At 38.5% G+C, this 68,985-nt stretch overlaps 1 protein-coding gene across 1 annotated transcript; it reads left to right on the top strand.

Annotated features, from left to right (window-relative positions):
• The first annotated feature begins 8,401 nt into the window (after window positions 1–8,401).
• Window positions 8,402–56,754, top strand: brinp3a.1 (bone morphogenetic protein/retinoic acid inducible neural-specific 3a, tandem duplicate 1). The gene is made up of 7 exons (XM_046049890.1): window positions 8,402–8,655; window positions 26,902–27,092; window positions 28,458–28,642; window positions 44,581–44,686; window positions 45,115–45,351; window positions 49,912–50,134; window positions 54,820–56,754. Exons 1-7 carry the CDS (start codon window positions 8,402–8,404, stop codon window positions 55,934–55,936), a joined length of 2,313 nt encoding a protein of 770 aa, XP_045905846.1. The 3' UTR covers window positions 55,937–56,754.
• The last annotated feature ends 12,231 nt before the right edge of the window (window positions 56,755–68,985 follow it).

Raw genomic sequence — 68,985 nt, 5'->3', positions numbered from 1 at the left:
CGCTCTCCCTGGCCCTCTCCACACAATGCTCTGAAGCAGTCGGTGACGTAGGGAAAATTTCAACGCTGACAGGCTATCGCGACTCAGCGTCTTGCCACTTTCTCGCTTGAGTTGAAAATATTCAATGCCGCAGTTGAAAATATTCAATGCCGCAGTTGAAAATATTCAACTCACGTGAATTCCTTCGCGTTGCCTTTGCGTCGCCGGCACCGCCCCCTTCGAATCGCTTCGCACCGCCCGACAGGAAATCACGGCTCCACGCATCTTTGCATTGACTTTGTGTGTAAACTCACCGCCCCAAACGCTCGCTTCGCTTTTGGTCTGAAAGCACCATTACTTGGTCTTCTTCCTGGATTTTGTGGCTGGTTTCACAAAGGTCCATTTAGGGTATCCACAGGCTGTAAGTGCCCCCTTCAGGTGGTTCTGTTCCTTCTCTCTGGCTTTTGCACTTGTTGGTATGTGGTCCACTCTGTAGTGCAGGGTTCTGATGAATCCTAGCTTGTGTTCCAGTGGGTGGTGGGAATCAAAAAGTAAGTATTGGTCCGTGTGTGTTGGGTTCCTGTAAACCCCAATTTACAGGCTCCTGTTCTCTTCAATGTGTACAGCACAGTCCAGGAACGCCACACTGTTGTTGTTGACATCCTCTCGTGTGAACGTGATGTTACTGTCCACAGAGTTGATGTGTTCGGTGAAGGCTTGCACTTCCTGTGTTTTAATTTTGACCTAAGTGTCATCCACATACCTGTACGAGTGGCTTGGTGCTGTTCCTCTGAAGGAGTTGAGGGCTTCTCCCTCCCTTTCTTCCATGTAGATGTTAGCCACAATAGGGGACACTGATGAGCCCATGGCACAGCCATGCTTTTTTCTGTAGAATCCTCCGTTGTACTGGAAATAGGTGGTGTTTAGACAGAGGTCGAGTAATTTACAGATCTGGTCAGGGCTGAGGCTAGTTCTGTTGTCCAGGGTGTTGTCTTGTAGTAGCAGTTTCCTTACAGATTCTACTTCCTCCATGGTGGGGACGCAGGTGAACAAAGAGGTCACATCATAGGACACCATGGATTCATCTGGGTCCAGTTTCAGCGTACAAAGTCAATGGAGTTTTGGATGTGGTGGGGCGTGTTACCAACCAAAGGGGCTAAAATGGTAGAAATGTGTTTGGTAATGTTGTAGGTAACCAAGTTGATGCTGCTGATAATAGGCCTGAGTGGGGCTCCTTCTTTGGGAATTTTAGTCCATATATGCAAGGAATGGCTTCTCCATGATTAAACGGTGATACTGTTCCAGGGTGATGGAGTTTTCTTTCTGAAGTTGTTGTAGACATTGTAGACTATGGCCTTTTTCTTGTACCCGCTGGTTGGGTCCCGCCTCAGTGTCTCATGTGTTTGCGTCCATTAGTAGTGTGTTGACTTTGTCCTGGTAGTCCACTGTGTTAAGGACTACCGTGCATCTTCCTTTGTCCGCAGGTAAGATAGTGATGTTTTGATCCTTGCTCAGTCATGTCACAGCTCTCCTTTCTTGGACGGTGAGGTTGAAGGGGAGTGTCTTTGCATTAGAAAGGGCTGCCGATACCTTTAGCCTGAGCTGTTCTGCTTCTGTTTCTGTTAATTTGTTTTTCCTAATGGCCGATTCTGTAGCTGTGATGAGGTCCACTAAAGGTAGCTGCTGTGGTGCGATGGCAAAGTTTAATCCTTTGGCTACCTGGATGGCGCATGTTGAAATTTGACATGGTAGACTACTTGAATCAGAGCCCTTTACATGCTGCAAGAAGTGGCGAGGAAGGTTTGTACAAGTTGCAACTATAGCCGACATCTACTGTTATATCAGCAATACAAGGCTGTTTTGGGGTCTATCTCCTATTGACTCTCCTTTATGTGCACAATAAAATGATGTGTAACAACACAGGACCTCACAGTGAACCAGAGAGTTAATTGGAAACAGGGCATTTATTGTACTCAAACAAAAACAACTTGAATACTCATGCAATCATGCTTGTATAACTACAGAGAAAAAAATGTTTAATGATGATACAGCCAGAAGACCAAATAAGAGGCATTTTCTTAAGTTTATTAATGGTGAATTTGGTGACCCAAATGACCATTATGTAATGGATATTCTGATTAAAACGTTGTCAGGCTATTGGCTGTTTTAATCACCACATTATGTATGCTTCTGACCCTGCTGAGACATGTACTGTGGACAACATTAAGTGAGGATGATTCTCATTTTTCACAATTGACTGGTAGCAATTTATAATCTATAGAGACATTGATGCAGTTAACTGGCATCCTGCCCCACTTAGTGCTACTTATCCAAACAAAGAAGAGTCAATGTCTTATCAATCAAAGCTCATAGCTTGAGATAACTTTGAAAATTTCTCTCAACATAAACACATCTGCATGGAGTACAGTGAGATGTGTATTTCAGCTAGCATCTGGAAATGTCAAGCAAACACATGATTTTTCCTGTCCTGTGTAGTTCACGAGGAGAAAAACAAGTAAAGCCAACACTGCTGTGAAAAAGCACTGACAAAGGCTGTCAGGTTTTCAGGCTAATTAAAACCTCAGCTTCACTCTGTTCCCTGATCACTCCTCACAAAGACCCTTGAGTGGCATCAATGAGCACACTCAGGCTTAAGTGAATGTTTACCTCCCCTAATGACTATCTGTCTCACTACTGAGTAAATGCAACTGCCTCGGTCCTCTCTGCCACTCGTTAAGGTTACACACACTCACGCAGAGGCGAGACCTCAGCCTGAGGTCTGCGTACCAGCTGTTTGTCGGCACAAGACCATTTGCAGGTTGTTATTATTTTGCTGTCCGTAATGATTGCTGGACTACACGGTGACTCAGTGGTGGACAGTGTTGCTTAACACTAAGAATGCTAGTACCTCTGTTCTGTCTCCTTGGAACTGCATGCCAGTTCTTGCTGCTTCGGTAAGAAAATTTGAATAAGGGGATGGAAGAATATGATGGAAGAACTGTAGGCACAACAAGTCCTCCTAAACGACATCATAGGTCATTTTAACCAACCTCCAAATACAACTCACATGAGCATATCCTACAATAGCGCCCTTTAATGGTGGTGTTTGTCCATGCCTCTCAAAATAGCAATTTCAAACTCCATTTTGGCAGGAGCTAAAGTAGCTAACGCTCCTTAACTTTACAAAAAAAAGTTTTGCTTCACACAAGAACCGAACACTGGTCTCCCAAGTGAAAGGTGGCTAATTTGCTAGCAAACCACCCAACCCACCAACCCACCACCACCAGAGTACAACTTTATGGCTATCCAACGAAGGTTAAAGTCAAGGTCAAAGTCAAAGTCAATTGACTTTAACCTACGTTGGATAACTATGACCTGGATGACTGAGAATGTACATAGACAACTTTATGGCTATTGAATAAACGTAAACATGAGTCGTAATTTTGTGTGCCTAAAATGACCCCATACAGTCGATTTTCTTTGGAGGACAGGCTCGAAGGCATGTGTGAATGTAAATATCTATACAGCCCAAAAATAAAAATAATGTTGGGTTACCAGGGAGTCATTGACGATGAGGTTAGATGGTGAAGGCTAGATGTACTCCAGCTTTTATTTTATGTTACACTGTATTTTATGTGAAGATAACGTATCTTCATACCTAAAAGACAAAATAGGTCGACTATCAATTGTCTCAAAACAGCATATATGGCCGTTCCCCAAAACTACATATACGAACATTGAAAAGTACCATTCCAGCGACAGGCTACCAGACCGGAAGTACAACCTCATCTGTCTCTTTAGTTGTCCAATACTCCGCTATGTTCACCACTAGTCACTAACTTTGTCTGCTACGCAGGTAGTGTGCAGTTGGTATACTAGAGTTTTTTTTACTGACCTGCTGCTACATCTAAAGAGTGCTTAGACTGAATCTAAAGTGTGAAATTGCATGCTGTAAAATCAAAACAATGAGCTGAAAGACACTAAAAAGCCATAGATGTTTTATAGAGGAGACACGCCACTCAATCACATCCTCAGTACAACTCTATGGGGAAAGCCCGTAATGGCAAAGATGGTGGTTATCCCACCCTTCCCGCTAGAAAGCCAATCGTTTGCTTTTAACAGCCAAAGCGGAAAAAACATATTTCAGCCAATCGTGTGGTTCCACTGACGTAAGGGTCTGTTTTATTTCTACTGTGCTTGCGTGAAAATGGTGACGCATGCGTAGTTGAAGTATAACTGGTTGGGAAAAACGCATGGAGTCCCTGAAATACCTGCCCGGAGGCGTTGCCAAGATGGCTGTCAAGTGGCATGACTTGCCTATAAGGACTTTGAAAAAGCTCAATATAGATGAAGTTTACTGCAAAGTTGGGTAATAACATTCCATATTGTTCTCGTAAAAATATATATAGTATAGTACTCAAGTAAATATAGTTTCTTTCCACCACAGGCATTTTTGTGGTAAATTGCAGTATATTTTATATTGGTATGTTTTATGTAATTTATGGCTTAAAGCAGCCCTGATCACTATTTTCAAAACATCTTCAAATCTAAACGACAGAATAGGTAACTTGCCAATGACTCCCAAAATTACATATATGACCATTGGAGGAACCAACACAATTGGAGACCTTAATCATACATATGTTAAGTTGCGTGACTTACAAAATGATTGCAGTTTGGTTAGGTTTAGGCATCAATTTAATTGGTTAGGTTTAGGAAAGATTATGGTTTTGGTTGAAATATGTGCTTTATGTAAGTAAGTTAAAATTAAGTTCAATTAAGTAAGTCACATGACATGATTATTTAAGTTAAAATAAGTCAATGTTGACTTTTGGTTTCACGTGGGACACAAACAGCCACTTCCCAATGTTGACTATGACCAGGATAATTAATACAGCTGCTAGAGGTCGCCGCCTAAAGGCCAATATATACCTCTGCGTCGAATCTACTTCCCCAACAATTGAACACACAGACCGCAACAACGGTGATTGGTTGGTTGCATTGCCTTTCTTCCTACGCATTTCCAGTTTGTCCTTCTTCTGCCTCAGCTGGTTCAAGGGTCGTCATATCATCTCTTCCAATGATTTTTCTCATATCAGCGCTTTAGTTATTTCACTAGAGTAACTGCTGTTCAAAATCAGTCAGCTAAATCAGAAAAAATCTCCTAAAACCAACTGTACACTACCTGCTCAGCACCAAACAGCAGACAATCACGGTAAGCGACTGGCTGATGAACATAGTGGATCATATAGCAGCTAAAGAGACAGTTATTTCCCTCAGGAGTTGGTAGAGGACAGATTCAGAGCTAAAAGTGAGTTTGTGTTGGACTTGTTGGATGTGCAAATATGCAATGCTAACAAGTTTGCCAGATCAGCTTAAAAGGTTATAGATCAATGTTGTGTTCACAACTTGCTTCCGCTGCCCCCAAGAAGTAAAAAAAACAAATAAATAAAAAAAAGATATTGCAAGTTTGAGTTTGTGTCCATTTTTCTGGCTGTAAGACAAAGGTAGGTAGGTTTATTTTGTCACAATATAAACAGGTTATAGCTATGTAGCAGACAATACACATTAATATAGAAGCAATTATCAACAAATGGTTAACAGAAATAAACTATATCCAGTGGAACAGTGCTGAGGATGAATTGATTAAAAATAATTTTCAAAATTAAATTAAAATAAATTAAATTGTGTTGCTAATGCTGCATTGTACTAGGAGTAATACTGCTGGATTCCAAGAAGCATTTCTTCATTGTTTATGAATTTCAAAACCTCTGCAGGAGGACATCTGGCTGAATGTAGTCGCAAAGGGTCCACTTTTGCAATCTTTTGTAACTGTGGCCTCAAAGAGCATGAAGACCTTGTTATAGTTCACTGCTCAGCCACTGTGAACTATTCATTTCATGTACCTTTTTGGAGCTATAATGAGTCCTTTGCTGTAACATTTTTTTCTTTGTGTGATGTTGGTTTACATCTGGTCTGGCATGGACTTCCTTATGTTCCATCAATTGGCAATCAATTCCATTGCTTTACCCGTCTCTCCTAAAAAGAAATAAACAAGCACACTTGCTTGTGTGCACATAACAGCACACACTTGAATGTATCTACTCTTGCTCACACAAACACACACAAATTGATGAATGATTTATTTGAAACTGTAAATATGAGCTACGGGGACTTGCTTCTGCTCATATGAGTTTTGGGGCTCTGAAACATGAAAACAGTGTACTAAAAAGTGCCTAAAATGCAACGTGAATCCATGAAAGTAATGAGCCGTGACACTCTCTCCACTAAAAATCATCTTTTATTCAAAACTTTAAAAAAAAGTTTAACCTGTGCTTGCAGACAAACTTTAAATGGACAGCTACAATGCAGCTGAAAAACAGGCAAGTAGAAAAATCATTATCGAAAAACAACACTATAGACCAAAGAATGTCTGTTCCTTTTAGGTAGTTGTCCTTCACAAGTCATCATGGCTGCAAGGCAGGGTCAGACGAAAAGCCACCCAATCCTAAGACATGATGATGAAACCATGACAAATCAACTCATTCTTTCATTCCAGAATATGCAAGTTGCTACACTACAGGATCTCAGCTTCTCTTTGAGATTGGGAACCAGTGAATCTCACGACTCAATGGTGTTCATTTCTCTAATCCAATCCCTGAATAAAACCTCCCTTTGAACGTCTACAGAAAAGCTGAAAGGCAGCACATATCCCTCCCTCCGTTCGCCTGCTCTCTGCCTCTCTGATCCACGCTCGGTGTCGGACGCACAAGCTCTCGGATAGAGCGGGGATAGAGCAGATCTAATTAAGTTTGCTGATGGTGAAAGTGATGATTATTCTGCAGGAAAAAGGAAGAGGGCAAAGAAGATAACGAGAATAACTGCAGGGGGCTGAATACACCCTCTCCTCCACCTCATGATCGTCATCATAATCATTACCACAACCATCATTAAAGCAGTAGCCTAATTATTCAAATAATTAAAACTTTTTTTAGGATTCATTTTTCATGTTAATATCCATTTCAACAATCTACTTTTATTAAATTTACCATACATATAGTGCTAGAATATTAATTTATTGGATCAGATTCCATTGTGATGTTTCTCTGGTATCAGCTTTTCCCAATATATTTTGATAATGGGAGTTTATTTCTGCAGGAGCCTTTATTTGCTATTAGAAAACTGATTTAGCCTTTTAAATCTATTAGCACAGAATTACACACTTTTTAAAAATAAAGATAAGACAGGAAATGTAAATGTGGGGGCAGTATTCTGCTTTTCAACCTGATTTCCTTTCTTTCCTCTCCATCGTTCTTTTAATCTGTATTATTTTCTTTCTGACTCCATCAGCATCATCTGGCCATGCCTCAACCTGCTCCCCCCTCTGAACACCACCTACTCTCACTTCCTCCAGTTACGTCTCAGCCAACCGGGAGTGTGCTCGCTGCTGGAATAAATTAAATTGCGGCGGTAGGGTACAGGGGGAGGGAGAGAGCGCAGCAAATGCCATTCACACATTCAGTGCGCCGGGAGTTCAGGCACCGTCAGCAGCAGATTTCCGTGCGCCCTGCATGCGCCCTGAGCGCGTCTCTCCAATAAAGAGCAAAAATGAGCTAACAGGACAGCATAGCGACGCTTCTCACATGCGGGTGGTCATTTGGTCCCTGCAAATTCACCGAATTCAAAACATACTAGTGTTTAAATAATAAGTCTACCTGGAAGGTTTGACCCTGTGCGCTCTTGAAGCATCGTGTCGCTGCGACTCATTCTGTTGAATTGGACCTACAGTTCCTACTGCGCATCGTCGGAGGCTCTCCGATGGAAATATGCCACTGTGAAAAGAAGAAGTGGAGCGCGCTGTGAGGTGTTTGGATGTCATCTTCTGTTTCGCTCAAGTTGCGCTGCCCATAATTGTGCGTCCGTTCTGCATTTGTGGCATACTTCTCCCTAAAGTCTTTTTCCAATGCCGCCCCGTCTATGCGCCGATCCAACCCAACTTCACGGTCCTATCAGGGGATTTTGCGGAGACTAATTCCGACCAGTAACGGACCACAATAATTACAGAGTAAGGTAAAAAGCATCACATTAAAACAATAATGGAATTTTACAAATGGATTATTTTCTAATGTCTCCCAAATTAAATCTGAAATACATTATTTTAGAATATTATTTGCTTTATTATGTAGCCTATATTAGATTAGATATTCTAACCTCTTAAAATAGTGGCCCTTTGCCATCATTTCTGCCCCAGTAGTACTGAACAAATGCAGCTCTCTTATCCCACACACACCCAAACCAAAATTTCAACCCTATTGTTCTCTGTGTACCCTGTTTCAACTCTTCTCTCTCTTCTTGCTCCTTCCAGCAGGACTCATACAGAGTGCAGGGAGAATGAAGAGTCACCGAGGCCGGGGGAAGCAGCATGAGTGGCCCGTGCATCTCCATTAGACTGACGGCCCTCATGTTTCTATGGAAGTGGTTAACACTAAGCCTGCTCCAGACCTGGGTGTCAGTAGGAGCCAGGGCGGCGGACCCTGCCGGGGCTGGCTTCAGTGGCTCCACTGGGCCCCTGGGCTGGCTCCTGTCAGACAAGGGTCCTTTTCACCACTCGCAGGAGTTTGTTGATTTCACAGAGCGCTACCAGCAAGGATTCACCACCAAGTACAAGATATACAGGTGAGAGACATGCATGGTTTGCAAAGCTGAGATGCCTGTGAGGAAGGTGTTTTGTAAAATCTGAATACAACATGGACCAAATGCAGAGATGCTGTGCTATTCTGATATAATTTAGATTCTGATTCTTATGGCCTTGCTTTGATGAAAAGAGGCATTTTGGCAGTACAGGCAAGAGATCACATAATACTTTTCTTTAGACTATAAAAGATGCAGATTTTGTAGGTGGTAAACTGTGGGATGAAGCATTGAGACGATTACTTAGAGGAGTTTTGCATAAAAGTGAAAAGTCTACTGTTCTGGAGAGATGCAAGCTTCTTTGGGTGCGACTGCCTGCTTCCTCTTCATGTGGGCAGCAGAGACATATGGTTTCAGTAGGATACAAATGCTGAGAATACTGCATATCAGTGGAAACTCAAAGTGGAGATACCGCAGGAGGGTTTGAGCAAAGCAGTGGGACATAACAGATATCTGACTGAGCCAGTTGATGTGTGACAGTGGGTAGACAGGGTGACTTCAGAAGTGTGTGGTGTGAAGTATAGTGGGTGGGTGCTTAGATGCAGCATGGTATTGTTGAAAGCTTGCTACAAGGACATTTTCCATCACATTTTTGAGAATGTAATTAATGGAAAAAAATATGTATTTCAAGATGCAAACCCCCATATATGAATTCACAGGATATTATGTAGCTGTCTGTTTTTTTGTCTGTTGGATATGTGGCATGAATAGTATACAACATGTACAATGTATGCTGTTTCAAAGTAGTGTTTTTTAAAATAACATTAAATTCGCAATCCTGAATATCACATCACAAAAGAAAGGATTGTGATTTTGTCATTTCACACATTCCACCAAAGTTCCTAGCCTTATAAAGTGAATGGTTTAGGTTATGTACAAAAGCAAAACATATAGTGTAATAGCTGTAATCTCAACTGTACCTAACAGGCTTTCTTCGTTTGTTAGTAGTCTGTGTGTATGCAAGTGTGGGTGCGTGTTTGGGCTGGTATTTCCCCCTGAGTTTTTATTCTCTTCAGGATAGAAAAGCCTCTGTAGCATTTAAACTCAACAGTGAAATTCAGACTGATAAAATTCTTCTGTTAGAGGCATGACCAACACACAGTGTATAACTGTAGGGGTAACATCTTGTGGGTGGGTGTTTTCTATATATCACTGTATATGTACGTGTTTATTTTACAAATTGCTACATAAGTGGATTTTTGCGTACTTTCCTGTTCTCACTTCAGGGTGTCACAGTCCTCTTGAAATTGCTCTGATTTAGTGAAGCCTTTCCAACATGCACTTTTCATCTATAATAGTCAAAAACATTACTGGTTTTAAAATAGTCTGTAAAGTGTACGTATTGTTTTCAGCTGACAACAACAACAACAATAATCTTCAGGATACTGTATATCTGGCCGTGAATGAGTGTGCATACTCGAGTGTCTGTATTTATGGCTGTGTGTTGTGCCAGGTGTTCTGATAACTGGTGATGAGAGCAATGTTGTCGGAATGTCCACAGCCCTGCAGTGGAGGGGCTGATGCCAGCTGAACAGAGGTTTGACTGACACTGGTATTTAGCAGCTGACAGGGGTGACAATGCCAGGCAAAGATAGAGAATGTAGCGCTGTTGGCTTCCCCACATCCATCACTTCCTACCTCGCTGCCTCTTTGCTGGCCTCTTCTTTCTGTCTCTCAGGATATCTCTATGCCTCCCCTTCTCCCTTCTTGTTCTTTGTCTTCCTACCCCACCCTTGGCATGAAAATCTAACAGATATTTGCATACACACAAGATTGACAGTTTTACAATACTAAAACTCTTATGGACAGTGTTTGGCCACTTATTTTCCCAAAACTATAGCACTAAACTATATTTTTTTGCATTTTCTAACCTACAGTATGACCATTCATTGATCTCTATCAACAAATATCCAGAAATTCAAACTTGACAAGTCCATCGCCCTCCTGTTCCCTAGCGCAAGCATGGCCTTTTCGGTTTCCTCTGAAGAATAAAAAGCAAGCTGGCTAATTAACGCGGAAATCCAATAGAAACTCAAGTAAAGAGATAGAATTTCATCAAGTTAAAAAGTGGAACAATGTTACTTCATTGTCATTTGCTTTCCTTGGCTTGAAAAACAAGTCTTTTTAGGCTTTAAATATTTTGCACTCAGCATCGCTGAGCAGTCGAGGATGCCAGTTAGCTGAGAATGGAAAAGATCAGAAGTGCCATCAAAATGCAATGGGCTGCACAGTCCTTTTGTTTCAAAACAGACTCATGAATTTTGAAAGCCAGAAAAATCCAGGCAAAGTTATCTCTGAGTCATTAGTATTGATCAACAACACTGTTGTGCTTCTTGCAGGCAGATTATGGTCCTTTATCGGCCATAAAAAGTCTTGTTATTGCCCCTTGGATTTAGGATTACAACACAAAGCGGTGCCTATTTGAGTGCCCAATCTGGCCTGTTGTAGGCAGTTGACTGAGGAGCAGCCAAAATGTCCTCAGTTTGGACACTTTTCCTCAGTGCTTGTGTAGATGTTTTATTCCTGTAACTATAGAAAAGCAGTAACACATACTACAGTGTAAGTGCACATACGCAAGCACAAACACATACAGAGATAGACACGGAGGAATAACAAAGTAGTTACTTTTTAATAACTACAAGATTAAAAGAAATTTAAATAAAAACATTAAAATCCAAACATCAATCTCTGCCGTTATCTCCATGTGCATCTCAAATTTTCTCTCCTTTCTCATCCTTCCCCTCACCATCTCCCTTTCTCTCTCTCTCCCTCCCTCCCTTGTCGAATGATCTCAAACCAATTGCTCTCCCTCGCTCATAAATATTCTCCAGAGCTCAGTTGGCCTTTCCCGTCAGGGGGGCAGGGGAGAGGAAATCAGGCATAAGGGGGAGGACTGGAGGAGTTTTAGTACAGAGGAGGGGACATGAGAGGAACCAGGGCATTACCTCCCCCTGCTGGCCGGTCACCGCAGCGGAACACCTTGTTGCCATTTCTAATTATAATAAATTTTTTTAAAACAAACATTTTAATGGAGTATTATTCAGAGCAGAAGTTATAAAGTGTTACATTTTTAATTCGTACTGTTCATCTTCTGTATGGACTGCATTAAAAGGCCAGATTAAAAAGCTTGGAGACTTACAGCTTGCTGCAGCTGTGTAATGTAAAATGTGATTTTCAAACTGCAAGTCCTCTAAATGAGAGATGTTTTCTCTTCTCAAGGTCTGGTCAAATGCAATAATGGGAGTAAGAAATTAATGGTTTCAAAAGCAGTGAAAAACAGGCATAGAGGCACTTAACAATATTACTTCCACTGTGATTGCAGAAAATGCACCTGTTGTGTCAGGCATAATGGCAGTTTTAGACCACTTATTATTTATTTAATTCTTTCTCTTTTCCTGGCAAGTGTCATAACAGCTCTGTGGCTTTAGTTTTATACTGAAAGCAGTCAGCCGGTTGCATGGTTCCTTGTACACCAGATACAGCTGGTTGTATTTAAAAACGGCACAACTCAGTGTTTCCCACACAGAGTTTAATTGTGTCGGCGCCCAGTAATATTTGGGCTCCCCCGTCATTCTGTAGGAAACACTGCAACTACTGTAAATTTAACAGCATTTCTTTATTGACTGCTGTTCTTGATCACGCTGATAGCATGACTTCAAATTAGATATATTTTGTGCAGTTTCTGCTATTACGCATGCATCAGAGGTGTACATTTGTAAAATGAATAAAAGCATGTTTCATTTAATAATTTAGAAGGTGGTATGTGAAATAATTTCTGTGAACGTGTGAAACTCTTCATTTCTTGTAGTTGAGCCATATCCATAGACAGTAGCATATTAGTCAAAATGTCAGCTCCTCGTTTCTTCTTCTTCATGGGCCATAACTTTTATATCACGCCTCGTCTCCAACGTTTTTTCCTCTCTTTTCTCCTGTCAGCCCACTGGCTATTACATTGACTTCATGAGGAGCTGTCTCTTGTAATTATGGAGTGATTAGTATTTCAATTATATGCAAACATGTTTGTAGAAAGAATAGAAAGCAGAGGCCTGACATTACAATACCTTTGCCGCACTGTACAATCATATAATTTAGATTTGGAGGAAGTAGAGCCTATTGTGCTTTATCTGTCTCCTGTTTATGATACCACTTTTGTGTTTAGAAGGCTGTAGATGCAACAGAACATTTAAAGGGATTATAAAACAAAATGGAATAAAGGGGTATACAACTGCATGAAGTATATGAAGCAATACAGAGAAGAGAAGCAAAGAAGAGATAAAAGAAGAGTGAATTAAGGAACATAATATAAAAATGAACTTCAATGCAATACAATACCACAGTGAACCTTTCCATAGATGATACAGTAGGTTTATAGGGAATACTGATTTAAAATTTAAGAGTGAAATTCTAGTAAAGACTTAATGTCTATTATTTTTAATCTGAATAGCTTGTTTTTCAAATCAAATGGACAGCTGTTTTTTCGGGGAAAAAATCTAGAGCCAATCCAGTTTTTATATTGCTGCATGCAGTTAGATTGTATGCTGATTATCAGTGGCAGTGGTGTGCAAAGAAGCATAGCAATGTGCTTATAAAGGCAACGACATAAAAGCCTGCAAGCTAGTAAACATGCATGAAAACAATGCAGGATTCAAAATATTCGCCTACATGAATGGCAGTACAAATGTTTCAAATTGAAAAAGGAATAGCATTAAACATGTTTGTTAGACCTCACTGTACTGGAAGTAAATATGTCTTTTGTTTGTTTACAAGAAAACTTCACTCTGCTCTACTCTATGACTATTTGCTTAAAGTCATGGTTAAGGTCTTGGCAAGTTTAGGAAACTTCTTGGTTAAACAAGGGGAAAGATCGAAGCTGTCCTCTCCAAATGAAACATCATTGGTTGCTTGTTCAATTACCTAAAATGGCCGTTGTTTACATTTATGTAGACCTATTGTGTCCATGCGAATAATGACTGATAGATGCAAGTAGTTATATTGTTACAGTACCACAGACCCTCTTTTCAAGCAGATCCAACATGTACTCAAATCTAAACAACAAAATATGTCAATTGCCAATGACTGCCAAAAACAACTGACAAATATGACAGTTGGAACAGTCTGCGACAGGCGTACTGGACCTTAAGTTATGTGACAATTAACACGTGGTTAACATTGTAAAACGGCGGTTAGATTCAGGCAACATAACTACTTCTTTAGGATTAGGAAAAGATCAAGACTTTGGTTAAAATAAGTTGACTTATGTCATGAGACCTGGATAACATAACAAACGTTTATGGATAACATAACGTATGTGACTTACGTAACGGTACTGAACTTGACTTTAATTAAGTCAATGTTGACTTTTGCTTTCATATTTACCCTGGTCTCCTGGGTGAAAATCCATTGTTTGACTCAAACATCTAATGTGACTTCCTCCCTATGGACTTTAGCCGTCTATAGACTGATCTCATCTTAATTACTAGGGCTACTAGGTTTAGGCCTACCAATTAACATATATCGGTCGTAATAAGCTGCTTGCACAGATGACCAATACAGTCATTTTTCTGGTGAGGATGGGCTGAGCAGATCAGAGAGGCAGATCAGACGTTGGGTCAGCAAAGTATATGACTTTTACATGCAAGACTGTCAACTTACCTTTTTTCTAAAAGTCATTGTCTTTTGTGAATCAACATAGTGATCTTTCCCTTTTAACCAATTTGTGTTTGTACCTAAACAAAGCAACATTTCATATTAATGATGTTGTAATGGTTTTGGAAGATACTGACAAACAGTGTCACCCTGCACTCGGGGATGCCAGATCAATGAAACACTTTGGAATCAAAGATAAATTAACTATTTTATTGTTTAGTTTGGAGGACTTGTTGGGAATATTGCCTTAATAGTTGGGAATGAGAGGGAATAGGGCATGAACTGTAGTCTTTTTGTGTTCAACACAACATACTTGTACACCAAACCTCCCATACTGAATTCCTTCCTAAAAGGTTCTGCTGCGGTATGACAAAGTTGTGATAGGTCCACCTTTGCTACTAAGACAGAACAGATAATAGCGACCGGACTGTTAGATGTTCCTTGTCACAAAATCCCTACACAGGTTATTTCAAGCATGTTTAGCACAGTAACAAACCTGGGCAAGTAAAAAGGTAAATGAAATAAGACTATTCTGCATTGGCAGCTTACATTACGATAGGATACAGTTAATTCCACACTTTATTTATTTACAAAGCCCCTTAAGAAATATTCTCAACAGTTGGTGCTATCCTTCTTTAAATCCAGAATACATCCAAGTACTTTCCTATGCCTCTCCACTTTCCTGACATCTGTAACCAAATCTAATCTGACCTTGTTGTACACATTGTAGAAGGCAGAGGCAGGTAGAGTCTGTTGATCCTTGGTGCATTTGTCATGTTTGTCTATAATCAATACATTATTGTCTGTTTGAAATTATTATGATTTTACAAACACATGGCAGAACAGACCCATAGAGCAGGTGTACCCCGAGATTACAATTTTCATCAGCTTTCTCTCATGCATGAATGCCTGAGCAGCTTGTTCAATGAGAGAGTTTTGGTGGAGCACAAGTCTATCATTCTCTAGTCAGAGGTTGAATATGTCTCCAGGACAGAAGCATAGCAGCCTCCTCCCTTTGAGCACCAGCAGCGATGGCAGTGACAAGCCCTTCATCCAGCGCAGAGCTTATGCCTTCTGACAAGTGTGTGATGGGGGAGTTATCAAGGCCAGAGGTTCACGGGAACAGCTTTTATGAAAGAGAGATGCTGCATGAGTGTTTGAGTGTATTTTTTACAAATGGCGTCGTGATCATTGGGGTAGGGCCTACATACCACTTTCATTAGGTATTGTTTTGTCCCCTAAGTGCCAACTCATAGTTCGGCAAGATTTTTATATTAAAATGCATTTGCAATATCATTTTACATTGTAGATGAGGCCAGAAACAAAGGAAAACATCCCATTTGTACCCTTTACTGAAATACTAAGATTTCACTCTGCCCAAATTTAAAACTGGTGACATGAGTGGTCAGTGGTCGGATATCTCCTCAGTGCGCAGGCAGTAGTGAATCAAAGAATGAAGTAGAGTAGTGTCACTAATAAGTGAAAGAAACTAATAAGTTTCACAAATAACTACTCTACACTTTCAAGAATTAAAACAATTATTTTCCATCACTGTTTTGAGCCTCTACAGTGGCCTCTTGTAGCACTAAAGGAGTTTATTTAATCCCTATATATTTAACTTTGAATGTTATTTCCTAAAACAATTTAATTTTAACTTTAGATTTGTTTCAGCATGTGTCACCATTCATGTTACTTGGCCTATCCATTGTAATGATGTCACTGAATATGAGATATTGGTAACATTGCCTGTCAATGATGACTAGAAAAAAGTGTAAAACAACTAGGCCTAAGTGTGTAATGAAAATGGACTTCTTAATGACTCAGTAAATACGCAGTGTGGTTATGTACATATGTGGTGATACATTGTGTACAACTTCAGTATGTGATTAGAATTTTAAGAAGGTGATGCAGGCATGGCGTCATGAGGAGCAGAATTCAGCAGTTTGTGGTAGTCCATTTTTTCTTTCCCAATTTTGTGTGTGTGTGTGTGTGTGTGTGTTTGTGAGGTTGCGTGTGTCTGCACAGCGTGTATTAACAGTATGTGCATGCCTCATTATGTACACAATGTGATTCCAGCCATTTGTTGTTTTGTGTGTGCATAGAAGTCTCTTGTCAACAGTGTTATGACAAATTGCAGTACAAAAGGGATCAGCAGTCTTCATGTCAGCAAACCCTCCTGCAAATCACGCTCTCTCTTGGACTTGCCCTTGCTTCCTGTTATCAGAGATGTAGTGATATTCATTGGAGCTACAAATCAATAATGCAATTGCTTTTTTTAACAAATCCCACCCTCCTACAACATTTTAGTCGGTATCTTTCATATTGTGCAGTATTTCACAGTTTTACAAAATTGGCCTGAGTTTGAACTCCCACAGTAGTATCCAACAGAAATCTAAATGTTAAAGCTTTGCTAAAAAGCAAAAGAAAGCCACTAGTTTACATAAAGGGTGGAAAGCAGTAAAATGGTTTTGGTTGGGAAATAAAAGCAAGTCAGAGGTTTCTACATCAAGAAAATGAGGGAGTTCTCAAAGAATCTGAGCAAGGATGTATCTTCTCAACACACACACACACACACACACTACATCTTAGTAAAGTCAATACCAAAAGCATAATGTATAGGAACAAGTTTTTTTTAAACAGCGTTGGCCTGAGTGTATCAGCAGTGAGAAGTTCTCAGGTTTTAAAGGCCCCTGTACAAATATGACTGGATGTTACTCGTCATCTGATAACCAGGAGCTGATTAATGAGCCTCTGATGGTCAAGCATGCGTACTTTATGAACTACTGTATTGCAAACACAGAGACATTTTATATATATATATACACATACATACATACACACACACACACACACACACACACACACACACACACACACATATATATATTGTAGCAAACCTAAATTTAGTTATGCAATTTAATAAATTTATGAGAATTGATACCCAGTTATGAATTTTATTATTCATAAAATCAAACCAGATTCCTCGTTTCAGGGCACCACCGGAGTTGTTATAATCCTAGAGTCACCGGACCTCTAGGTAGTTTTAATAATTATACAATTATTACTAGTGATCAGTTAGTTAATAATCGCTCAATTATCTTAAATCAGTCAGTCAGTCTCATATCTAAAGGGTCAATTCTCTTGGCAGGGATGTAGAAATAGGCAACACACACAGCTCTTGATTATATTACAGTGAATTTATTCTCTAACTACTGTGATAGAAAGATGGTTGAATACTGGGAAAATAAACAATTGCTGAACAATGAGCCTGGAGGTTCGATTGTGGGAAGCATTTGACTCATACAGCATAGAAGAACTAATGAAAGTAAACTAACGCTATGAGTTTAGGAGTTAAAAAGGGAAATATCTGATCACAGAATATATGTTAGGTCTTACTGCTTGTCGGCGGCCTGCTTGGCCTGTTGCTGGTCCCACTAGCTGCCGATCCTGGCTTTTTGCTAGGGATTCTCCGGGGTTCTCCGTGTCTGATTGAAAATGCCTCCTCCGTCTGGCAATTCGGCTGTTTTCAGGTTTCCTTCGTTGTAGCTGGCGAGACCACGTGGCTTGGTCTGACCTCGGTGAAGTTGGCTCGACGAAAAAGGCTTAAAATGGAACTTGGTCGTTCCTGAATTAGTCCAGTGTAACTTAACGGACTGATAACTTTAACAAACAAAAGAAAGAAAGAAAATAAAACAAACTGAGGGGCAGATCGATGTCTCGGCACTTCATGTGTGTAGCTTCAAGCGAAACAAAAGGCCTGTTTCGCTGGTCGACTCTGAGGGCGTTGCCACGCCGACGCGTGCCGAAGCGTCCAGAGAGCCGAGTAGAGCAGCGGAGAGAGCAAGGAGCGAAGAGAAGAGAGCGAAGCGAGGTCGCGTGTCGCTCTTTTGTTGCCTGGGGCGTGATTCCCCAGGGGGCGTCTCAGGTTTCCCAAGGGACTGCCTTTCTAAACTTAATGTCTAAAAGAAAAGAAAATCTATTTGCGCGTATTATAATCAAATATTTTCCACAATCGAACCTCAATGGTTGAACGGTTGTACTGTTCTAAGCATTTGGTAACAGGAAACAATTGTCACATTAGTGGTCAGGATATTTATACATTTAACGGCATTTCCAACGAGGGCATGTAATACTTATTTCGCCCACTTGGGGGAGCTCAGGTTACATGAGGAAAGCTTGAATTAATCCAAGATCGTCTCTCCTTAGGAACCGGGGAATTTTTGTTGATCCATCCTTAAATTCAAGCTGGCGATTAAGAGTATAGTAAAACATTCCTTTGTCATCATTTCTAAAGGAATTTTGTAGGAAAGTATTATGAACAAGCATTGATTACATTAGATGAGGGAGTGTCTTGGTGAAAATAAAAACACTGCAAAGGTAACTTTCTTTTCAGCACTAATATCAACAACAGATAGCAACAACATGTTAACATAACTACTCAAATAGAGGCAAACGTAATCAAGTAACTAAAGATTTAATTAAACTTAATTAAATGCTTTGAGTCTTTGGAGACTGCAGTCCCTTTTACATTGAAAGTTCGGCTGTCCTGGATTATGTCACACTTAGGTGAGACAAGGAGTATCCCTTTGATGGGGTAATAAACAAAGGCTGGTTTGTGTCCCTTTGTCAGTTTAACAGTCAGGCCCCGCGTTATCAGCTTCGGAATCAAAAAGGTGCCAGTTTTATGGTCGGGATAGCACTTAGAGAAAGCAACTTTGACCCCTCCCCTTCTTCTCTGGGGGAGGAGAGAGAAATTTGGAGTAGCTCCAAATTTATTCAATATAAAATGCACAAATCCACACCGTTGTTCACTACAATATTATTTTTACATCTATAATGAACTTATAACCAAAAGGTATAAAATGAAATATCATCGCTTTCCTGTCAACCGTATGTCATGTTGAAAGTGACTGTTGTCTCTGAGAAGAAAAAGGCACAAGTAGCCCCACAAAACTCACCTCCCTTTGAATACCCACTAAGTGTGGATGACTATGCATACAATGCTGGAGACTGTGGTTTGCTTCTTGTCTCTTACAGTACAGTTAAGCAAAACCTTTACCAAAAACAAAACAAATGTTTGACATTTTGGGAAGTATGTTTATTCAATCTCTTGCCAAGGGTTAGCTGAGAAGATTGAACATTTGGCTTTTGTCTCCAGTACAAAAGAGTACAATCGGCATTAATCTGCATTCACTCCCGGTTCGAATGACTCTGCAGCAGAGGTGGAAGGAGTACAAAAATATTCTACTTCAATAAAAGTACAATTACTTAAAATCTACACAAGTAAAAGTAAAAAGTAGCTCATTTAAAATGAACTCAGAGTAAAAGTTACTTAGTTACTTTTTTAACCTCCTAATATAACTTATTTATATTGATTTAATATCTTATTTATAGGTATTATACTTATTTAATTAAATTGCAGTCTTTTGTGATTCGATAAGGGAACAAAGCCATATGGCGCTTTCATATGTCTTTGAAAAACAATGACATATTATGTTATAATGAGAAGTTGGAGAATGTTTTCACTTCATTAGGAAACTGTGGCGGAACATATTAGACTCTGGCGTGCCGCACCGGACTGGGAGAACGAGAAACACTGGACAGTAGGAATATCCCTATTTACATTCAAAAAGGTGGTAATTTTAATGGGATATCACAAGTGTTAGTATAATAAATAACTAGTTACCAGCAAGTTGCTAATGCTAACCAACATTATCATGCACCAATGTGTTTTTAGCTATTTGGAGCAAAACATCTTACCAAACTATGAAGTTAGCCTAGCGGGCTACCGTAACATAAGTAGTGGAATATTTTTTTTTGGTGGGAACTGGAAATGGTGTTACTGTCACCATGACGTTGCCTTTCAACCAGGAGAGACTCCTGATTAATGAGTAATAATGAGTGACTTAAGTCTTGACTTTAGTCTGATTTTTGTCTATTCAGTATTATTTTATATTATGATAATATAAAATTTTATGTTTATATATGTATAAAGAAGGAAAAGAAGAAAAATCTTGTCTGATCCATGTAGTTACAGTGTATGTATAAAGTTAATTTGACAGCTATTCTGTAAGTAAATGAGATGTATAATACGTTATAATCTACCCTTCAAGGTAGGCATAAGTTGATTTATTTTGCATCCCCAGTGGAATTGATCCTAATCCTTTAGTGTAGTTTAATAATGTCTGCAGCAATGGTCGCAGGTGGTAATCATGTGTTTGAAACGTGTACATGAGTAATACTTAGTAACATCAAAGCCATGAAAAAGCCAAATGAGTAGGAAACAGAATGCCATCTTGTTTATAGGACCTCTCAGTGGTTTAATAGGATTTTCACAAATTAATGGTCTGATGTTTGTTTGATGTTGGAAAAACTGTTGGTGGCAATTTTGTGAAGCGTTCACAACTATTAGCTACATCATTACACTTTCTTTCTCCGTCTTGATCTCACTTTCATTCCCTGTTTGTCGCCGTGGTGGGTGGATAACTAAAAGACACGAGTCTCTCCATCTCTATCTAACTCCCACTCTCATTTGAGTCTCCAGCACTCCACTTGTTAAGACTGGATCATCAGAAGCTCAATTAAAAATGTGCCACTATGAAGGTGTCTTTCAGGAAAATGCTCGCTATGCAACTGACATTTGTAGAATTTCTTTTGACGTCGATCAAATGAAAAGTCCCTTTGTTTGTAATTCTTAATTTCTAAAATCATTTTTCTTTTGCTAATAGCACATGCATATTGAGAAGGATCAATGTCACATCAGATTAAACCAAGAGAAGATATAACACAAACTGCAGCAAAGAAAAAATCCGCAACATTGAAAACAGCAGAGCGGTTGCATTTTGCTTGCAAGGTCTTCCAAATAAATGTAATTTGGTTTATCTTACTGAATGAGGCATGAAGGACTTTTCTCCCATTTTGCACAATTCTCTTTGGGGAGGTCCTTGAAATAACTTTGAGTCCACAAAACCAGCCGACCAACTGTTTTGCTCAGCGGGTTATTTTGGTATCTGGGGTAACCCAGCTACAATGCACAACAATGTGTTCTCATTCAGGCCTTTTTGACGATAAACAAATGTTTTTTTATCGTGGTAAGGTAAATGCTCGGTAAGAGTGTGAGGTTTTTTCTTCCTTCACATTAAGTTTTTCATCCATTTAGAGAAATGTAAACCATTACCAGTAATGCTTTTCTTTCACTTATTGCCGTTCATTTGTTTTGTTTTTTATTTCTTGCCCTGTGTTCTTTCATTTCATTAAATACTGTCCTCCCAGACTTTTATTTAAAACACATATTTCTTTGTTAAAATGTAAAGAATTGCAAACTGGTCTTGTCATGGCCAGTTATAGATTTTAGACTGTCTCCTAGACATTACACCTACACCCTAGTCATTTGCTACAGCTAATACATTTTGAAGGAAATGTAATGCCATCCGAATTTAAATATTATCAACATTATGTAAAAACATTGTGAATAGAATCTGCCTAGTTGATACTGAACTAATTAATACATGAGATTCCAAAAACATATTTAATTTTGTTTTCCTGATAATATCAGATATTGCAATATGCATTTGCTCACAGCAACTAAAGCATTATTAAGGTTTTTTCATGATCATGTTTAGGCACTTAGTTAAGGTTAGGGAAAGAGTGACTTGAAGCACGAGACAGAACAGGTGTTTACTGAAATCTTTGCCAGAACTTAACCAAGGAACTTTCATTGCCTAAACACACAGGTACTCAAGATGTGAACACAGGTCTCACAAGTGTTAAAGTCCTATGATTTGTATAAAATCACAGCATATTCCACACAATTAGGTTTCCCATTGGAACTTGGCAAAATAAATGAGTTAGAATGCAAACATAATCGCTAGAAGAAAAATTTGTTTTAGGGCCCCCAACATAATAACATAAGAGAATTTTAATGTGTGCTGAAAGACAAATATGCAATTTAAATAAAGGATCATTTCTGCATGAAGTCGGAGGTGGAATTAGATTTTTCTTGGTCAATCCATCAAATAAGAGAAGTCATTTAATTAACCTTCTTCCCTTTATACCAATGGCATGGCTCAAAATGTGCATTCATTACTGTATAATGCAAAAAAAATGACACTCCAGGGACACTGCACAGTTTTGCCAGTAAATATTTTGCAGTCACTTTGTAAAACACAGTTTGTATCCAGAGTTTTGAGATGTAGAGCAATGATCTGGACCTAACTGCTGTAAAGTCATTATACAGTAAGTAAACACTGTTGAGAAGTAAAACAGTGAGGAAATGAAAGATTGATGAAAACTGTCTTTAGTGGTAGTCAGCTCACTGTAGGAAACAGCGTATAAATGCAAATATTCAGAACACCTGCAAAGACAGGTCGAGTTATTTTTACTTTCTCTTTATCTCTGTGACATTAAAATGTTCTTTTGATGAGTTGAAATGAGAATGCATTGTAGCTCATGACATTACCATTAGTAAGATTGAGACACCCGAAACAGAACAAGGTAGAGCTGTTAGGCTTTTTCATGGTAGACTAACTGACATGATTGTAACCATAAATTATATATTTTTGAAATGTATACAAATGAAGGTACTTGCTTGTTTTGAAAAATGTGTGCATGTGTGCAAGCTGTAGAGAACAAATTGTAAAATTCTGTTTTGACACATGTGATTTCATCTGAGATTTAGTAAGTGTTATTATTCTGTGCAAATTAATTCGTTGTAACAGTGGTTTGGGTTATGCATCAATTACATGTCCTCACACGTTTCCAGTCACATGTTACTTTGTGTGGGCAGTTCATAAATTGGCCAAAGAGTTGTTCAGGTCAACAGGAACAAAAAACTGAATTCATGTGCAAATCACATTGATAATGCATTAGTTTAACACATTTTAGCATACCTGGCCCCCTGTGTGTTTTCCAGTTATTTAACAGAATAATGAAATAGTTATAACATAGCTTGTGGGCTTTTTATTAGCCAGAGGGTCAGGATTTCATCCTGCAGAGGGCCTTTATAAAAACACTTCCTTGGTTATTTTTCACAAATAATAATGACACTGAGGCTGATCTAAACAATGGTGTACAAACAATAGGCCAGTGTCACAGTATTTCTTCATGTGAAACAATATCCCATATAATACAGTATAAAAGTTTGAAAGATTTTTTGGTAGTTTAAATGTATTGAAAAAAAGTAATTTAGAAAAGAGAAATAAAAAAATAAACAAGTGAAAATAGTAGCCATTTTGTCGATTTTATAGTAGTAGTAGATTTTCTAAAAATAATTTCCACGCCAGCATATCTCAGGAGATAACATTAGCAGTAGCAGACACTCACCTAGCCTGCTCAGTCACATACTGTACTGAACTGACACAATCTGCATTTCTATGCTCTGTAGAGTGTGTCAACTGCATCAGCAGGTTATTCGCTGGGTTGATTCCCTGATTTGTTATGCTGGGCACCAAGCGGAGCCCTCAGGCTGCCGGTACACTGTGATGGATCTGAAGGTATGACTTCCCTGCTCAGATTGTGGCTTCTGCAGCACCTCACCTCCTGGTGCACAGCGCTCCAGCTCGCTCAGAGGGGGAGCTGACAGGTAGAGGTGCAGCGAGCCCCCTGCTGCACAGAGCTGCAGGTGAAATAAACCAGCCGCCCTTTGTGTGTGTGTGTCTGTGATAGGCTATTCCATTCGCTCAGTATCTCACTGAGAACAGTTAAGGGTGAAATAAACCGGCAGCCATCCATGAATCCCAAGATCTTTCCATGCGTGTATCTGTGTGGCGTGCAAAAGGTGGTGCTGAATTGAAGTCTTCGACAACAGATCTGTGTATGCGCTGTGTGCTGTATTCTCCAGCTTAGCTTTGGCACCATTCATAAATGTCCATCAGCGAGCAGCATAGCAAGACACTATGTCGATCACAGTTACGCTTTCCCTTTTTCTCTCCGCTGCTCCCTTCTTCAGTTGGCCCCAGCGGATGGAAAGAAACACTAATGGCCGCTCGTTATAGAGAAACACCGACATGAAACAGGTCTTAATGAGCTGTTTTCTGTTTTGTATTTTTCTCAGGGGGTCATTGTTATTGGTGGGAAATTGATTGGCAGCTGGCCCATACCCATGGGGGCTCTGCGATATTCTGAGCGATAGCAAAGTTGGTTGCAGCAAGGGCAGCTTTGTTAAGATGTTGGCAGCTGCGGGGTGTGTGAATGCATGTGTCTTTGCATGAGGGAGTTGGTGTGTGTCTATAGGGTGTTGGGGGGGGGAGACAGACACATCAGAAAACCCAAAGTTCCCATTTGCTCCTTTGCAAAGAATTTTTCAAGCAGTGTTTGGAGAAAAATGTTTTTGAAAGTTTGAGGGAATTTACTTCCCAGAAACCATATAAGCTAGCATTTCAGAAGTGCAGTGGTTGTCAGTATTATGCTATGAAGCCGTATAAAAAAGTGTCACTTTGTGCAGTCCTATGTCTTGAAAGCCATTTTGCGTCTACATTAGATTCTGTCTGTCTGCCTGTCACAAGGCCACATTGCATGAGATGCTACTAGGGGTTAGTGAAATAGATGAAGTAATGGTGATGTAAATGAATATAGTGATTACCATATTGTACATTTTTTTTAAATTTGATATACTTAATATAGATAAAACAACCAGATAGGCATGTAATGTATGTTTTTGGTTAATTCAGTAAATGAAACAACTGCCAAATCAGGTTCACATTGAAGCAAAAACACAGACAACAGGATACATCCCAAGTCTCTTATTGGATATTTCCTTGCACCTCGCTTGAATCGTTAGTCGTTCCGGTCTGCTACCTTGCAGGCTGTCCCAAAGCTCTTATTTGTGCTCTGAGATCTCTGAGCGAGGATACATGAGAGCAGCGTCCACGCCCCCTTGTTGGATATCCATTATTGATTGGATGACTGGAGTGAAGACAGATAACAGATTAAACTCAAGTGTACCACTGCCAAGTTTTATATTTGATTTGTTTTCTGATTCACAATCGCTTAAAAATCTATGTTCACTGGAAGTATGAACAACAAAAGCTCCACAAACAACTTAATTTATTTGTTATTTCCCACATTAACTTTTATTATGGATACAATTAAGGTCACAGAAAGTCTATCAGCAAGAAACACATTTCACATTATATATCGTCATTTGCATTCAGTCACATGTGAGGCTGATCATTTCTGAGCGTCTTGATTGATATGAGTTACATAATTTTAATTTCCTAAAACATTTAGAGTAATGAATCATTTCCAGTGTTTAAAAGACACCAAGACCATATTCTAGGTTATTCAATAATAAATTCACAACCAGAATATCAATAAATACAATTGCAAATAATAAATATATAAACACTTTCTGCCAGTCCATGGGCCTCTGAGCAGGACACAGTACACAGTATAAATACAGAATGCAGGTTGTTATTCATGCACATGTGTTTGTTAAACAGGTAACAGCTACTGAGAGAAAATACTGCTACGCTGGCAGTGATATCTGTGTGCCTTTATTAGTATTAGCACAATGCACGTGTGTGCAGACACAAACTCCATCAAACGTCTGTGCAGCTGTGATCAGCTGTCACCATCATCAAAAAAGGATGTTGCTTCACAAGTCTTCAGGGAAAAGTTCATTTAATGTTTCATTTCTCTAAAAACATATTGCCTCAATTCTTTTCTCCTCGCATGATTTCTTGCGTCTCTCCATTTATCCCCGATAGGAGGGACTAAGACACAAGTGAGGTAAACGTGGATGCAATTAAGAGACTTGAGATGCACCTGTAGCCTATTTGAGCTTAACTAATCAATCAATCCAGAGTATTAGGAAACATATGTATAGGTATGTGTTGTGTTGCAGCCACTCTTTAACATAACCGGGTGGATTTTTATATGGTAAATCTCACCTGTCCTTTTCCCAATAGATACATCAACCACCTATCCAACAGTGATTGAAAGGTCTTCAATTTCTCCCCTGTTAGGTTGGGGTAGAACCATATTTTATAACCAGTTGTATTTTAATAGCACTAATCTATGGATCAAGTAGCAGCACTCTGCACTTGGTAGATAAAGGCAGCTGGCATGCTCCGAGGCCAGGCTGAATATCAAACAGCTTCAGATGAAGCCTGCTCCCTCCAAAAGAGGTCCTGACAGCAGCAAGACTCTATCCATGATTATAGCCCGTCCAACCACAGCACCTCAAAAAGTGACTAGACATGAGAAAAGATCAAGCTATTATTTAAAATCGGTGGGGAAAAACAATATTTTTCACTATGGTGCAAAGCAATTCTCCAAGCCGGAGGTAGAAACAGCATGAGACCATTCTTATTTTAAAGAGTGGCACACGAGATTCACTTAGAGGTCATGCAGACATTTTATTTTATGCCAGGCAAGAAGCAGATCTGAGTATGAGCCTCCCCCATGAGGGGCAAGATGTGTCTTGTCCACTTAAATATCACAACATTTTCCCCTTCCATTGAAGAACAGAAAACAACAGTTCAGACCAAGTTGATGGATTTGGTTTTTGCGAATGTGTCAGCATGCTGCATTCATGTGTTGTGTGTCTTTTGCTTACACTGAGCATGTGTTTGTGTGACATTGCAGGGAGTTTGGCCGCTGGAAGGTGAACAGCTTGGCCCTGGAGAGACAAGAGAACAATGGCTTTTCCTTGCCGCTGGACCCCGACTTCCTCCAGACCATTAGGCAGCTGGGCAGGAGGCCGAGTCTCGGCACCATCACTGACAACATTATCAGAAAATACGGAACCCACTTCCTGCTCTCCGCTACACTGGGAGGTAAATAAAGTAGATGGGCTGTGGTTCTCTTTGATTTTATTGACCTACCTGAACACCTGGGAGAAAGGAAGTGTTTAAAGATGAGGTTTTTGGCATCTAGGTGGCCAAGATCCAGGACAAACATATGGACCTGTTCCACAACAAGAATTCTTCCAAGAATGTTTTGTGGAACCAGGGTCTAAATTTAGTAGTGAGTAAGACAAAATTGTAACAATACTATAATTCCTAATTGTTCCAGCGTTCATTCAAACATCACAGTCATTCAGCGGTAAATTACAAAGAACTACGGATGATTCTGATTATTTCACCCCTCTTTCTCTGCTTGTCCATCCTTGTTTATGTAGAGCATCAGCTAGCACATGAAGTTGAATTGCCTTAAAGGAGTAATTGTTAAAAAAAGGGTAAAGATCTAACAGTAAATCATATTTGAAGCTCCAAAGCTTCTTGTATGGTACTTAAAAATAAAAGTAAATATTCAATTAAAAATTACCTCAGCTGTGACTGTGGGATTGTTTGAGCTCATATTCTCTGATTCAACATGTAAAATATGTGTTTGGAGTTGTTTGACAAAAAATGTCAGTGGATCCTCTGTTTCAGTAACAATAGATGTACATTAGCCCGAGTACTGTAATGCGCAGTAAAGCTCCCATGGCTATCTGCTGCACATCTCCTCCCATCTCTTCTGCTGGATCTTTTCATGTTGTGTCTCTTGTGCATAGATTCTCAAAGCCGTGATGAATACAGTATTTAAAATAGATCGGAAAGACGATCCTGCACAGCAAGTTTTGCAAACTGGAAAAAGAAGTACAACAGTTAAAGAATGGCCTAATATAACCTGCAGAATCACGGTTAGCCAGTTTTCAGGAATATATGGATAGCTCTATTTTTCTGGTTGTTAAAACATTTCAGGAGTCAATAATAGACAAATAGAGATTAAAATTAATATTTTTTTTTTTTCACACTGTGGTGGAGACGTGTTAACCTTTATCTTAAACTACATGTTTTCCACCAATCTTTTACACTTTCCACTGTTTGTCAATACTCTGTCCTCTGAAAGCTCTGGCTCTGTTTGTATCAACATACTTGTTTCATAAGGCATGTCATTTTGTGCACAATACCGTAGCACCAGACTTAACACTATATTTGACAAAATGTATACCACAGCTTAGCTTTTGGAAGTTTCTCATCAACTTTCCACCTTTACAAGTGTTGTTTTTCTGCCTATGTGACTCTGTAATGAGCACTGGCAGGTGTTCACAGGTTAAATTTACCACTACACCACTGAGAACATTATGTGTGTGTATGTTCACAGGGGATGATTCATTAATGAAGTATGTGTATGTGTCTTCTTGTGTGTATTCATAGGGGAAGAGTCATTAATGATCTTTGTGGACAAGCGAAAGTTGAGTCGGACGTCTGAAGTGAGCGAATCTAATGGCACAGCTGTGACTCTGGAAGCTCTGCACCAGCTGGCTGCCTCTTACTTTATTGACAGGGAGAGCACCCTGCACAAGCTGCATCACATCCAGATTGCCTCCACTGCCATCAAGGTAAAAGCTTGTTTCTCTCTGGGCCTCTCTCAGATACAATAGCAATGTTTTTATATTATTTTTTAAATTAGATACGCTGTGGCCAAAAATGTGCTATTGTTGGATTTTTTCATGTATGATTACAGCCATTTCATGAAGACATTGTTCACATTCGATTTTGTTTCATTGAATAAGCGTAATTATTGTATCTTGCAAAACATGGGAATTGGTCTTGATTAGCTCACACACTAAAGAATTAATGAATGGCCAGTGTCGTGCAATTGAATGGTATATCAGCAGGTTTAGCACATTTTAAGAAGAAGAGCTGTTATTGCTGGCCAATCAGGGTCCAGTTTCTTTCTGTCTCTTTGGATTTAGTCTCCAAATGAAATCAGTGTATATTATATCCACTATATTTTTACTTGCAGACATTACAAACATTGATTTATTATTATTATTATTATTATTATTATTATTATATGATGATAACAGGACTTTTATTATAGGATCTTTACCACAAAAATTTTGCTCATATTGGTTGACTGTGCATGACATCCTGCTGCCCTATTTAGAGCAGCATTGTTAATTGCTTGAACAACCCACAAAGATCTCGCACAAATGTCCAATTTACTTCTTACTTGTACTTTTCAGTACAGTAGGTGGCAAAAACTTTTGAACAGTACATGTGAAACTTATTCTTGCTGTTCAACATGTGCTGTTTTCTGAGATAACAATGCCACTTGCGCTCCCCTCTGGGCATCAGTATTGGGACAAATTAAGGCTCTACAGTGGTCAGTACTGGCCAAGTACTTACCACTTACTCCCAATTACTGTGTGCAGTTTATGACCCATCAGTAGGCCCTCAGTGGACTACTCTGGCCTGCTTCAAATGCAGAATATCATTATGCTGCAGATTATTAAAGCATATTTTAAAGGGCATAAAGCAACCATCAATCCTTGGTTGACAAAATTAGACCCTCATTTATAGACCGGACCCTATGTGAACTACTTTTATTGCCATTTTTAATTAATTAACCCTTCATAGTGAATGCACTTTATTACCTCACCTAATATTCTAGCAAAAAACCCAATGATAGCCATTTCATAGGTTGCCTCTGGTTACTTGAGGAGCAGAACTCCAAATAAATATAATGTAAATTTCCATGGTGCTTTGGGAAATTATCTAAAGAGAACATATTTGTTGATGTGTCCAAAATGTGTCCATTTTGCCATGTTTGGTAGCAGCTGTTCATTCTCTATAAAGGGTTTTGTCTTGATGTTTTTGAAGTTTACTTGGAAAAAGGGCGTCATTTTGTGTTAAAAAGTGGTGGGGACATAAGGTTCTCTGACTATAGGGTTATGACGAAACACTTAGTAATATTGGGGTCAAGAGAACAAGACAAGAAGATATTTGAAAACTATTTAGAATCAATATTAATTGATGAAAAATTCTATTGGAGGGACTGGGGGTCCTCCTCCAGAAGACTTTGAGCAGTAAACACTTAATTACCTGCTTTCTGGAGACCTTTTCTGCACCAAGTTATGGTGGTTCAGATAGCAGGTGAATATTCAAAATATTGAAATATACTGGAATATTATGCAGTAATCAGTAGCTTGTTTTGTTTTTTTAGCTTAGGTAACTTTTTTGGAAAACATAGATCTGTTTCTTCTATATTTACATTGCATTGCAATTCTTACTGCAAACCTTTCTTATAGCATTTTAATTTAACATTTCTTGTTGCAAGCAATTTTTCTTATTTTTTATTTATTTTTATTTTTTTTTACAAATGCTTTCAAAAAGTGATGGGGCAACATCAGCCATTTCAAAAAGTGGTGGTGGACGTGTCCCGTGTGTAAATGACACCTAGACTTGGAACCATTGCCACATTTGACAGTGTTTTTTCCTGCCAGAAAGTCAAGTGTTTTCTTTCTGCTCACTATCGACACGACAGCATTGTTTGTCAGTACTTTCCAAAACCTTTACAAACCACTACTATAGCAATTAACAACTATATAAATTTTGTTAATTGCTGTGTATTTAACTGTTTTAAAAAAACAACAACAAATGTGTTCAGGCTGTTTATTTGTGTATATATTTATGTTTTGCATTTTGACACAATTTCAAAAGGCATAAAAATGTAAATGTGGTAAAGCAATACAGTAAAATTAGTCTATCCTTAAGGCACCCTATCACGCACTTTAGAAACCACCGTCCTACAGCTGGCATCCCTTGTATCATTTAAGCAATAGCTCACGACAGGTCGTGGTATACGCTTATAATATCACAGTTAAGGGGCGTTGTTCGTAAAAGTAATGACCTGGCAGTGTGTTTATGACCCACAAATGTAGCTGTTAAGACTTGATGAAGCTGACATTTCAGTAACATTTTTAATAAAAGAAACTTCATACTGTATAAGCAAGAGTAGTTGACATTATTTATTTAGTTGGGTGACTAGTGCTTTGCTGTGACATTTGAGTAAACATGTATACATGCACGCACAATGAGCGAATGAGAGCTCAACCAAGATATTGGATGAAGTGAGCAGTATTGTTTACCTCCCTCCTTGCTCTTTTATGTGTGCATTTACTTGCTCTTACTGTATATGGAACAGCACGCCTATGATGTAAATATCATCCTGCATCTTTTATTACTTAATATACCTTTGGTTGGGTTCATTCATCACTCTGTCAGTTGTTATCAAACGGAATGAATTGAATCAGCTGAGTTTGCCTTTCGCACCGCTTCTGTGCTTTCTGAGAAATCTGTTCCCTCACGTGGCTTTAATGTGTTTACACTTGCTTGCCGTAAACAACAGAATAATGCCACAGAATGTGGGTAATATCAGCAACCAGCAAAAGACACCCATCTGAGACACTGTCAGCTTCTTCAGTCTGTCAAGTGTTGCTGTTACTACACCTACAACTGCAGTGGTTTTGTGACTGGATGTACCACACCCAAACACATCTGACCTGATTATTGCTTTAATATGAATTATGTTGTGGGACCTGTTTTTCTTGTTAAAGCCACAATGACAATAAAATACCTTTTTAAACAAGAAAGTTCAATCTTGACCCTGGGGTCAGTTTCTATGACTAAATAATGTGAGATTTACATACTATCTCTTTTGAGCCTTCAACTTGAATCTCAGTCATCATCAGCACATACATACACGCTAGTTCTTTCATTTAGCTAATCACATCACACATGACCTAAGAAAGGTCAAGGTCACTTTAAAATGAAGGTACCAGTTTTAATTTATTGTAGTATTATTTGTTGATTTCCTATTAAAATCAAGTATTTCAAAAATATCATCCCTGTTTTGACCATGCATTTTTCGGATTGTTTGTTAAACGTTTCATTTAGCTTAAGAAGGATGAGAATTTTCTCAACCCATGAATAAAGTTTTTTTTAAAGCTTTAGGTTTATCTGTGATGATAGCATTATGTAAGATCCTAACAATTTTTTCTAATCTATGCTCTACTGAATGTTGTTTTAACGGGGTAGCTTTGATTTCATATTATAAATGAAATGTGAAAATAATGAGAAAAACTGACTGTACATGTTTTAAAACATCCCTTCATTACTTGGGGTTTGAGACACATGACTAGTCTTTCACCAGTAATATTATGTAGTGATCTGTGATCTGTAATTTACATGTCTACATTTTACATAATGATTGGTGGAGTGGTGTGTTGGCATGTTGTCAGTTTTTTATACAAGGTAGAAACCAAAGATTATTTAAGCAGTCTCTAAGACAGAAATCCACTGGAAAAGCAGAAACATCAGAGTCTGTTTCCCTCATTCTGACTGCATAGCTGAAATTGCTTGACTTTTTCTGAGCTGCAGCCCATTTTTCATTGACTTGTCCTTAGTGATGCCCCACTATACAGTCCATGAGAGATAAAACTGTACATTCTCTAAAGTGAATTGGCAAGAGGATGTAGAGTTGATTTGGCAGCCGTCATTGAACCAAAGTGCTGCTAAAAACCCTTCTGATTGAGATGAATAGAGAAAGAGCCCTCTGAGGTACATTTGTTTGTGAGGCATTTTCAGGTAACTGATGTAAAATATTCACGGCGTCAGCAGCCTTTAATTTCAAACATAGGTTTTTACCTCACCCCAATGAAGATGGATGCCAAAACAAAGCTGCCTTTAAGAAGAGCACTGGTCCCCTGGTTTAAGAGATAACATATTAAAATGGCAGAAATGTCTGGCCTGAAGGCCTGGAGGACTGAGCACAGCAGCACTGGAAAATAATCAAAGACGGGGAAAATGAGATAGGAGTGTGGAAAAAAATGTCTCTGCTGTTACATAGTGTGATGAATCAGCCCTTCCATTTCAGTAATTTCCTTTGAGAGCCTCTGTCATTTGTCAAACATTTTTTGGTATGAGTTAAGGTGTCATATGCGACCGAGGAGAAGAGATGAGACGAGGACAGACGGGCCTTATTTAGCAGGCCTTTTAGCCCAGGATCAAGGTGTGGCAGGTACACAGGAAATGCTGCATCAATCAATGTGCTTACCTTTGATTTGCAGCCCAGGCTCCTCCGTATCGAAGATTCATTAAACTAAAGTTGGGAGGAGAATATCATTGACGGGGAGGAGAAGTGATAAGGAATGTTTGACCCAATTTGCTGTGCTCGCCTTGAGTGTTCAGTCAGTCATGCCGTGTTACGCTTCATTTGTTGGAGTAGAGAAGAACACAAGCAAGACTCAAGCTTCAGAAATCAGATAATGGCTGCTGAGGAACCATTGCAAAGAACAGCTCCCTGGGTTTGGGGCAGTTTTGATGGCAGTATAAACAAAACAAAACCAAATAAAAAAACAAAGCATCTTAACTCTGTTATCACAAGCATGATGAATAATTCATTACAAGGAAATGTTTATTAGCATCATCATAATTAAGAAAAGAACATAAATTCTTTTTTTATTTAGTCTTTTCACCGTGTTCTCAACCCCCTAACATTTAATAGGACCTATAGGTTTTCTTTCTTGATATGTTAGAGGTGAAGACCTCAGATAATCATATGGTACAAATAGATAACGGATAGCTCCTTGCTTTAGTCTCATGTGAGTTCTGATGTCAAGATTTTTTTAGAATCTCACTTCTTTTTCTCTTTAATCTGCAACTGGTTAAAATAAGTGAATCCTGGAGAGTAAAAATAAATACACAAAATCTAATTTGGTCTCTTCCCCCCTTTTCAAGCGAGTGGTACTTTCTGTAAAAGACCATGGCTTAGATTCCCTTAAAGAGACTCAATGAACACAACAGCGCTACAGTATTAGTTTTCCACTTTCTTCTTTCAGAGGTTCCCCTCTGCTCCCCTGTGGCTTCATGACGCTTTTTTTTTACTCTAATCGAGGGCACATAAAAATCTCATTCTGATGCTATTTTCTTCCGCTTCCCCCCTTTTTTTTAACTCAGAGTTTATAAGCTTATCCCTCGCTGGTTGACATTAGAGTCTAAGCCAGTGCAACAAAGTGGTCTTAAAACATGCATTGAAATCCTCAAAGACTGAATAAACAGGCGTAAACGTATCTCAGATGCAAATGTGGATTTTTAAATCTACTATGCCGTGATTAAGCGAATGACAATTCTTGAAGGTGCAGCGAATGAGGCAATTTTGAAATGTGCGATGATTCTTTTATGAAACATTAATGCTATCCAGCAAGCAGAAAGTACAGCCATTTAAAGTCCATTGTTGCTCAATCTGACAACACAAGCTCACTAAGTGACATTGTATGCCGTTTTCGTGGAATTATTCATACGAGGGATCCGCAGCAGTGATGAATCTTCATCAGTAAAATGCTCTCGCCTAACTGGTCCTATAATAACATTAAAGCCTTACATTTTTAAATAATGGATGTGCCTCAGAGGCATCTGTATCAGTGGACCATGTTAACAGGCTAAGTGCTGCTTTGCCCTGCCGAGGCCCCACACCAATAACACACAGGCTATCATCCATCTACATACTGTGCAAAGACGAGGAATAATCTGATTTAGATAATACAGGTATTTTAACAGCGGACGTGTAACATCATTTCCTTTTATCGTGTTTATTTAATTACATTTTTAACTTTAAATATTCAGTTCCAGTTTCTCAGTGACATCAGCTATTTTATAATGGTATAGCAGTCCTGCTTATTTTGAGAGAGAAAATAATACTATGATTTAGATTTTATGATATATTTTACATTTCTTATTGATTGATGAACGTTTGATTTATCTGCAGACTTTTCTCGCTCTTTATACGACGTCATCAACAACGTAAAACTAGAGGGGCACCGCCACAAATGACGCTAGAGAGGTACCTACAGCATCATAGTAGCCATTGACACCGAACCCGACAATATCTCCCCCTCCACTGTAGAATCTGAGTAAAACTAGCAGTTGTGCAGTGTTAAATCCAGTCCAATCTAAGATGCCAAAAACTGGCTTTGGTTCTCATCTGGTCCAAAAGTTGAAACGGTACGTCCTCAGTGACTGCACTTGTGCGCTGTGTTGCCTGAGAGTGAAACTATGTCAACTTTCCAAGCAGCAGTGTTTCCCTGCCCTGAACAATGTGTCTGGCAGCAGGCAAAGCTCCGTTTCCACCGACACTGTAATATGAAGCTAAAAAGGTTGCCTTCAGGACTCACTCGGGGATGTTTGCTTACTTGCTTGAATATACAGACTGGTGACAATTAAAGAAAAAAGCATGAATAAATGAGTGCAGAAACATTGTAAACGCCGATACTTTCATACAGGGCAAGAGTGCTAAGTGAAAGGTGTGATGAAAATTGTATGAATCAAATGTGTTATGACGTTGGCAGTCGCCACAGACTTTGGATGCATGCGCCAGGCAGTGCTCTCCACCAATTCAGAGACTTATGGCGATCAAACCTTACTAAGATACTTCACCCAGATATACCGATCACCCATCTGTATTTGATTTGCTGTTTGTTACCTCCTTTTTCCTTGCTGTGGTGCAATATTGTATAGGTATATATGTAGATTCATACTTGTGAAGCTTAGTACTGAACTGAGCTTTTTTCACTTGTCAGCTTAAAGGCTTGCTGGTTCAGGGATTCTGTGCACAACGGTGATTGGTCGAAGACAGATACAGAACAGCTTTATGGAAAACTGAAACAGGATTCTGTATGAATGAACTTCTAATTTGTGCATACAGTTCTGAAATTTTTGCATTTTTAGAAACAATTTTCTGTTTTTCTGCTGTGCCACCATGGTCACTCCAGCACTCTTGTAGTGTAATGCATAACAGGAGAATACGGTACATAGCACTGAACGTGAACATAATCGTTTATGATTCTGATTTGTGATATTGTGATGAGAAACATTTTGGTGATGTATATTTTCAGCCGTATCAGTCAGCCCTGAAGACATTAAGAAAAGCCAAGTCTAAAAGACTCTAACTCTACACAATACACAAAGACTAGCAGCATTAATACATTCTAGAGTATTTAGACAGAGAGAAGACATCAAAAGGCAAGCCTGAAGGGCAAAGTGAAATTCATCGTGATAAGATAAACAAGTCACGTCTCCAGCATGTGTTAGCATCACAAACTGCTTATTCTACGAAAGCCTTTAAGTGCAATTAAATGTTCCATTAAATGCAGCTGTTAGTTATTCCAACACAGTCAGCACAATTATCTTGTACTCAATTATGGCACATTAATAATTCCGCCACCAACCGATCCATGTCATTTACATATCACATTTTTGGAATCACTGGCATGTTTTCTCGGCTTTACAAATAAATGTCCCGTGAGGTCTTCAAAGTAGTGAAATATACAAAAAGGATTTTTCTTTTTGGGGTCGATTTCTAATAGAGAAGGCTGACTGTGCACACATGCTCTGCTCCACTGGGTTCTTTTTGCAGATGGTCTCATTGCTATGCATAGAAAAGCCATCTTTAGATTTGCATTTGGTCAATTTTCCCCTTTAAGTTGGACATCTGTCTGTGTTAGAAATTAATCTGCAGATCCCTACAGAGGCTGCTCGGATTTTAATTAATAGTGTTAATGCGTCAATAATAAAAAAGAAAAATGGAAGTCAGTTACTCTCTCTCTTCCACACTCTCTACCTCGATCTGACTGGCCTACCAAAAATTATGATATCTTTGTATTCAAAAGACTATATTTAAGTCATTGAAAATTGGTAAAATAAAAGTTGCTCAGTATTTTTTTTTTTAGTAGGAGACTGAAAGAGACACTGGATGTATATCGCACATACATGGCTCCCAGCTTTTATTCATCTTCATGTCTCTCTGTATTTATTTTTCTCGTTGACCTTGTAGTTGTCAAAAGCAGATGTCAAAAGAAAGACAACTTTTCTGCCCACAGCGGCAAAACTCTCTCTTTTCCTCCTGGCTGGATACCACAGTTGCTGTTATTAATCTAGCAAGGAGATGTTGTTACTTAAATTGGACCTTTGGGAAAATATTAAAAGAAGACACCGTCATGGTGTTTGGCAATAATTCGCAAGTGACAGCGAAGGAGATGGATTTCCCTTCAGGTTGGCAGTTTATCTTTGCTGCCCATGGAACCTGGATATATGCATGCTCTAAATCAGGCTTTTGTCAAGGATGATTGAGCTGAGATTGTGAGCAATCTAACTGTGAGCTCAAAGGAGAGGAGAGACTCTACAGTATTGTTTTGTGTGTTGGCCTATGTGTTTTATCAGCACAAATCTGGTGTTATGCCTTTGAGCCCTGGATATAGTTGCATCTTTCAAGACTTGCGGCAAAAGTTTTGAGATCTTTTCATGCCTCTCTCAGAAGGTATTCTGTTTTGACTCAACTTTTGTTCCTCACTTCCAAGTTTTTACCCAGCTTCTAGAGTTGCACTCTGAATTTGGAACTTTTTTTATTTCATTGTATTGATGTAGTATGTCCTCATCACTACGTGTAAAAAAGAAAACCCTCTTTGACCTCTATTTCTTTCTGATTAATTTAGTTGACTTTCAAACTTTATTATATAGCAGTGTTTAAGTTTCCTACCTGACTTTTTTACTCTTGTAAGTTTGCTTTGCTTGTGTGAATGTTGACCTTTGCCACCAGTGTTACTTTTGCCATGAATCATAACAGACATTTGCAACTCTTAGTTCTGTTTTTATCAATTTGTCATTGATAAAACCTACACCAGCAGCTTCAAAAAAGGGTTTTAAATCTTTTTAGATTCTTCAGTCATATGAAATTATGTCTACTCATTTTCTATTGTGAGGGAGGCCATCTCATAAAAACTGCCACAAACACAAGTACTGAGTACAGGAAAAAAAAAAAAAAATAAGCCCCTTGAAACTTTTTGATTACCAAGTTTCGAGTGGAATTGTGTTTTGTGAAAGTAATCACCTGAATTTGCATTACATGAAGCTCAGAAACAATTTTTTTAGCACAACCCAGACCACTTTTCAAATGCAGAGGAACAGTTTAAAACCACAATGACACCACAAGGCCATTCAAATGAGCATGGTACAAAAACATCCAGAATAACTAATAGTGGCTGTGTTATAAAAGACTATACCGACTCAGTTTGGCTACATGGTCACCTAAATCAATAGGAATAATATAATCTGTCTGCTGTACATGCTTGCACATAGTTAGAACCTATTAGTACCTTAATACATCACTCTTTTTTTTTTGATTATATGGCCCAATGATTGTGGAAAACTGAAAATGACTGTATTGAAATAATTGGCTTTTCGTCATCCCACATATTGAATCACTATTAGAATAAATGTAAATATAGAATCTGCTTTGGAGTTAAGCCAGCTGAGAATGAGCAGGGAGTTTTAATATCACGCAACTGGTAATAGAAGTAAACACATTCAGTTAGAGTGGAATTATGGATCCGTTATCAGCCTGAACAGCTTCAGAAGCTTAATTTGTCCCAGAGAATCCTTTTCCTCCTAGTACACAGGAGGTGCTTTTATTAAAAGCAGGTAGAAAACAGCTTCCTTTCACCTGTTCATAAGTAAATACAAGCAAGCAGCAGATGCTGTACAAAAAACATAATCTAGTCGTCTACACTCTGTTAGGTTTGCTGTTATTTAATTCTTGTTGATCAAATTGCTACATTAGCATTGGACACTATGCTTACATTCTGCAACATAACAGCTTTGCTACTATACTTTTTTCCCCCAATCACTGGTGTTTAGAGTTATGGTGATATGAAAGTACAAATCACAGATGCTGTTTTCATAAATTCACCAAGCAAAGTTATTTCATACGGCTCCCCAGCACAGACACAAGGACACAGTGATGTTCACGACACAGACTGTTTATTCAGACAAATAATGGCTTTTGGACAATCTGGACAATCCTTGCACACACAACTCACTGTCCACAGGCCTTTATATGTACACATATTTCCTCAAATAAACACTCCTAAATATGAGCTGGGAAAAGGCTGGATAGAGTTGTCTGAATGTGCCTCATTTGAAGTGATTTTTGTCTTCTCCTACTCCTACATGGTTAAACATGTTCTGAGTCAATTAACCTGACTTAGAATAGGTGTGTAAAACCAAAATGTCTTCTCCCTCTCCAGCTGATGCCCCCAACACTCCCTCTCATGACAGAGCATTCATGAGTAGATCTTCTTTTCAGTGGTTTTTGTGGATTGAAACTGTCTAATGTGACTTTTGACAAATTGTCAGATATACAAAAATGCCATTATGACACATGGTCTTTGGATAAATAGGGTGGCTACATCTTCTATGGATTGGCTGGTAGATGACCCTCTCCAGTGCCAAACCAACAACTTCTGCCAACTTGTTTGGCCAACTCACTCCATGTCACTGAACTGTTTCCTAGAGTTGTACAAGAATTCTCCTGGGACGGGAGAAACTCATGCTAACCAAACGTCTTTTCTACCCTGAAGCTGCAGTGAAGTAATATCCTCCAACCCTTAATAGCTTACTTGGGGTGTCAAATATTCTGTCATGGAGACTTTACACCTCTCACACAACCAAACCAGTTTCCTCAGAGAAAACCTTCTCTACACTGTTCTCTCCATCACCAAATTGTCAGACTACCATTGTGAAAACTGCAAAAAGGTGGGAAAAAAAAGATGACTTGATTGGTCATGATTGAAGTAATCGCACCTACTCACAATAATAATGACATTGTAGTTTTCAACTGTTTTCAACTTCACCACAGGTGCACCGAAATAGCCAAAAATCATGTTACACCATGTCAGTTCATATCGGCAGAGCGTTGTGTATTATACACTGATCTAAAAAAATAAAGGCGTAAAAAAAGTGAAAAATAATGTTAACAATCATGTTGCAGGTACTATAATTATGTTCTGACAATCTTTTAGCCACCAACACTTTTGAAACAATTTTATCCACCATTTAGGCACAACCACAATAAACCTCATATGTACTTGAAGCTAGTGGTAATGATAACAACTACGGCTGAACGGTTTTGGAAAATAATTCTAACTTTGGACAGGTTTGTGCAGCGGTGTTCATGAGAGAGAGAGAGAGAGAGAGAGGAGGTGCTGCACGAATACATGCTCCTCAATCAAATATGATTTTAAAAACGCCTAAAATCAATATGTGGCGGTCAACACTACTTTCACTACCACTCCCCTTCACCCCCAAACAAAGCTGTCTCTCCCGACTTTTTAGCTAATATCATATCAATAACAGCAGCAAGGAGTATGTTTTTTACAAAGCATATAGCCTTTTACTTTTAAACTGCTGCACATGTAGCCTATTTATAAGAGCAGTATTCAGTAGTTATAAAACGCTACATCAAAGCCCCTCTCTCCCGACGAATCCAACCATCAGTGACAGAAGCTGCTGGAGTTTCTTTCTGTAAGTTTCACATTGCGCTGCTGCTTCAGCAGATGCTTCAATAAATCAGAAGTTCGTGGTTGAAAGCTTTTTGCTGGTTTACACTAGACGACAATGTTCTCTGCATCCGACTGTGACACATTAATGGCAGTAGCTACTTACAGCTGTAGACAGAACTCCTCTCTCCCTCGTTCTACTTTCTTCCTTTAGTTTTGGCTATCAGCGGACATGAACAACAAAGTCCGGTGCTGCTGAGCTGCCGCACAGTCGTGGATTCACTTCAAGGATGGTGTGTTCAGTAACGAGTAACGCAGCGTTACTTGCATTAGTAACTAGTAATAATATTACTGTTAAGTAACTAGTTTCACTACTTAGTTACTGGGAATAGTAATATTATTACAGTAACGCGTTACTAGTAGCGCGTTACTGCCCAACACTGATTATGAGCAATGGTGGAGAAGAAGTATCAAATTATAATAATATAAGAAAGATAATCCCAGAGCCAAATTGTGGCATTAAATAATATGATATAATATCATCAGGTCGGCCTACCTACTGACTACAAGAAAAAACACAGTTCACCACAGTGTATTATACAGTAAGCCTCAATACAAAACCCACAGTTCAACCAGCATTTAATGAGTCCTTATCTCAGTTCAAATCTCCTCGGAGTCCATCTTTCTATATCACAGTAAGCAAACAAAAAATACTCAGTTTGAGGTTCAGTTCAAAAGTTGGCCAACAGAAATAAAAACAAGGGACGCCTCTCGTGTTTAATAGACATGCTTAGTAATTCTCAGTGAACACATTACAATTGCTATATATATATATATATATATATATATATATATATATATATATATATATATATATATATAGCGCAATTGTAAGTCGCTTTGGATAAAAGCGTCAGTTACTAAAAGCATATACATATATATATATATATATATATATATCCATATGTGTCAGAGGTCACACGCCTCTGGAGCAACTAGGGGTTAAGTGTCTTACTCAGGGACACATGGGTGTGTCACAGTGGATTCAAACCCGGGTCGCTCACACCAAAGGCATGTGTCTTATCCGTTGCTCCACCCCGTGACGCTGGCGATGATTGCCACAATACGCTTACCATACTACATGCGTCTTTATGTTGTGCATTTTTTCTGTCCGTCAAAGCGGCGGATGGCCCAACAACTTCATCTACCACCACCACGTTACCCGCGGTGGCGGGTGCTACTTTCATTTCCTGTGTGACACTGAAGTTTCTGTAGTGTCAGCTTCTGTCAAGCTTAAGGCCATTGTACAACAACAAGTCAAGGTACAGCGTAACGTGCGAAGTCGATGCTCTGTCTGCAGACTGATTTACTCTTGGGTGTCGTGACCAGAGTGTAATCGCAGCCTTGGCTATTAGAAAATCTCGTTTTATCACATTGCGATAATATCGCAAATGCAATTAGTTGTTCAGCCCTAATAACAACACAGGATGTTAAACGTGAAAGGACATTGCAATCTTTGTCCTGGTAAGGAATAAAGATTAATTAATGACCGTAGATATACCAGAAGCACCGATTCTGCATTGATTTTGAAGTTTAATGTTTTTGTTTATTATTGTGTCACTTTAGGAGATGTTCACAGAAAAGATAAATCTTACATAGCTAATTTTTCAGCATGCACACCTCTTTGGTTCAGACTGAAATATCTCAACAACTATTGGATGGATTGCAATGAAACTTTGTACAGACATTCATCCCCATAGGATGAATCAAACTGTGCTAATTTGAAAATGTTGGCATACTAACACACCAAACTAAGAGTAAAACTGGTAAGAGTTATACCTGCTTAGCATCAATGTTATCATCTTCATTGTGAGCATGTTTGCATGCTGATGTTTGCATTTAGCTCAATTCATAGTTTTCACATGACGGGAAAACGCTGCCTTGGAGGCCAGAAAAGAAGACGTTATTTTCCGCTGCCTGCCAACCAATAAGCAAGTTATACACTGTATCTTTGAGTTGCTGGAAATGCTGGATAGTTGTTAATCGAGGCAGAGACAAGCCGGGGCTGTGTTAGGTGAGTAATTCCCCACAAGTTAAACGTAAACATACTGCAGTCGAGCGGAGGCAGGGACCTGGCGGTTTTTAAGGGTAGAAATGTGGCAGCGTATGTGTTACCGGATTCTGTACTAAAATCACAATCCACATATCATTATCCTTAATCAAAAGATAGTTTTGTATCTTCAGTTACAGCTTACAATTAGTCATCTTTCAGTCAGATCATGTACATCTCATTTACCTTTCAAGTGAATGTGACTCCTACATAGTACTTCCCTTCTGACTGCATAGCTTCCAAATACCAGCATTAGCACTAACAATATTTAATATATTGTGGAATGTTATATACATAATTGCAATATCAAAAGACGTGAAATGATAAATTTAACAATTAAACAATAACTCATCTCTGTGTAGTCCTTTCTGCTTTAGAACTACGTGAGTGTATTTACATGAGTCAACATCATTTGGTGACCGCCATTAAAAAAAAAAAACGGCACGAACTACCACAAACTCAGTGTATTGTCACATATTCTGGTGAACTCGAAATTAGATACTTTTCCTTTACTACGATACTCTCCTGCTTGTTACTCAGTATACGTAAAACAACAAAAAGTGTCCCTTTTACATTGTTATCTACATCTACATCACATGCTAGCTAGGCAGTGACAACAATGAATGCTAGCTTGAAATTACAATCGACACAAAACTGTTCAAACTCTGTATTTGAGCACTTATATCGCTCATAAACCTAGCAGAACACTTATCTAACATCTTGGTGGCTTGTACACTTGATCTCAGTATCTTTACACCATATTTTACATACCTGCGAAGCAGTAAGGAACAGACACGGTTATACATGTGTGACCAACTCAAGCGCCGTCTTTATTCTGCCGTAACACGCTCAACACGGGCTTGAATTGGAAATTCCCCACTGAAGCTGGTATTACAGCGGCACCTACTGTCGCAAGAAAACATTTACACAGTAAAACCAAATGTAACAAATGTATTACGTGAAGGGGACTAACGTATGAAATAGCTAATGTGTAAAAAAAATTAGGGTTTTTTTTATTTTCACTTCTAATAGAGGCCATTTTCCCACCCTCTACATATGCTGTGAAATGATATGGATTTGATATGCCTAACACTGGCAGTTTGCGTTAATATTTTTCTTTTTCTAAAGTTGAGAGTTGATCCCAAAAAAATCGACTGCTTTTGCAGCATCTCTACGGAGGAATTGCGGTGTGAGCCACTATGTTGGACTGTTGTTTTGCCCTCCAGGTCACCGCACATTTCACGGTGACGGAAAATTATGAATTCCTGCTGCCCAGTCTCACAGTGCCTCTGGCATAGTTGTAGACATTTTATCTTGTTGAAATAACAGATAATCAATTCAAAATATCTTCATCCAGGATTAACAGATCAATTATCCAACTAAATTGGAGTTAATGATTAGTTGTATAATGATTAGCGGTGTTAGGACGGGATAGGAGTGCAATTCTAAACTGGTGGAGTATGCTTTTAAGCCACATTTGAAGAACGGGTCCACAATTGACAGAGGATTTTGTTGCCAGTCCTCTCATCACATTTTAGCCTGTAACAACATTGCATACCTCATGTAAAAATTTCCACCAAGCAATTACATGAATCCTCAGGTGCATATATAATTAAATAGCACATGCTTACACTAGCATCACAATAGAATTTAGCATCATATGGGTGTCAGTGGGCATCGTGATGGGTAAACCGTGTAGAGATGAATTTGACAGATGACACCACAACTTACTCATTACACTTTACTCCAGGGATCCTTATCACAAGTCAATTTCCAGCTCATTAGCTTACAAAGACATTGTCCTAAATATGATTTGCACAAAGGAGAAGCCTAAATAATGCATAATATATTTTGTGTTTCTCAGAAGAGGAGATAGTGAAGGGAAAGGTTGATGTTAATCTTATTCTGCATGACATTTAGTCATGTGCCTTCTTTTCTTCTTGCTTTTCTTTTCCTTTATCCCTCTCTCCCTGTCTCTGTATATTTAATGCCATTAGTGGGTTTCTTTCTCAGTATGGATTATTGTTGTGTGCCTCTGTTTTCCTCCCTTTAGGTGACCGAAACAAGGACGGGCCCTCTCGGATGCAGTAACTATGACAACCTCGACTCTGTCAGCTCCGTTTTGGTTCAGAGCCCTGAAAACAAGATTAATTTGCAAGGTTGGTCATCCATAATTGAACTCCCCCAATTTCTGATGGAATTGTCACAGTGTCTGTTCTCTGGCAAGCTTATAACTGCAGCATGAGAGTGTCAGAACGAATTTAGCTTCAATCACTCTTTCGCTTTTTTTTGCCATGCATGCTTGCAGAGTTTTGAAGTGAATCCCAGACAGTAATGATTCAGAACAAAAGTAGCAGAACTGTGCAGTAAAAATAAAACTTTAAGTGAATATCAGCATATTGCATGTGACGGCAAGCATATGTCACGGGTGGCAAAAAAACAGAGAAATGAGAGATGAGTGCCGGCCTTCAGTCATTTACAGATCTACCATATAACCACCATTGAAACATTTTCTGCAATACCTAAAGTACTTACAGCTCCCTCTGTATTCATACATGACATTTCCATATTTTTGTCCTTTCCTCAGGCCTTCAGGCAATACTGCCAGAGTACCTGAGGGCCAGGTTTGTGCAGGCAGCACTCAGCTACATTGGTTGTAATGAGGAGGGCCAGTTTGTGTGCCACGACAATGACTGTTGGTGCCAGTGTGCTGTGGACTACCCACAGTGTAATTGCCCTGAGGTGGATCTCGGGGCTATGGAAGCCAGTTTGCTGAAAATACGAGATTCCTGGAACCTGGCCAACCAAGACTTTGAGGAGTCAGGTCAGTATTTTTTTCCCTCATTTTCGCACTTATTCCATGGCTCTGGCCCTCCCACTGACAGCAAATTAGATCCCATTGTTAGAGGAGCCTATGGGCAAAGAAAACAGACAGAAAGGCCAAGCAAACTAGGGACAATTGCATCCAATCCATGTAATAAGAATTCTAACATGGATTCTAAAATTATACCAAAAAACATTATATATACAGTATATATATATAGGCACACACAAACAAATGAGCATCTCCTGCCTATTAACTGAAATTATTTAGATTTTATGCATTTAAGGTGTGTAAGCTGTGGTCATAGCTTATAAATCTTTACATAAAAATGTTAATCTGTCTCATAAGTGTAAAGCACTTTTACATGTTTTTTTTTTTTATCTCTCTTGACTTTCATAGGTTTTTGTTAAAACACCATCGCGAACAATCAGTAGACATTAATCAACTGAATTTTCAACTGAACACAGCTTATGTATTTTTACAATATATATATATATATATATATTCTAATATGGCATGATTTCTACTAATTGGTTTGAGAAAATGTTTTTTAAAAAATCAATGAAATGTTTGACAAATTAAGGTACCTCATCACATTGACGAAAAATCCTGTAAATCCAACAATGCCATATAGCAGCCCTGCTTTTTGATTGACAACATGTCCCTCAGTGGTATAATACAGCCAGAGAGCTCACTCAGTAGAAACGGCATAGAAAAATCTCTTTAACTGTTGACAAATCTGTCATCTCACAGTGTATGTTGCCAATGCTTTTCATCTACATTCCAACAACTACCTTTTGCTGCTATTTGAGCTTGTCTGTGAACATAAATTGCATGGTGCAAATCTCAATGTCCAGAAGATGAAAGGGTAGCATTTGCAGGTTTTTCAGAAGTGTAGGGGGAGCTGTCACACCCCAGAAACAAACTACAATTGTTGTACTCTGTTAGTAGCCTATGATGTAACCTGTGATGTAATACTTTGCAGCTCAGTTGTAGCCAGTTTTCCAGTTAACCTTATTTGTCAGCTGTGTAGCATGGTAAAAATACACCCAGCTACCAACTGACCATTGTGCTCACTGGGGATGAGTGTGAGAAAAGCATTCTCACACAAGCATCCAAAGAATCTTCTTGGAAGGTGATCATATTAATAAAGTGTGAACTGTGAACACTTATTGTCTGATGAACACTTAACTCCGATGTTGCACCCTCACAGTGCATTTACAGAAGGTTCAAACATAGCTCTGTCGCCCCGTCATTATTTAAACTGTGAGCTGCATTCACAGGCTGTGACGTTGTCTAGCTCTTTCAGTCATTTCCAGCCCTACCTTAAGCTGTTCTTTGTGCACCTAACTGGCAGGGTGTGTTATTACTGGCTACATGCTTCTATATTAAGGGCAACTTGATTAGCACACAGCAATAACTTAAGCAGCAAGGTGCCCTGAGAACTGCAGTTACAGTGCTGTAAAAAAAATAAAAAATATAATATAATAAGTAAGTATAAGTAAGTTCCCTTGGAACCCCTGGGGATTCACTTGTATATTTGATCTAATAGAGAAGAACTAACATCAGTAGCAGAGCAGAGATATTAATTATCATGACTCTGGTTGTTAAATGAGGTTTCCACAGTCAGCTGATGGCGAACATGATTTGCTTCGACCATCCACTGAGTGTGATATGCTTTCATTTGGAAATATTCTATAGCTGGATCTGTATCTCAATTTTTGATGTGACTGCTTGATACAGTTGCGTAGTGATCTTCAGTTTATTCAGTCAGACAAATAATAGTCATGTTCCTAATAGTATACTGAAATATACAGAGGACCGAGATCCTTTGACTAGAAAGGTATAATATATACCAAGTCAGGGAGTATAATAGATACTGATCCAAGAGGTCTTGGTCAAAATATATTTAAAAATTTTGCAATTGTTGTCAAATTAATTAGAAAATTTGCTTAAAATTAACCCACTTGCTAAGACATCTTTTATTCATTCTAACCTCATAATTTAGCAATTTAAGAAGACTGTGCCAAATACGTCTCTTGATACACAACATTACCTTCCACCACCACCCACCAGTGTTATTTTTAATTATGCCCAGACAGTGTCTGTGCCAAATCTGACAGTGGCTTCTATTTTTAAAATCATACAAAAGGGAAGCGCTGTTACCTGGGTTCAGTGGATGACAAGATAATAATGGTGTGTAGAGAGTGGGTTTCCAGGGATGAGGTATCGTTGTCTTGGTGATAAAATAAAAGTCTACTTCAGCAGCAACTCTTCAGTTTCCACATCTCCCCGGAAACTCAACGCTATGAACAGGTTTAGTTACTGTCTCGTGTGCTGTATTAAATTAATCAATGTATTCTCCTGTGCATCAAATACCTGACAAACAAATATACAGTCTATTGACAATGACCAAATAATGTATGTAAGCCTGAAAAACATTGACATGTTACCAAGCTGAAGAGGCACCTTCTAAAAGCAATTTTAGCCCATATTGTGTTAATTTTACACCACAATTTTTGAATGTGGTCTGATGATATAATCAGAATCAGCTTTATTGCCAGGTATGTGTACACATATGAGGAATTTGACTCTGAATTGTAATGCTCACGATGTGCTTACTTATACATATGGTGCATCAATCAACAGTGGTCAATGAGGAAATCAGGTTGGCTGAGTCAGTGAACTCCCTTCTTAAAACATACTTTTATAGGAGAGCCTTTCCCGATCTTATTTGACTTTATTTTATCCCTTTTATTTTATTCTATTTTACTTATTTTATATTTATCTTAAACGAGTATTTTAGTCTTTTCAATGTTTTCTTGCTTGTATTGTTGTCTTTTGGGTATTGTATTGTTGTCTTTGTAACTTGTTTTTGAAAAGTGCTCTACAAATAAAGATTATTATTATTATTATTATAATCATTATTATGCAGTAATACAATAAGTCAATAATAATCAAACACAGACTACTGTATAGAGAACACATATATACACACTATGAACAAAACAGACAGATTGAGACAATAGTGCATTAATAACACTGGCAAGTGATTTGTTTTTGCTTTTTAATGCTTTCTTTGTTATATTGTAATTTCCCATTTCTTTGCAGCTCGTTTTTCTTTGCTTTAAAGTTAAATCAGTGATTTAACTTTTTGAGAGATTTTTAATTTTTCTAAACAAATAAACATAAAAAGTGATTTATACTCTCTGTGTAAAAAATAATATCCTAGGTTGTATTATTTAAGAATACAGAATTTTTTAATGTGAAAAAGTTTTTTTAATTTGTCATGTATCTATCATATTTGCTGCATTAGCTAAAAACGGGCAGTAATGTCACTTTTGCAATAACTTTAGAAATGTTACTGTAATATTTATAAAAGAGCGTTTAAAGAACTCAATAACTAGTTAAAAATAAGTTAAACAATAAAATACATCATTACAAATGTCAAAACAAAGTTAAAAATAATAAGTCTGGCGCCATTCTACATTTTTCTTGCTGTCAACAAATCCCACGAAAAGACTGAAAAAACAAATTGATTCTACTAATAGATATTGTAGGTATATCCACAGCCTGTATTATTTCTTTGTGCCATACATCTTTGTTGTGGCTCAGAAACTGTTATGATAAAAATACATCAGTTAGCCATGCTGTTGCTTTAGATAACATGTTCTTTCATTAATGAAAATGGACGCTGTAGTTTGTTTTGAGATGATCCAACATAGCCCTGTTGCTGTAAGGATTTGCTAGTCCACATTTGGCTGAAAGTCATCCCCAAAAAATGCTATATTAATTAGGATTTGCAGCACCCTTACCGTGTGTTTAAGACGACGTGGAATCTCCTCAGGACCGCCTGTTCCTTATGTGCATGGTGCATCAACCAACAGTGGTCAATGAAAACTTTTGCAATGGGCAAGCACTGCACCCTGAAATAGCCTTTTAATATATTTTATTACAAGCTGTTTAATCAATGTATTAATTTCACAGGAACATGTAATACACCTTGCATAATCACCAGGGACGCCATTGACACTTAATTGGTTTTCTAATCAGATGCTGTATTATCAAGATAACGTTAACTAATTACAAACAGTGCAGTCATCAGTGTGGCAATTGCACCGATTTTCCATACAACTGATGATTATTACAATGGTGATGATACTGTTCTTGAATGCACTGAAAATGTAATCTTTTTGGTGTGTATTGTACTGAAGGACTGTCAGATATTATCCTCCGTGCTCCTTGTCCATACTATTTTCTCACTGGCAGACCCACAGTATTACCCCTGGAAAAGCTGTTGGCTGTTCATTAATGGAAAAAAATGTCTTACTCAAACTCTGTATTTAGTTCTGCTTTTTCCCATTAGCATATATGTCAAACAATATCACTTCCAGTTTGCCCTGCGGCTCTTGAGCCCATGTGGCCTCTGCAAAGTGATTCTCTCATTTGGTCTGACTAAATTATCCAAATATAGTTGGAAGGAAGTGAGAGTTAGTTTAGCCTGTGTTGGTGAAGAAAAAAGTGTTCAGCTCTCATCTTGCATCTCTCCCTGCCTTCCAGATGAGTTTCAGAACTTCGTTCGAAGGCTTCCCACATCCTACGCCTTGAACACATCCGCCATCCAGTACTTCTGGAAGATGGAGCCGGCGATACACCAGCGCTACAAACAGCTGGAACTCAGCACCCAGCAGCTCCTGAGCAAAGCACGACGCATCGTCAACAAGCTGTTCACCCTCAGCAAGAGGTGTCGAACTCAGCCCAAAATTATTATGCTGAGGGAGAGGTGAGAAACTGATAAGTATTCTGCTGACCTTTCTGATATGGATGTGGAAGTGTGTGTCCGTGTGTGGTTGTGCATGTGTGAAAAAAAGAGAAAATTCCAAATCACAGGTCCTTTCAAGCAAGCTATGAATGGCAATGCTCATTTATTTTCTTCAGCCCACTCTGTGTGCAGCGCTTTGTTATCCCCCCAACTAGGCATTATGCTAATAATACACAAATATATAAGTGCTTGATATTCACCTGAGATCCCACTGAACTGAGCTACAGTGTCACACCTCATGACTTGGCTGCACTCCCAGCCTGTGTCTCCTGTACATCCAAGAAATCAAAGCCATCCTCCTGTGAAATTAAAGTTTACAGTGTTTTAAAGGAATATGCTAAGTCTGGGAGATTTTCCTGTTGGTTAGCCTGTGATGAAATCGCAGACAAAAAAAGTTTCCCATGTCTCCTCTGTAGATCATTCAATCTATTTTTGTGTTTTTCACAAGAAAAAACCTCATATAGTCTGCAGACTCCAAACTTATGAAAAAGAAATGTGATTAAGTCAGTATTGCTGATGTAGCCAGGTTTATTTTAGGATCTATTTCAGGTGGCAAACAAAATATTCATCCTCTGCAACGTGATTCTTAGCTGCAGCTACAGTCTCCCATCGCCCACCACCTTCACGTCCAGTTAAATAAGGGAATACATATAATCCCTGTTCATTCAAATGGTATATTATTTTTTATACCAGCATTTTACCAATCATCTACAAAATCTTATCAGACCACACACACACACACACACACACAATATGTATTGTTAACCTGCTACAAGTTCTAATTTTCTACTTTTGGAGATTTTTTTATTGCCTCTTCAACATAGCATAGCAAGTTTTAGCATAGAGCACAACAACAAGTGAACTACAGAGTTGCTCCTCTTTAGAGGCGCAAAATATGGAAGGAGGGAATGGTAATACAATAGCAGTTGCACAACGCGTGTCAAAACATTTGGCATCATATCCCGGCACTTTATGTAATCTGGGGAACTGCGGCTGATCTCATTTACATCGGTAGTCTTGACTACTTGTGACACTAAGAGCAGCAAAACTACGAAAAAAATGACAATGAAATTAGATGACGAAATAATAAGTGACTTGTAGCATATGTGGAGATGAGTCAAACAAACAAGTCACAGCCACATGTGTAGCACCAGTCTTTCTTTCAATATTTCAACAGGACAATATCTGTGGCAAATTTAGGGAGAGCAGTAAATGCAGTATTAAGAGATAGTGGGAGTGATTTAAGTAAATACTTAAACTAGATATTTTGGATTAGGGCTGGACGATATGGTCAAAAATATCAATAATTATCACGATAAGTATCAAATTGTTATTTCTTTTGAGTTTAAAGGCTGATTTAAAGGCTCCTGAGTGCAAGTTGAAGAAACCTGATGTTTAATTGTAGTTTAAACTCTTCATTATGGTCAACACTTGATGCTCAACAGTGGATCGATCACTTCAGAAGTCTGAGGTGAAATAACCTAGTGCTCTCTAAAGATCTATAGAAAAGTCTGTTACTTCATATTAAAAGAGTAAAAAGCTGAGCAAGATACAACCCCCTCCTTCAATTGAAATATTGTATTTTCCTCTATATCAAAACTTTTGTACATATTAGTGGGGTATCATTTCTAAATTTAGAATTTAAAAAATCCCCCCCAAAGACATTAGCGAGGCATTACAAGTCTGAGCTCAACAAACTGCAGTTCGGCAGAAAAAAATACAATGATTTCCTCTATTCCTCAGCACCTTTCCATATTGCCTTGTCCGTAATGACGGAGTTCATGGAAGATTTATTTTTCCTTTTTATAAAAGAAATCCATGCATCTCTGCAGCCATTATGTAATGAAGCATCATGGTCTTTGTTAGATGAAGAAAAATAAAACATAAAAAAATATCATATGCTTTGTGATTTAATGCTGTAGATCCACTTTGGAGCTTCTATTGTAGCTTTCTAGTACCGTCTTTGAAGATGAGGACAGTATGTGTTTTTCAGTTTTGAGCTGCACTGGGAGAATACAAGGTGTCAGAATAGAAGTGATGGAGCTGCACAAAACAACTGATCTGCTGTTTTTTTGTGGTACACAAAGTAAATAAATACCACTTTTTAATGGAAAAAATGTTCTATGGACAAAAAAGTTTTGCTCACTAATAAAAGTTGAATCTGTAGCAGAAGGAGAAAGTTTGTGTGTGGCATTGATCTGTGTGAAATGAGACAGACAGTGAACAGATTGCAGAGTGAACACCCAGCTTCTCTTTGGCCTATACTGCACACTGCGTCTCCATGACAGTTTACATGTCCTGCTGACACTATGCGCTTTATGAGGGCAGAACAGCTTCCTCTCTCTTGCTGTGCACAGCCTCCACTCTGGAGGTGAGATACCCACAACTGACTCCAATTGATGAGTTTTAGAGAAGCAGAATACTGTTTAGACTGTAAACACATTATATCTACTGTCACCAGATTTCAAATTTGTCTTGTCACACTCTAAACACAGTGATTACTGTACACTCACTATGATGTTGAAATAGTATTTGTGTGGCTTGGTGATTCAAAGCACTTGTGGTAAAACTGATTTGAAGCAGAATAAACACCACAATTTAAGTTTTCTATAGACATCATGCCTTTTTTTATGCATGACATAATGTTTCTCACAAAAAAATAAAACAACACAATCAGTTGGAACCTGGCTCAAAGAAAGTGTAATTAGTAATTCTATGTTTATCTTATTATAGTTAAATTAAAAGGATTAGCATTAGTATGCAGCATTTTCTCGCTGTTGCATGTTCACGCTGCTTACCAAAAGCAGCAAAAACTGACATGCTCATTTATTACATTCCTCAATAATGTCGAGTGTGACAACATGAACGCATTTAATGCTGAAGTACAATGTGAAGATGTCTTGTACATGTAAAATTTTTCCATTATCATTACATAGCAGAGTATATTATCACACTAACATTGCCATTTCTGTGCGATTCCTGCAAAATGGCGATTTTCCAAGAGACCAAGAGTCTTGAAATTTCTCTCTTTACAATGTTTAATCAAACCAAATTGCATTTCAATATGTTGTATCAGATCAAACAAAAATTATCATAGTTCTATGAGATGACTGTCTCAAAATACTGTATCTTCCAAAGTATCAGTTGAGTTGGAGAAAAAGGGTTTTGTTTGAAATTTCTTTCAAATTTCTTTCATCTCTTCTCCTTTGGCGACGATGCTATGCACACTCATATTCTGTACATTTGACATTTATCATTGTGTCTCATCAAACATTTGGTAAGGGAAAGTCAGCACTGCCATAGTATTTCTTCCTATGTAGAAATGGGAAATGGTCCTCCAGAAAATATACTGATGTAGACACTTATTTTGAAATGCTGGAATATGCCTCATATAATTGCTCCAAACCTGGTTTGTGAAGTTGTGGAAATAAACTTGGCTGACCTTTAATGGCTTTGAAGTAATAGTCATCATTAAAGCTAAAATTCCCTGTGCTGCACACACTATGCAGCCCAGATATTATTTAGTCAAACAACTGTTTGGACAAATGTTTTTTTTTTTTCCTTCAAAAACATGTTTTTGACTGTACATTACTTATACATGCGCCATTGTTTCCCCTAAATTAGTTTAGCAGCTGCACACAAACACAATAACCAAACTACTAACTCTGCTGGAGAACAAAAGCGAATTCGGAAATGACAGATGTGGAACAAAGAAAGTGAAAGACTAATTTCCGACATTAAATTCTTGTCATGTGGTCCATCTGCTCCTTTTTTCACAAACAATCTCAGGAATTTTGATTTACCATTAGAGTTTGTGTCAAAGAATAAATAAAACATTTAGCAACTGTTACTTATATAGTCCTAGTCACTGACTCAAAATAATGACTCTGGACTCAATGATGTATCAAAAATACATAATAATAAATCATCAATAAAAAATAACATAAATCATCAATCTATTCATCTATTATTTTTGCCAAAGTATGAGCAATAAAGGGTTTTATACATGAGAAATATCTGAATTTATGTTTTTGTCTGTGCTTTTCTCACTGGCTTAAGGTAGATGATCACATGTCTGGGTTTAGTATTGCCAGTACCAATCAAAATTAAACAACATAGCAATCAGAATCTGCTGTTAGCTTATCCTGCCAGGGGAGATAGTGTTAATCACCTGATGAAGAAAATTAGTTACTTTTTGTGCTAAACCTAAACTTACATTTCTAACTTTTTTTGTCTAACTTAACATCTTTTGCTTCTGTGTCAAATCTGTAATCTAAGTTATTATTTCTAGACGGATTTGACCAAAATGTTTAGAGATATAAATGGAGTGCTTAAACTTGGGCCTTTCTAGCAGACATGTGGAGGACTAATATATATATATATATATATATATATATATATATATCATAATACTATAATCACGCTTGACAGAGGGACAAAGGATAACTTTCTATTTCCATATATTTCACCTATTAGACTTAAAACAATTTCTCTTCATTTTTCCAGGTGTCACAAAATTCAAAATAGCTTCCATGTGGCAATTCCCCACACTGCATGAGACATTTTTAGTAAACATCAGTAATTTTATTACATAAATGTATTTATATCTACAGTAAATCTTACATACTGCTGTGTCTCTGTTGCAGGCCTTTCAGCTACTGGCTCAACTACATCCTCTCTATCATGTACTGCAGTGAGAACAACCACATTGGTTCCTACCTGGAGGAGACTAGGAGCTGCTCCTGCCCCTATGAGCACCCCCCCTGCCAGGGTGTGATCCCCTGCACTGTGGGCGAGGGCACCTCCTGCACCTCCTGCTCCTATGAGAACCGCTCGCGCTGCGCCACCTGCAACCAGGGTTACATGCTGAGCCAGGGCGTGTGCCGCAATGAAGTGCCCGACTCCACTGACCACTACATCGGCTTTGAGACAGACCTGCAGGACCTGGAGCTCCGCTACCTTCTGCAGAAACGTGACAACCGCATCAGCATCCACGGGATCTTTGTCAGCAACGACGTCAGGCTGAATAACTGGTTCGACCCATCATGGAGAAAGAGGATGCTGCTCACACTAAAAAGTAATAAATACAAGTCAAACCATGTCCACATGCTTCTGGGGATGTCTCTACAGATCTGCCTTACCAAGAACAGCACTCTAGACCCCATTTTGTCTGTGTATATCAACCCATTCGGGGGGAGTCACTCAGAAAGTTGGATCATGCCCATTGACCAGAATAATTACCCAGATTGGGAGAGGACTAAATTAGACCTTCCCTATGACTGTTATAACTGGACTTTGACTTTGGGCAACAAGTGGAAAACCTTTTTTGAGACAGTCCACTTTTATCTACGAAGCCGGATCAGAGGGCCCTCAAGTGACGGGAATGGAACTGTATATTATGAACCCTTAGAGTACCTGGAACCGGGGAGGAATCTTGGCTACATGAAGATTAACAGCATTCAGGTGTATGGCTATAGTATGCACTTTGACCCAGAAGCGATCCAGGACTTGATTTTACAGCTAGACTACCCATATACTCAGGGATCGCAGGACTCGGCCCTGCTGCAACTGCTGGAGATCAGGGATCGGGTCAACAGGCTTTCACCTCCCGGAGCTCAGCCTCTGGACCTCTTCTCCTGTCTGCTGCGGCACCGGCTTAAACTGTCCACCACAGACGTTGCCAGGATCCAGGCAGCGCTGCAGACTTTCAGTGCCAAGCAGCCCAACTCGATGGAATACGAAACAACCAAATTATGTAGCTAATAAGTGGGCAGGCGGCCAGGTGCACAGATGGCAGAGTAGTTATCACACAGGCCTGATGATGGTTAAGAGCAATTCTGGAGCCCTGCAAGGGGCATTTGGGGGACATTTTCATTGTCATCACGGATCTTAAGAGTGCATTTGAGATTCTCATGTCAGCTTTTCTTATAAATTTGTACAACATAGAATTAAGGAGGATTTCACCAAACTTGCCTCATATTTTTTTTCCTCTCCTGAAGATGATAATAACTTTGACGGTTAATAATATAAATTTAAACCTCTACCACCACTGATATGTTGCCAATGTACTGACATTTGTAGGTTGCACAAATTTGAGTCACTCACATGCGTAAACAATAGCTTTTGCTGATGAAGTATTACCCAAGCAATGTAATCATCTCACAAATATAAACATTTCAACACCAGCATGTTTCTTTTTGTTGTTTGTACTTTTCTTGTCACATTTATTTTCCAGGTGCAGAAATAAAACATAAATACTGGATTTATTATCATACCCCTCCCTTTTAACCTGGAACATGATGGGAGCCTCATTGTTTTTAGCTTTCCATACAACAATAAACTCACTCCTGTTTTTAAACTCTACTACAAATTTTTGTAAGAAAAGAAAAACAAACAAAATTAATAAATAGATGCTGTATTACTCCAGATTTGCTGAGAAAAAAAAAATTACACTACAATCACAATATATGTTACTTGTGCTTTTATTTTTATAATGCTGTTGTTTGTGAAACAAAAGTTACAAAAACACTATAAAATGTATAATACAATTTGTTAATACACTAAATAAAATACATTTTTATGTGTGGTCTATAGATGGTGTACTTTTCATGCGAATGTGATATTAATGACTGCTTATTGCTGAATACATCTTTTAAACATAAAGAGTCCATCATGTTTGGGTGTAACAGTAAGCCAGCATGTAGAATACAGATGCCCTACTAACACCTGTTCTTTTCCTGCTTTGACATGTCAAATACCTGCAGTGAAAAAGCTCTGGTCCCTCTTTGTTGTTTGTTAATAAGCAAATTAGTTTGAGTTGACCTAACCCATGTCATATTTTGAAACTGAAAAAGTTTTAAAAAGCATGAAACTTAACCTCTAATGAAAAAAGTTTTGAAGGCTTGCATAATGTTTTGATGCAAAAAAAAAAAAATCTAATCTCTGCAATTATTTTGGATTTGAGTTTTCCTTCTCTACAACTGCAGCATTCTATTAAGGGTTTCACACACACACACACACACAAACACACACACTTCAAATTTGTCACTGTTCTCCCAGTGTATTAGCTTGTCTTCCAGAGAACCATGCATCCTGTTTGTGTATCCCGTGCTGCGAGGCAATGTTGTCAGAAATCACGTGATTCACAAGCTCGCAAGAGGATATTGTAAACTCAACTCTGAAAGAAAAATCTACAATACAAGTGTAAATGTAGATCCGCAAAAGTTTCAAAATAAAATATTCCTGTTCTAAAAAGTAAAACTCAGATATAAATTATTTTTGCAGAGATTTAAATGTATTCTGCCTATCAAAACATGCAGCTTTCAAAACTTAGTTTCAATCCTGCAAAATCCTTTGAATTAGATTTCAAGCTTTTTTCAAACACTGAGTTCCAGCCTTTTAACATTTTTATTTTTCAGTTTCAAAATATGACATGATATTTAACCTATTAAATTACTGACACAATATGAAGGAAGTTTAACTGAGAGAATGTGTCTCCTTAAAGAGGTGGTATTATGCTTTTTGGCTTTTTCCGTCTCCTTTGAGTTAAATACCTTTTTTGTGCATGTAATAGGTTTGCAAAGTGAAAAAGCCCAAAGTCCAGGCCAAAGGGAGTACCCATCTCCTACAGAAAACATTTCTCTGAATTGCTTGAAAACAGCTTGTTTGTAGCCCAGCTGCTTCCCTTTCATCCTTGTGACGTCACAGGGATGAAAGCTAAATGCGTGTCATAACGCTCGCCAAGCGGCTAGTCCGACACACCCTCAGAAACACCGGTGGAAAAACTCTGAGCTGCAGCACACACCTCCTCTCCCTTCCAAACACGAGCTACCCTCCAGGCAGTCAACGGACATTAAGTTGTTACTGTGATGTAGAGACAGAGCTCAGTTAAAACTTTATGGATTAATAACTCAAACTCTTGCTCCAGTTTATGTTGCCAAGCTGGTCGGCAACATGTATAGCTGACATGAAGCCGTGTTTACTGACTTCTCACTGGCCCGCCCTTCTCTGCTTCTGATTGGCTAGTAGTCCTTAGCTAGGAACTGTGTATGTGCAACTTCCAACAAAGATCATTTAGAGACAAGATGTATCACTCCATAGCTAAAATGAAGCCTTTGACACAGGGTGAAAAGAGGAGCTTCAGCAATGTGCAGTATGAAAAAAAAGGTGTTTTTTTGAAAATGAAACCATGTAAACCTGTTCTGGTACAACCCCTAAATAGGATTTTGAGCATAATACCACCTCTTTAAATGAAAGCGGGAGTTTTTGGAATTATAGAAACACTCAGTCATCTGATGATTGAACAGTAGTATTACAAAGTGGATTTTCTTCCTTCACAAAAGATCTTTCACATCCCACCAGTTGTCATTTTAACTTGCTGCTGCCTGAATGTTTGTACACTGCTTTTAGCTTTTAGAGATCAGCAAATCATTTTGCCAACGGACAGGTGAGTCCAAATACTTTCACATGCTCTTACACTGATGTTAAAGACTACCATGCAAGGTGCCAACAAAACTAATCATTCACTCATTCAATCGCACAGCCTTCGGCAATTTGGGGTTCAGTATCTTTCCAAAGGACACTTCAACTTGGGGGCTGGGGTGGCCGGGGATCGCACCATTAAAAAATCTATTCTAGGAAAACTTGTTCAAAGCAGAAAGAAAAGTGTCACATCAGAGGCATTAAGTGAAAATGCAACAATTCAGACAGGTGCATTCAAACCCATTTCTTCTTTCAAAATTGCATCTCTGAATCATACCTTTTAAAAAGTATTTCTTGAGTGAAACTATGCAGTAATCTTTTTGGATAGCTTGAATAAGAGGTCAGGTAACTTGGTAGCTGGTGTTTTATATAGGATATCAGCTTTATCTGCATCATAAAATACTAATTTATTCCTTTGGACATAAATATGAGACCTCTAAATGACAAAAACTGTTTATTGTTATATGATATCAAAGGCTCTGTAAACTTCTATATGTCTGGCATCTTTGTGTTTGGCGGATTTTTAAGATATGCACCACTGCTCTATAGTAACAGGAAGCGGATTCCTGGGCTTTAGCTATCTTTTGGATTTGTGCTGATATATGGGTGCTGGAGGCAGTTTGGAAGACACTGCATCAAAGCTCGTTATTTCTCCCACTGGTTTGTAGACTGTTGTAATTTGCGGGGGTTTATGTCTTACTCCAAGCCGTGAAATAAAAGCATCACGCTCTGTGTCCCCCAAGTGCTTTGTGCTGTACGCATATAGTATGCAGCGCCAACGCAGCCATTCTTCTACTCCTCTGATGTTTAACGATTCCATATGATGAAAGCAGTCAATGTGGAAATACCGGTTCAGAGACTCAAATCACCCAGAGTATTCACCATCACACGTTTAGACAGCAATGATGCTTTCTGCCAGCGACGTCAGAAAAATGCAAAACACTCCTTCCTGCTGGAAATGTGGAATGAAAGAACAGATCAAGTGGAAATTACAAGTGTAATTTGAAAGATTTCTTATCCACAACTTTTGCACAATTATGTTAATTGGCATTATTTTAAAAATAAAACACAAAAACTAAAACACAAACTCTACAAAGAATTACTTTTAACATGTTTGTCATCTTAAAAATGCACTTAGATTTTTAGTATATCTTGTAAAATCAAACTAAAACATGCATGATAAATTACTAATTAGTAATAAATTAATATAAAATTGCACTTTTGCTTAGTAATGTGCATGCATGCTGGGATGCTGCAGCACCCCGCAACCCTAAACAACAAACAATAGAGAATGGATTGAAGAATGGATGAACAATTTGGAAAAACACTAACATTAACGGTTGTGTGGAAAACATACATTTTTGCTTGTTAAATCAAATCTCATAAGCATCAATGTTTCATTCATTTCTTTTCTCATATCTGAGCTGAACCACTGTAGCATACTAATAATGTAATTTTCCCCTTCCAACATTTAATGGATCAGAGCATAAGCCCTATCATGCACCAGAGTGTCTGGTGTTTTGCTTTTGTCATTATTTTTCTGCATAGTAATTTCGTTTGAAATTATCCATGCATTGTAACAATAAAAAGTGACATCTTTGGGGAATGCTTTGCTCTATGACTCCATGTAACTCAGAGCAAGCTGACACTTTTGTATGGATTCACACGCAAAAAAAAAAAAGTGAGATTTTCATGACACCACAGATCCAAGTGGGAGCAGGGAGGTAGACTTGAATCGGATTTCTTCATGCTTAGGCAGCCATCATAATCAATCCATCAAAAAAGAAATGAAAGTAGTAAGTTCCAGTGTAAACAACAGATTGTGAATATCGACATATAAGAATTTTTTCAAGTGTTAATGGGGCATTAAGCGCAATGCCGGTGGTAACTAAAGTAAAGGAATTCTCATTAGAGTGTCTGTGGAGCTATTGATTATAAAGGCAAATGTGTTTTGTGCCACAAGGAAATTGAAAACACAAGGTTTTCTTTGACTTTTTGCTGTTTTGGTAATAAGTGTCAGGGGTGCTGACTGCAGAGGCAGAAAAACCAGGCAGTTGATGGCAGGATTCAGTTCTTGTGATTTATTAAACAGACTAAACCAGCTTACACAGGATCAGAAGTCCAAATAAAGGTCGTAGTCCAAAAGGTAATATAAATCCATATAGGGCCGATGATCAACAGAATAATCCACAGAACACAGAAACCGGCAGAACATACCACATTTGACGAGGATAAGACCAAGACTGGACAGAACTGAGGATTCAAATACAGACACAGAACAACACACAGGAGGCAGGCCAGGCAGGGTAATCAATCACAGCTGAGACACATCAGGGCAACCAGGGCAATCTCAGACAAGAAGCAAAATCAGCTAACAACGGCTAATTTCAGACTACAGGCCTTAATGCTCATTTCTGATTTTATTTTCCCAGATCAGATTTTTTTGTTTGACAGTCACATTATTGTTTAAATGTGGCACAACAGGCTAAACCAAGAATAACACAGGGAACAATAAAAACCACAAACATTACAATAAGAACTATCTCCGACCTCTAATTCAGATCTTCAGATACTCAGACAGAAGCTCACTGATGGCAGCTCTGTTAAATTTTAAATAATGTGGTGTATCTGTCTGCGCTAAGGGGAGTGGGCTTGAGATCAAAACATAAATCAGTACAATTTGGCTTCACAGCCAATACACAGCCATCCCTTTTATTCTAATTAACAGAAATGACTGCGGCAGCTTTATTATGTCAATAGATTTTTCATTAATTGGCCATTTTGGGTTTTATTAGCTAGGGTGCAAGGTTGAAACTTTTATTTATTAAATTTATTTTGTAACTTGAGTCCTTATTTTGCTCTTAAAGAAAAACTGTAACAATGACACTATTATATATGCTAACATTCATCTACTACATTTAAACTACAGAGTAAAACACATAATATCAACTGTCAAAAAATGAAGAAAATTATCCCATTTCAAATATAACTGTATAGTAAAACTAATCCCAAGATCGCAATTCCCATGTACAGCTCCACTCCAGGCCAGGGAGCAATCAAAGCTGATGCCCCTCTACAGCTCAACTTCAAGTGGATAAAAGAGCTCTGGTGGCATTTATTGAGGAAAGTGTTATGCTCAGTGGTAGGCTGTGGTAAAAGATACATAATCTCATTCATGTACACGAGGACACATGCATGAGGGTGACGCATCACACCTTCTTGCCAATGGTTTCACACTAATCCACTGATCTACAGGTGGCTGTAATTTGCCACAAAAAGCATCAACATGCCAGCAAAGACAGGAAAGAAGAAGACTCCAAGCTAGTAAACGTGGATGTTAACAAAACCAGATTTAAAATACTTTAAAAATCTGCTTTGCGAATGTTTTACAGTATAAGGAAGGAAATGCATTCAACCCATTTGTTAGTGCTCAGGGATACCTTTGTTTTGGTGTTAACACTGAATGTAAACATAACTTTTTTGGGCACTTTTGGACAGATACAAAAGCGACATTAGCATTCAATTGGGTTTCTGGTCACCTGAAGTAATATATGCATTTCCCTTTTAACTCTGTTAAAACAAAATATCTTCAGCCTCAAAATGCGTCACTATGCTTGGAATCTAGTTGATCACGTTGCCTGCTGGGCAAATAGCGTACAATGTCTTTATTTTAGCTTTTTCAATGGCAGCTGCTTTCTCTGTCTGGAAAATTGCATATATTGTCCAGTGTTACATTAGATCATGTATATTTCTCACAACAAATCAATTTTGTTTTTCACATTTGGAGAAACAGGGCTCTTCCAGTTTATAGTCATTCATCCCACAGCTGTTGGACCAAACTACATTAAGTTTCACACTGTACTGTATTACCTTGCACAGAACATTTGATATCGAATCAAAGGGAAACATTAAACTTAGCACATACAGTAACTGGTGGAAGTAATGGGCAAACAGTTGAGTACATGCATAAAGCTTAGTAAAAAACAAACAGTAAGAATAGTTCAAACTAAAGGCTGAAAATGTAAAAACAAATTTAATTCTAAAATGTGATATTCATGTATTGAATGCATACATGCACAACAATCAAACCAAATCTCTTATTAAAGACATAATAAGTTCATATCATATCATTTAATTTATAGCTACCTTGTCATGTAAGAAAATGTAAGAAAACTCAAACATGGATAATTTCTTTCTTTAAATGATGGGTTTACAACTGTCAAAAAGAAGCATTCCCTCCAGAGACGGATGTTCTGTGATTTGAGAGTCAAAATATTTCCGCAAACAGCATGTGCTGCTTTGCTTTTATTCTTCAGCATTGTGACTTTTCTCCCCAGCTTACTCCTAGCTGCAGATCCCCACAGAGCAATCTGTACGGCTCTTTGAAAATGTACTTCATAGTTCACCACACAAGCTGTAATCAGACACAATTCCCAAAGTGACCCCCAGAGTTGCAGCCCTTACTCCAGCAGAAAGAAAACACTCATGCAAAATCATAATGCCTTAATAGTGGCACTAAAACATAATGGTAAAGAATGAAAGTGAAAGAGCACCGTCTGCACTGAATGTGGTGGGTGAAGGTGACAATATTATCATCATCTCAATGCCAGATCCTTAGAGAAAACAGTCTCTCAGAAACTGGTGTCCTAGCCTGGCAGAGGCAGTCGGGACTTTTAGGAGAGCTCGAATGAAAAGACGAGAGAGTAATTCAGTTCATATCACAATAAACGTCTGAAACATGAAGAACTTTTGAAGGTTATTGACATTCAAGTGGCCTAAATACAGAGTACTTGAGCTGAATATTTTGAGAACAAATGTTTAGGGGTATAAGTTATTTTTATGCACATTATGCTTCCTTGAGGAGGTAAGTGAATCTAATTTAGTGGCAATAAAACTAAATTAATGGACTACAAGCATCGGAGCACATAAAGAACTAATTCCATCTGAAAGTAACATTAACACAGAGAATATGTAATTGCAAAATGGGTCTATAAAAATAGTGATTTCGTCGGCCAAATGCAAATGTGTCCCTCAGTCAACTCTGCCAAGTTCTGTTCAGTCATGATGTAAGTTCTGTTCAGGCGTGATGTGTAAACTGGATCTGAGGAAAGCTTTTTTCCACAAATGATCAGATTTCAGAAAAGCAAATCAAGTATTTGGGAATAATTGAGAAGAAATATTAGAACCCCTCTATCTAACTGTATACTTTGGAAACAGCTTTGAGAATTGCCTACTGCAAACGTCCCTGTAGTTACAGCTATGCTGTTTATCCTGCCCTGCTGGTTGCCTTTAAAGCTGCACTGAGATGAAAGGTGTCGCTCACAGTATTGGACGCCCAGAGAGTTGTCACTCAGCTCTACAGAGATTTTAAGCGTCTTTTAGCTCATAGTTCTCACAGCAACCTTATTTCCAGTGGCAGAAATACGTTTTTTTTGTTGTTTTATGCAGGTAACAAGCTCTGATAAACTGAAATGTGCCCGATCTGTTTCTTTTTATCGATCTTATTTTCGGAAACACAACCAAACGCTATAGTCACACAAACTAATTATCTATAATGAAATACAAAGGGACCTGTTAGCAAAAAATGTGTTTATTAAAACTGAATTTTACTCTCTTCTTCTGTGTGCTGAATGCTCTAGTTGATATTTTACCCTAATAAGATGATTTCAGCAGCCGTTTGCACTGTTTTGTCATGAAATTCAGAAGCTGAATTGGTGTGATGGGTGGATTGCTTCAGATATTATCTGAATATGCATGTATGCATAAATCATCCACCCCACCAGCCCCCCCACCCAACTAATTGTTTTCTCAGATTAGCCCACCTCTACCGATCCTTGTAGCTTCCCAGGTGATTTGTTTATTGGATTGTATTGATGTATGAGTGTTTTCTTTAACGAGTGACTTCAATCATTGGAGAGGCTACTGTCAGTCATTTAAATGTTTCCATGCGTGCAGTTATGTCACAGCAAATATTGTGGGACATTTATACAGCAAAACAAAAAACTGTAGTTAGAAATTTGACCGGACAAAGTAAACTCTGCAGAGGAAACCGAATTTAACTTTTAGCTTTTAGCTCTGAAATGTTTAGATGCTCTGACGGATCTAAGGATTGATCAGGAGGACGGCTGCTTTACTCCAAACAGTTTCACTATGTGAACCTGGACTGTGTGTGAGACATTTTAGATGTGTAGAACATTAATTAACATTAGATTCTGAATGATCCTCGTGTCGGGATATTTAAATATGAAGTAAAGCTGCTGTGGCTTGTGCGTAAATGGGGAGACGCTTTATTTATTTTATTACACCCATCCGGAAATGCATAAAACATATTTATGTCATACCCTTTTTTAAGGTGAATGATACCACTTAAAACTAACCGGGGCCCTGATCGGGGAACAGTTTGGAAAAAGTTGAAATGAGGGTTGCGACAGTGTAATCAGCTGTGTCTGCATGATCCTAAAGCCTTCATTTAAGTTGATCGTTTTATCAATGGTTTTTATACTTTTTTATTGTTAGGCTAAAGCCTACATATAATTACGGAGATCCGGACCTCGGTGACCTCATAGCTGGTTACGGCCATGTTATGTGCCCAGCACCAAACGGCAGACAAAGTTAGCAAAGCTGGCGAAAGAAGGCAAACAAGTAGCTGCTTAAGAGCCAGATAGTTTCCTTGAAATAAACAAGGAGAGTAAACATTTAAATTAAATCTATCATTTGTCCAGAAACATGACTGCTTTTTAATGTCTTTGAGCCAATTGTTTTGGCTTTTTTGGGGCCTGCACATCTCTGTTTTTTTTCCCTCTCAGCATTTTCATTAACAAAAGCTCTGATGATGCTTGTAGCTCCTCATAAACACAGTGGAACATTTAGCTACTACAGACTTTCCCTCAGGAGTTGGTGGAGACCAAAACAGAGCTAAAGTCAGTGAATGTGAAGTGACTTAGATTTACCAAATACATTGTAATGTTGCTCTCCGTCAGTTCCATGCGTAGGTAGGCTATGTGTTTGCTATGCTGGCAGAGGTTGTTTCAGTTCCTTCCACTGCCCCTAAAATTACCAAAATTAAATAAATAAAATAATCCAAAACAAGCATTTAGACATTTACAAATAAAAAACATTCTCTTTTGGTAATTCTATTTTTTTTTTTGGTTACTCACATTACAAATGGGGGTGTAAATGTAATCCAATCAAATCGTATTTGGATCAACCTGTTGAAGTGTTCATGGGTTTGAATTGTGTTTTGATCAGTCAGTTGGCAAAAACTTGTATTCATTTCCAAGTGCTGCAGTCTCATGTTTGTAAATATTTCTCTTTTTTCTTTTTTTCACCTCCCTGTCCAGCACCAGTGAACCAGCTGTGGGTGGAAGTGTCTTCTCCAGAGACTCCATGCTCAGTATCACACCCACTTTTGAGCAATCAAATCTCTAAAGAATTTGATAAAATCACACCTGAAATTATATTAATATTTTTTTAACATAATTTGTCAAATTAGGCAAGTTAAATACTTAACTACCATTTCATTGTGTGTAAATATTAAGGTTCACATGCAACTGAAAAACATGCAGACCCATGTGTTTTTATAGCTGCTTTGGATTAAAGAAAGCCGATAATACACTTGTCGAGAGTAACATTTATCAAATTTTAAAAGAGGTTTGGAACCTCTGATGTGAAAATTGAGCTATTTCTGCTCTGGGCCTTCAAAGTTCTGTCAGTGGCAGTAGGATGCACCACACAGTCCTTATAGTTCTCATTAGGACTCAAAGCCAATTTCTCTGATCTCCTTTCATTCTTTAAAGAACAGGAAAAGAAATTGTGAAGCTTTAGAGAAAAACTACAGTAACAAAAATATGCTAACCTCATTTCTTTAGAAAATAAAACACGTCTCTTTTTGTTCCTGCTCTCCTATCCACCACTCTTTGAACATCACAGCTTGCCCTCTTGCCCAACCTACTTATGCATGCCAGCAAAAAAGTATTTTGTGTCCATTTCTATTCCAATTGCTTATGATAGCAGGAGTGCTGTGGTTTCCTCTGGGGCCGACAAATGCTCATTTGAAAAATCGCCCAGACGTGCATAGAGGTTGCCAACCTCAATTTTTGATGCAGTAGCTCATTTTGTGTGTCTTCCTCAGGAGTCACAGCCCAGCCCCACCAGAGGACTGGCCACGCTAGCCAGCCAATTATCAGGGCTTTTTTTTCTGCACCTGCCTACTGCTGTCCTGTGTGTGGGTCTGGAGCTCCACTCCAGGCCATTGAGCAATCAAAGCTGATGCCCCACTACAGCTCAAATCTGAGAGGCTAACGGAGCTGTCGTGTCATTTAATGAGAAAAGTTCAAGTGTTTTAGGCTGTGGTGAAAGAGGTTTTTCTTAAAGACAATAACTTCAGCTCATCCACAGTTTTGGATGAAAAATTAGAATTAGCTAAATGCAAGATTCATAGACATTCAAAATATGTTCTGCACGTCTGGAGTGGCTCTATTTACGTGCAGAAAAGAATCCCTCCCACAGAAAAAAACACAAGAAATGAACAAGCCTTACATGTTAACTTTATATTAAATCTTTTTTGGAATGTCAAATTAGTAATGCAAAGAAATTATATTCTTTTTAATATTTAATTATTACTAGCAGCAGTTCAATTTAGCACACTGATGTTTCGGGCTGTGCCTTCCTTAAGTGAACAGGTTTTGGGTTAACATATTGAATCTTCCATCCATCCATCGTCAACCGCTTATCCTGCGTACAGGGTCGCGGGATACCGAATCTTATAGAAGGAAAAAGCAGGTATATATTTACAAAGTATTTTCTAACTATGGGAAATCGGGTTTATATATCCAACCCGTTCTCATTGACAGTTGACATCAAATACTGATGCATTGGTCATACCCCTCTGCGTAACTACATTACGTAGCTACATAACACAGTTACGGATATGACATAATTTAATTTAGGTATGTAAGTTAAAATAACTCAACATTGACTTTTGGTTTCACACAGAACACGAACAGCAGTCTCCTGGGTTTGTTTGAACCATCCATCCACCCCACCTCCTACACATGCGCCATTGTTGTTCTTTATACTATCACCTCACTTCCTAAAGGCCTACTGGCAGCCTGGTGCATCTCATACAGATGCAGAACAGTGCGTCAGTAAGTCAGGCATTTAAAAAGTTACATAATTTCTGTTTCCTGTTTTCTTTTTGCCTCCATACTCTCCTTCAACCACCCTTATCATTTATTGTTTCTTAACACTTGTATTTTTGTCAATAGAATTTGGAGAATTAATTGTTTCTTTCAGATTGACTGCAGCTAATGGAGTGAGTAATGTGGTGAATGCTGCCTGACTTGCAATTGCATTATGGAGCAACTGTTCATGGGATGTAGCAATCTTTAAGCAAGAGAGATCACAGACACAACGACTTTCCAAAAAGCAGCTCATTCCTCCAGGTAAATCAAATCATATCATTATATACACATAGCGTCAGGGCTGCAAATATGGGCTTCAGTTAATATCAGTGTCAGCAATTCCTTAATATCTCTACAGCCCAAAAACTAATTTTGCATTATTGTATTACATTTCACTTTTACTTTCAGGGGTGCATCTCTTCTGCAAATCACAATAATCCAGCATGGTGATCAAAACAAGCTAACTGGTGAGCGCTGTCCTGGATGTAATTTAGTGCAAGCCTTTTTGCTTGAGCCACATGAGACACAGAAGAGTGTCGAGGAGATAAGAGGAACAAGTTGTCGGTGTGAGGAGCATCTGGGAGATAAATTGGTTGGAGTCTAGATTTGATGTAAAAATTGTCTGCAGAAGTAGTTCCTGTCATTCACAATAATTTCGACTGCATGAAACCAAAATTGTCTGATTGTACACACTCCTATCTTCCCATGCTTTCTATGTGATGTGGCATATTTCAGGGGTTGTCTGAGACTGAGGGGCTTCCCTCAAACAAGGGCCTTTCACCTCCACTTAGTTTACTTGCTTAGTTTCGTTCAATTCCTGGATGCCTATGAGATCATGATTATTTTATTTGACCCCATGGACACTCAACAATTGAGCCAAGATAGCCCAATATTGCTGTTTGACATAATTTCAGATTACACTAAATAAATAAAAAAAGGTCTGTCCTAAGGCATGCATTAGTTTATGACTGATAAAATGTGGGGAAAAGTACCAAAACTACTGTCTCTTTGAACTCTCTCTTTAAGCAGATCACACACATGTAGGCTATTCTATGTGACCTCCTTTGATAACTTTGATAACTACCTTACCTACCATCCGCTGAGCTACCTCTGAAACAGTCTGGCCCCTTGATAGAAGGCCTTTAAGAT

Source organism: Micropterus dolomieu, linkage group LG05 (genome assembly GCF_021292245.1).
Source record: "Micropterus dolomieu isolate WLL.071019.BEF.003 ecotype Adirondacks linkage group LG05, ASM2129224v1, whole genome shotgun sequence".
Lineage (NCBI taxonomy): Eukaryota > Metazoa > Chordata > Actinopteri > Centrarchiformes > Centrarchidae > Micropterus > Micropterus dolomieu.
This window is presented reverse-complemented; position numbering and strand designations above follow the sequence as displayed.

Excerpts from the sequence above, each read along its gene's own strand:
- brinp3a.1 (XM_046049890.1), top strand. The coding sequence starts at position 8,402 with ATGAGTGGCCCGTGCATCTCCATTAGACTGACGGCCCTCATGTTTCTA. Across the intron at positions 28,643-44,580 it reads TTGCCTCCACTGCCATCAAG|GTGACCGAAACAAGGACGGG; the intron begins GTAAAAGCTTGT and ends TCCTCCCTTTAG. Across the intron at positions 45,352-49,911 it reads CCAAGACTTTGAGGAGTCAG|ATGAGTTTCAGAACTTCGTT; the intron begins GTCAGTATTTTT and ends CCTGCCTTCCAG.